The sequence below is a fragment of the Silurus aristotelis genome, assembly GCF_946808225.1.
Source record: "Silurus aristotelis genome assembly, chromosome: 19".
Classification (NCBI taxonomy): Eukaryota; Metazoa; Chordata; class Actinopteri; order Siluriformes; family Siluridae; genus Silurus; species Silurus aristotelis.
In genome coordinates, this window is record NC_139592.1 from 22,712,709 (window position 1) to 22,781,686 (window position 68,978).

Below are 68,978 nucleotides of genomic sequence, written 5' to 3' on the forward strand. Positions count from 1 at the left end.
AATCCTGTCCGCCCTTGGAGGCTCTACCCCTAATCAGTCACCCTTCTTAGGAGGCTACACCGTCCTGACGCCTCCCGGAGGAGAACTGCAGTCCGACATGTCCAATCTGACCGTGCTGAGCTCAGATGTAGCAGGAGGCTCCGCCATCGTTAAAGTGCTCAGTCCCTTTCAGCTGGTCACACTGCCCACTCTGCAGAACCTGGCAACACCAGCAGGGGGCAGCACCATCATGGCAGTGCCTGTGAGTAGCACCACAGTGGAGACACTTGGAGCTCAGGTGGAGGAGATCGCTCCGGGGAACGCTGAACAGCAAAGCAAAGACAATCAGTAACATCCACACGCAGGGAATTTTTTTATTTTTATTTTTTTTCTTCAAAGGAAATATGTTTGTTTGTTGGATCATTGAATTGTTTTTGTCACGTCTTTTCACACCGCTAGGCATAAAAAAAAAACCCTCTGGATGCCGGTGTTTCCCGGGTGCCCCTGCACGTACACTCTCAGGAGAACAATAACGGCGTAAAGCCACCGCGTAAAAGCACTGCGTTTATTTCCTTATTTTATCAAAGTTTTGTTTCATAGCCCTTTTCTCAAATCGGATATTTTTTGGTGTGTAATGTTGTAAATACGCTGCTGCAACGTTCCTCCGAATGCTTTCGTGTTACCGATCAGTGTTATTCCTTATCCCCCCCCCCTCCCCTGATAAAACGTTTCAGCGAAAGACTCCGCGTTTGTTTTCAGGGACGTGTTTTTGCTCTTTGTCTTTAGGCAAAAGTTTGTGGACCCCTGAGCAAAAGATATCTGATATTTGTGCTCCTTTTTTTTTTTTTTTGCGTCATTCACCGTTCTCAGGTGTTCCACTAGATTTTGAGGAGATTTGTTCTGGCCTGTCTTTCTGTAGTGTGCATTAATAATCCACATCTCAATGTTAGAGCTTTAGGAAGTGTGTGTGACGTGAGTTATAAACGTGTCATAAACACCAAAACACACACGTAATTCATAGAGTACACGTTTAGTGAGAGAAAATCTGTCAGTGTAATTTATGCGTGTCTATGCTTTTATCTCTGTGTGTGTGTGTGTGTGTGTGTGTGTGTGTGTGTGTGTGTGTGTGTAGTACTCTTCTTGATGTACACCCTTTTAAGCCTTATGCTCCGTTATCGATCATCTCCCACCTTTCTTCCTTTCAGCAGAGCTCCGAATCTCCATTTCTGCTCGGGGTTTTTTGTGCCTCAGTGTGAATACACGAATAGGAACGGAAGGTCGGCGCGCGGGTTGTTGAGATGAACAGCACACAAATCTGCGGCTATGCAAAACAGGAATTTGGTAGGAAACCTCATTAGCAAAGCTGATTCCGCTCCTGATTGCTAGTTTTACATTCAGGGCATTCAATCCATGCTGTCAGAAATGCTACCGCTAATGAAAGCACGCAGGCAAACGATGCGGGTGGGGTCTCCACTTGTTGAAAATAAAAGGTTAAAAACTCGTGAGGGGACTTCGGGTGTCTTTGTCTACGTCGAACCCTGTACCAAAATCATTTTCCTGTTATAATTCAGGAAGCCATCAAATTATTGAGTCATCAAATGACGACCGAGACAGAGGGCGTGCGTGTAATGTAGTCTGAGGTACCCCAGCAGCCATGTTTGAGTCGTTCTAGAAGGATAGAAGAAAAATGGATTTGATCTAACATGCTTTGACCTGCCACTCATCGTTCACCAACACCTTATTGCCAAAGTGTATGCAAAGTGTATGCTAATCATATGCTAATCCTCATAAATATTAGTGTGTAGGTATGTATATCTGTGCACATGGTGTCCTGTTCTGGATTGGGGTTCCACTTCATGCTCACTGTTCCCAGGAGGACCAGGATAAAACTCAATGAACCCTTAAAGGTTCTTTTGACATCTGGTCTGGAGAACTCTAAAATCCCAATTAATTTAAAACCGATAGCGAGTATACAATCTGAAGCCTTTCTGAAGAGCATTTTTATGTTCTGTATTTAACTTATTTTTTTTAGAACTATTAGCAGCACTGAATGGACAAACGTTTTGGACCGGACAATTTGAAGAACCCTCGAAGAACTCATCTGAGAGAAGACTGTGTTTATAATATACTTAAATTTTTTTATTTAAGGTTCAATGGCTGTCTTAAAGGAATAGATTTATTAAGAACCCTGCAATAAAACGTCTTCCTTTTACAAAACCTAGGAATTAAATAAACTTTTACTAATCCAAAAAGCGTTCATGTGAGAATTTGCTGACTGTAAAGGGTAGTTATTCTATTGTTGACCAGCAGGTGGTGCTACAAACTTCTGGTTTCTTTTGAGAAGACAAAAAAAAAAAAGTTTGTATTGAATAATTTATTCAACTTAAAATAATAAACTTTTGGTTAATATTCTCTTAAGTGAGACAAAAGTCCAGCAAATCAAGGTCTCGCCCTTTATTGTAATTTTAAAACAAGCATTAAAATACAGCACGCATCGTATTCGTTTACATCTAACAGCAAAAATGGCGGCGGCGTTTAAATACACGAATGCCATAAAGAGCGGGTCGTACATTGGATACAAGGTCCAAACGTTTAGCAGCATATTTTTTTTGGCTAGTACAATAAAAAGTCGTGAGACTTCATGAGCCTGTATAAGTTCAGCTACCTTTTTGTTTTTTTGTTTTTTTTACAAAACAACCTAAAGACCAAATTCGTTGTATGACGACGGCTCCTCGTCAGAACGCACCGAAATTTTAAAATGGCGGCGTAAAAAGCCACCATATCTCTTCTGGTTGTCCCAGTTTAATTTGGGACGGATTCTTCTCATAAAGCCCTGAAGATCTTACACAGCACTATTCAATGTTCTCCACGGATCGCTACACGCTTTCTGCCTTGATATACGCGAGTCCTGTTTCTCGTTTATACTGCAGACGCGGCTCTGCTCAACAATATCGTTCAGAACTTTGGGATGCTGGACCTGGTGAAGAAAGTGCTGACCAGCCACAAGAGCGAAATGGATCGTTGTCGGGAACAGTACACACAAAGCCTGGCAGGTGAGCGATTTCCGTAACTTCCATTTCAATGTCCTCCGAAAGCGCCGTCTTTTACGACTCCGATTTCATTTGTAGCTCTGGAGCGCCAGTGTGACGAACACCGCAAGTGCGCCAAGGAACTGAAGAGCAAATCGCAGCACCTCAATAACGTCCTCATGAACCTGACCCCCGTCGCCACGCCACCGCCGCCTCCCAAGCGCCCCCGGCTCACCCGTGCCGTCTCCGGTCCCGCCACGGTCATGGCTTCGCCTGCTCAGCCCACCCAGTTCACCCTGCCCATCACCCAGCTCACAGGCATCCCACTGGACAAAATCCTGTCCGCCCTTGGAGGCTCTACCCCTAATCAGTCACCCTTCTTAGGAGGCTACACCGTCCTGACGCCTCCCGGAGGAGAACTGCAGTCCGACATGTCCAATCTGACCGTGCTGAGCTCAGATGTAGCAGGAGGCTCCGCCATCGTTAAAGTGCTCAGTCCCTTTCAGCTGGTCACACTGCCCACTCTGCAGAACCTGGCAACACCAGCAGGGGGCAGCACCATCATGGCAGTGCCTGTGAGTAGCACCACAGTGGAGACACTTGGAGCTCAGGTGGAGGAGATCGCTCCGGGGAACGCTGAACAGCAAAGCAAAGACAATCAGTAACATCCACACGCAGGGAATTTTTTTATTTTTATTTTTTTTCTTCAAAGGAAATATGTTTGTTTGTTGGATCATTGAATTGTTTTTGTCACGTCTTTTCACACCGCTAGGCATAAAAAAAAAACCCTCTGGATGCCGGTGTTTCCCGGGTGCCCCTGCACGTACACTCTCAGGAGAACAATAACGGCGTAAAGCCACCGCGTAAAAGCACTGCGTTTATTTCCTTATTTTATCAAAGTTTTGTTTCATAGCCCTTTTCTCAAATCGGATATTTTTTGGTGTGTAATGTTGTAAATACGCTGCTGCAACGTTCCTCCGAATGCTTTCGTGTTACCGATCAGTGTTATTCCTTATCCCCCCCCCCTCCCCTGATAAAACGTTTCAGCGAAAGACTCCGCGTTTGTTTTCAGGGACGTGTTTTTGCTCTTTGTCTTTAGGCAAAAGTTTGTGGACCCCTGAGCAAAAGATATCTGATATTTGTGCTCCTTTTTTTTTTTTTTTGCGTCATTCACCGTTCTCAGGTGTTCCACTAGATTTTGAGGAGATTTGTTCTGGCCTGTCTTTCTGTAGTGTGCATTAATAATCCACATCTCAATGTTAGAGCTTTAGGAAGTGTGTGTGACGTGAGTTATAAACGTGTCATAAACACCAAAACACACACGTAATTCATAGAGTACACGTTTAGTGAGAGAAAATCTGTCAGTGTAATTTATGCGTGTCTATGCTTTTATCTCTGTGTGTGTGTGTGTGTGTGTGTGTGTGTGTGTGTGTGTGTGTGTGTGTGTGTGTGTGTAGTACTCTTCTTGATGTACACCCTTTTAAGCCTTATGCTCCGTTATCGATCATCTCCCACCTTTCTTCCTTTCAGCAGAGCTCCGAATCTCCATTTCTGCTCGGGGTTTTTTGTGCCTCAGTGTGAATACACGAATAGGAACGGAAGGTCGGCGCGCGGGTTGTTGAGATGAACAGCACACAAATCTGCGGCTATGCAAAACAGGAATTTGGTAGGAAACCTCATTAGCAAAGCTGATTCCGCTCCTGATTGCTAGTTTTACATTCAGGGCATTCAATCCATGCTGTCAGAAATGCTACCGCTAATGAAAGCACGCAGGCAAACGATGCGGGTGGGGTCTCCACTTGTTGAAAATAAAAGGTTAAAAACTCGTGAGGGGACTTCGGGTGTCTTTGTCTACGTCGAACCCTGTACCAAAATCATTTTCCTGTTATAATTCAGGAAGCCATCAAATTATTGAGTCATCAAATGACGACCGAGACAGAGGGCGTGCGTGTAATGTAGTCTGAGGTACCCCAGCAGCCATGTTTGAGTCGTTCTAGAAGGATAGAAGAAAAATGGATTTGATCTAACATGCTTTGACCTGCCACTCATCGTTCACCAACACCTTATTGCCAAAGTGTATGCAAAGTGTATGCTAATCATATGCTAATCCTCATAAATATTAGTGTGTAGGTATGTATATCTGTGCACATGGTGTCCTGTTCTGGATTGGGGTTCCACTTCATGCTCACTGTTCCCAGGAGGACCAGGATAAAACTCAATGAACCCTTAAAGGTTCTTTTGACATCTGGTCTGGAGAACTCTAAAATCCCAATTAATTTAAAACCGATAGCGAGTATACAATCTGAAGCCTTTCTGAAGAACATTTTTATGTTCTGTATTTAACTTATTTTTTTTAGAACTATTAGCAGCACTGAATGGACAAACGTTTTGGACCGGACAATTTGAAGAACCCTCGAAGAACTCATCTGAGAGAAGACTGTGTTTATAATATACTTAAATTTTTTTATTTAAGGTTCAATGGCTGTCTTAAAGGAATAGATTTATTAAGAACCCTGCAATAAAACGTCTTCCTTTTACAAAACCTAGGAATTAAATAAACTTTTACTAATCCAAAAAGCGTTCATGTGAGAATTTGCTGACTGTAAAGGGTAGTTATTCTATTGTTGACCAGCAGGTGGTGCTACAAACTTCTGGTTTCTTTTGAGAAGACAAAAAAAAAAAAGTTTGTATTGAATAATTTATTCAACTTAAAATAATAAACTTTTGGTTAATATTCTCTTAAGTGAGACAAAAGTCCAGCAAATCAAGGTCTCGCCCTTTATTGTAATTTTAAAACAAGCATTAAAATACAGCACGCATCGTATTCGTTTACATCTAACAGCAAAAATGGCGGCGGCGTTTAAATACACGAATGCCATAAAGAGCGGGTCGTACATTGGATACAAGGTCCAAACGTTTAGCAGCATATTTTTTTTGGCTAGTACAATAAAAAGTCGTGAGACTTCATGAGCCTGTATAAGTTCAGCTACCTTTTTGTTTTTTTGTTTTTTTTACAAAACAACCTAAAGACCAAATTCGTTGTATGACGACGGCTCCTCGTCAGAACGCACCGAAATTTTAAAATGGCGGCGTAAAAAGCCACCATATCTCTTCTGGTTGTCCCAGTTTAATTTGGGACGGATTCTTCTCATAAAGCCTCCGTATCTTTTCTGGAGCTCCTGCTGGTCGGGTTGTTCTTCAGACTCGCTTCTTTTGGGAACGAATTTCCGCCGGAATCCGCCGTAGCGCTTCACCTCGCTCCGAGGAAGCGAGTTGTCGTAAAGTCCCATTTCGTTCTCCGAGGTGACGTCTTCGCCTTCCATGTCCTCGGTCAGCTCGGGCGCGTTCCTCTGGATCACTTTCAGCACTGCGTCTCCGTATTTCTTCGCCAGTAAGCCTTTCTCGATAGCGTTCTCCCTCCAGGGCGAGGTCAGCAGGTTCTTTTTGTTTTTCTCGATCCTTTTTATGAATCCGCCATAGCGCTTCACTGGGTTCGACGCCGCCGGCTCCAGCAGCTCGTCCTCGGGTCGTTCCCATAAAATCTTCTCGCACCTCTCCAGCTCAGTGCTGGACGCAAGCGTTCCTTCACACTCTAAAGTGCACGTCTGATTGAGGAGAGGAAAAAAAGAAAAGTTGGAAAGGATAAGAAACAAAACAGGCTTTTTTAGTAGCGGTATGATGGGTATGATTTTTCAAGCGTTACTAAATGCCTTTTTATCCTTTTATAGTTACTTTTAACGAGATCCTGTTATTACTTATTACTACATCACAGCTATAAACATTGATCACACCACATAAAATCCATTTATTATTAGTCCTGGGTGATGTAGACCATCGTTCAGACAAATGTCGATGAGCTGTTGCTATAGAAACGATAAGTTGCTATAACCTCTGCTCAGAGATGCAGCAGCTTCCGACCAATTAGAATCGAGAACTCGATGGCGATACTGTACACTTAGAATGGAATATTTCTCCCACGTCGATGCAGCACAAATTCAGACAATATCAGTGCTTCGACTCTCAAACTTTAGCAAAAGAACCGCAACACAATCAGGAACATTCTCTCAATTTCACAGATGTGGTGTTTTCATGGCTTTTTCTCATGTATCTTCAGAAGTCTCCTTGAACAATAATGTCACAGGACATTATATATATATTTTATTTTATTTTTTTATTCACCTCACACACACTTCAGGAGGTTCGGAAGGTGCACTTTTGTGTTTTCGACCAGCAATCATATGGGTTTAGTAACATTTTGTTTCCTAAAAGGGTCAAGGGTTTTATTTATTCAATAAACGGGAAAAAGAGCAATAAAATCTTTCGGAAATACATCCTCCTTTACATTCTCAGAAAACAGGGGTACTAAGGATTTTTTTATTACCCTTAAAGATCCACTAGAGGTAATAATAGTCTATGGTTAGTTATATTACTGTAAAGCACAGGAACACTATGATCCCTAACAGATCAGGAGACCATTAAAGGTTAGTTTGGTACTAAAACTAGACAAAATAAAGAAGGATGAGAAACAGACTGGAGACTGGTTGTATTCCTAAATATGACCTTTCAGCTCTTATCTTCTGTTTTACTCTCATTTTATTAAAACAGAAAGATTCAGGGGAGAGAAGGAAAAAAAACCAAACACAAAAATGTCGGGAAGTTTTTTTGTTTGCTTTACAATCCTAATCGTCCTGCGTTTTTCTTCTATTTATTTCAAGCCTTTCTGCTCAGCTACAGGTGGTTTCTTTTATAAAGAAGATGAAGAAGAAGAAGAAGAAGAAGAAGAAGAAGAAGAAGAAGAAGAGACGATCTTACCAGCAGGTTGAGAGGTGAGTCGGAGATTTGCAGAGCGCATTTGAGACACTGTTCAGAGCAATCAGCCCAGGAGAGAGAAGGCAGGCTGAGCATCAACACCAACACGTACCACTCCATCTTATTTCTTCAGAAGATTCTGTACAGAAGAACAAGCAGATTTCGTGTGCAGTTTGTGTTAGTTAGTGTTCTCCTGCAGGCAGGAACCGACCTCTGATTCTGGTCTGATCTCAGCAGGAAATGCATTCTTTAAAAATTACAATGGCGACTTATTAGGAGACAGAGAGCTGATCTTTAAAAAGAAACCAGAGGGTTTATTTTTCAGGTGAACAAATAACCAAAAAAAAAAAAAACCTCCCAAAGCGTTTTAGAAACCGTGCGTAAAAATGCGAGAGGATTGAATTTACATTACGCACTCAAATAACTCAAACTGGTACTCAAACAGAAACGCTACTCAACTGTCCCTTGGTTTATCGCTTTCTATAATTAACATTTGCAGTGTATTTTGCATAAGGATATTTATTGCATCTTTAAAGCTTTGCATTTAAAACAAATAAACACCGTACATTATTGCACATCTGTATTTCCAGATGCGCCTTTTTGTTATAAAGGTTAGAAGATCCACATGCTGCATTTTAAAATCTTGAGAAGTACGACGGAGAACATAAAACAGTCCATTGTTCAGGAGTGGAAGTGTGAAGTTCAGGGGGAAAAGATGCAACCTGGTTTTTGTGCAATCTAAAATATTAATAAAGTCCAGGCGATAAATAAAATGCTGAATGTCCAACTACAATCTTCACCACAATGGACTTCATTCAGGACTGTTTAGGTTTTTATAGAAATAGTTGAAATAAGCATATATAGTATGAGTAATATTAGTGATAATATAATAATATGAATAATCAGCGTGAGACTAAGAACACAAATGAATGCGCATCTCTATATATTTGTGTATGAAAAGTTGCACAAAAAAAAAGTGTTACCTGGTTTGTACACTCCCTTGTTTTTCTCTTCAAGTGCAATAGTGCAAATCCGACAGAATGAAACAGTTGGTGAAGTGGTGCACCTTCTTCTGCAGCCTCCTGCCTCCTGAGCTCTGCTCTTTATTCCTCCGTGTGCCCGCTGCCCACCTTCTCTTCACCCACTGGCATCACAGTGCCCGCCTTCATCTGACCAATCGCGCAAGAATCCCAGCGCCCACCAACACACAAACACACACACACCCACCCACTGACCCACCCACAAACACACACACCGCACCGCACCGCACCACCGCTCTGTGCGCTTTTTACGCACCCTTCAATCCATCCATCTTTCCATCCACTTCTTTCATAACGAGGCACAAAGGAACCTTGAGGACGTCTTCTCCTCTTACCTCCCTGCTGGGTGTGTCTGAGTGTTTCTGAGAGTAATAACCTGAGAGGTCTGCGTTAATTAACAGCAGGGTTACACGTGAAAAGCGGCGCGTTTGGAGACACGGGTTATGACGCAAAGCGTTTTAATGAATAATAAGTGGAAATTACGCCACTGCTTGTGGTAGTGATGGAGCAGGAGCAATCCGAGATCTGACCAATTGCTATGAATCATTCACAAAGTAGGGATTTATTCAGGACGCTTGTTTCCAACGACTGACCAAAGTACATTATTGGTATATAAATAAATGGAATCAGACCTAAAAACAACCAGATACAAAATACTAATTCAATTTCAACATTGGACATTGTCCCAAAGCAGCACTAAAAGAAATAAATATATTCGACTCAAAAGGGAACCCATCTTCATCTCAGCAACACTGAAATCGAAAACTGCTTGTAGCCCCAAGACACTTTAGCAAACTGTATATATTAATTACAGTCCAAATCAATTCTCACGGTTCTTAAGTTTAACCCTTCAGAATAATCTCATTGATCTTCAGGCTGTTCATGAGAAACCATCTCCAGCTGCACCAGTCAAATAACCATAAACGTATACTTGGAATTTATGGTTCGTTCCTGCAGTTTTTCAAAAGAATCCATTGTTCTGTTTGTTGAGCAAAACCAGATTTGATTCATGTTCATCCAAACAACAAACAAATCACAACATTTTATGATTAAAAGTAGAAAATTGTATATTTGTGTACAGTGTGGTGTGTTGCGTCTCGATGCGAAGTAAATCAACCCTGAGGTTATTTACAATTTCTCTGTAAAAGCAACTGAAGTGTTTTATACCAAGGAGCTCCCCATCCAGAGGCATCTTGAGGTTGCTCCAGCTCCAGCTCCAGTCACGTCCCACCTCATGAAGATTGGTCCCACCTCATGAAGATGGACCTTTAAAGAAGCAGATGCTGCAAACATGCCGTACCATCCAAAGACGTACCAGCACCAATTGGATCCCACTTCATGTGAAGAGTTTTGACATTGGACCTCCTGGAGTGTTTAAAGGCTCTGGCATGGAGAAGCTGGTGTTGGATCTGTGATGAACACAAATGTGGATCTATTTTATGAGTTGCTTAGTAGCTCCTGGTTCCATAACATCAAATGACTGTAGAAGACTGTAGAAAGAACATTACTTATAATCACACACTCCAGTGCTCATGTTAGTTCTCACTCTCCAGTGTTCTGTAGTGTTTAAAGACTATAATCACACTCTTGATGTCACCCAAATGAGGATGGGTTCCCCTTTTGAGTCTGGTTCCTCTCAAGGTTTCTTCCTAATAACATCTAAGGGAGTTTTTCCTTGCCACAGTCACCATGGTGCTCATCAGGGATAAATACACACCGTTAACCTTAACTGTTGATTTGTGTAAAGCTGCTTTGAGACGATGTCTTTTGTGAAAAGCGCAATAGAAATAAACTTGACTTGACTTAAACTAATCATGTTCCTCCAGGAAAAACTCAGAGACTGACACTGAAAACTCCTTCTTTAAAGGTTAAATAAACACATTTCTCCTTAATAAAGGAAACTTTAGCTCAACAGTTACACACGTTTATTATCATTTAATCTGAACCTTTTGTATTTCTGATACGACCACCACCATGCTTCACCATGTATAGTGTGTGTTTGACAGTATTTCTTTTTTTGCTTTGCTTGTTATGCTGTTATTAGAAAATACCCAATAATACATTGGAAACTCTGAGTCCACGTCATCCCACCATGTCTCACCGTGGCTGATTAGTTTCATGCAACAGCACATCCTCAAGGGTCGTATTCTTTACATACAGTAGAAAGTGTTATTTACAGAAGTGATACCTACCTACGGGAGAACTCTTATTGAATTGTTCTTCTGGCACAGCATCCAAGGCTTCAATGTCCAAAAAGGAAAGCTGTAAAAAATAAAAGGGGGTTTGACTGAAAAGAGTTCGAATGTTTCTAGAGTACAGTGAGACATTTCTGAAACTTCGAAATGCTTCATACATCTGGTATTTGCGGAGCATCCACAAAGAAGAAACATGGCTGCCGTGAGCTACATTAGTTACAGTGAAAACATCACAATATATATCCAGAAGGTCTTTTCATTCCTTGAGGTCATTCTAAATAAAAGTCAAAGTTTAAGACCAGCAGTGATGTCAGCATATGTTGATTGCTTGAGCAACCATTTGTTTTGGTTTGCAGGACCTCCATAAGAATCATCCAGTTGAAATGGTGTCCCGCTGGTCTTCCACCTCGTTCGTGTTTCGCTCGGAGGAGTGCGAGACCAACAATTATTTCACAGCGTCATTGCACCGTATTTTGGTTATCGAAAATAATAAAGTGCGTGATTATTGCTCCATTCTCTCAATAATCCTCGAAGATTGATTCGATATGAATCTGTAACGAGTTTCTGGGAAACCTTTTACAAGGACGCCGTTGTTATTAGATCTCTTGCTGATCGGGAAACAAACAAACGCGTCTTCTTAGACAGGACCGAAAACCTTCATTGGTTTTGATGACGGACTTCCTGTGAAAGATCAGCGTTCCTCGGTCTCAGCGTTTCGATTTATTAATTTTTTTTAATAGTTAGTGTTAGTGTCCTGAAAGTTTTCTACTCGAAACCTTTTCTGATATAAAACACGACATTTTTGATCTTTCTTGATAAAAAAAAATAAATGTCACTGTGATGTGCATGCATTTCTGTATGTAATATATCTTTACTTTAATCCAGTTTTTTTTAACTCCTAAGCTTTAATCTTCATCTTTCAATAGTCACAAAATATCATGTACTTCGTAGGCACAACTTTTCACACTTGCACTTTGCCTTTGTTTGTGAACATTTTTCATTTTGATTTTTTTTTTGCTTCAAAGTACAGAAGAACATTGAAATAGATCCTATTCAGTATAGATACAGTAAATATCTCTCTCTCTCTCTCTCTCTCTCTCTCTCTCTCTCTCTCTCTCTCCACTTTCTTTCCTGCTCCCGGTCCCATTCTCTCTGTCTTTGTCTCATTCTCTCCTCTTTATTTCTAAGCGCATAGATTTTTGTTCTTTGCAAACCAAAAAGAAAAAAAAAAAACACCCCTCAATAATGTGCCTTTTTTTCTCACAATAATGAAACCCATCATATCGAACTGAAACATCTCTGTGACTCATATCATATTGAACCGTTGTCGACGTATCAAAGGCACACAATATAACTTTGGAATGAGAGAGAGAGAGAGAGAGAGAGAGAGAGAGAGAGAGAGAGAGAGAGAGAGAGAGAGAGAGAGAGAGACCACTAGTCACAGTACTCCATGACATTATGGTGAAACGTGAAGTGCAAAGAAAACACACTGACTCATGCAAACTCCTTCGTAATGAAAACTGTGACAGGTTTTATTTTGGGGCAATGAGACCGAGAGGATAACAATCACATATGTTCTTTTATATATATATATATGTATATGTATATGCATATTCACACATGCATACACTCTCATATATATATATATATATATATATATATATATATATATATATATATATATATATATATATATATATATATATATATATATATATATATATGTATATATATGTTGTTGTTGTTGTTGTCTTCTTAAAGTCATGTGAACGAACACATGCTGAATTACTTTACACGTTACACATCTTTCTAAAATAAAAAATGCAGTGGTAGAGGATGGCGTGATCAGTGGTAGAGGATGGAGAGATCAGTTGCGCAGTGATAGAGGATGGCGGGATCAGTGATGAATTACTAGAGAATGGAGGGATCAGTGGAGCAGAGATAGAAGATGGAGGGATGAGTGGAGCAGTGGTAGAGGGTGGAGGGATGAGTGGAGCAGTGGTAGAGGATGGAGGGATGAGTGGAGCAGTGGTCAAGGATGAAGGGATGAGTGGAGCAGTGGTAGAGGATGGAGAGATCAGTGGAGAGATCAGTGGTAGAGGATGGAGAGATCAGTGGTAGAGGATGGAGAGATCAGTGGAGAGATCAGTGGTAGAGGATGGAGGGATGAGTGGAGCAGTGGTAGAGGATGGAGAGATCAGTGGAGAGATCAGTGGTAGAGGATGGAGAGATCAGTGGAGAGATCAGTGGTAGAGGATGGAGAGATCAGTGGTAGAGGATGGAGAGATCAGTGGAGAGATCAGTGGTGGAGGATGGAGAGATCAGTGGTAGAGGATGGAGAGATCAGTGGTAGAGGATGGAGGGATGAGTGGAGCAGTGGTAGAGGATGGAGGGATGAGTGGAGCAGTGGTCGAGGATGAAGGGATAAGTGGAACAGTGGTAGAGGATGGAGAGATCAGTGGAGAGATCAGTGGTAGAGGATGGAGAGATCAGTGGAGAGATCAGTGGTAGAGGATGGAGGGATGAGTGAAGCAGTGGTAGAGGATGAAGAGATCAGTGGTAGAGGATGGAGGGATCGGTGAAGAGATCAGTGGTAGAGGATGAAGAGATCAGTGGTAAAGGATGGAGGGATGAGTGGAGCAGTGTTAGAGGATGGAGGGATCGGTGGAGAGATCAGTGGTAGAGAATGAAGAGATCAGTGGTAGAGGATGGAGGGATTGGTAGAGCAGTGGTAGAAGATTCACCTGAACTCTGTAGATGAAGGTTACACGTGTGATCTTTTCAGCTCCTTCCAGGATTCTTAATTACAATATATTTTATTTCAACCCACTCTGAATTTTCTTCTGTAAAATCGCACGTCATTTCCTGCTACAGAAATCTGCATCTGGAAGCTGTGTGTGTGTTTGGACTGTACCATGTAAAATAAATATTCCTGCTCGTACGTCGTAGAGTTTTTCAGCAGTGCTGCAATGTTGCCTTGTTATCAGCGCACTCTGGGACGGAGAGATCGCTGAATGGATGAGCGTGTGATGGAGGCTTAAAGCGTTACACGTGTTTCCTCATACTTGGAGTGAATGAGTGTTGTGCAGGAAGCCTTGAGTAACCTGGAACATAAAGCAGACACAGGAAGGAAGTGTATGTGTTTGTGTGTGAATGAAAAGAACAAGCAAGGAAACAGAAACATTCTCCCACGTGTTCAGGATGTGATGAGACTGGCGTGCAGCTCGGAGCCCTCCTCTCTGTTTGGGTCTGTATAAATCATTAATCCCTTGTTCAAACATAATCCCAATTATCGAGGTGGTCATTTCGGCGAAGGCAGAAGGTTTATGTGGTCTGCTGCACCAACGCTTGTGTTTGCAATCCTGCGTCTCTTAGCTACAAGGGCATCTCCAGCGTATGCACTGTCACAAGCGCCCCTCGTGCTGTGCTCGTACTTTTCAGCCTGCCTTCACGTATCAATACGCCCTCGATGAGAAGGATCACGATCGATCAGGATGAGAATCTGGTTCATAGTAGGCTCCGGTGACATTCCTGTAGAAGATCCGTGTATTGCTTGACCTAATTGACGACCCCCGGAATCAACATCTGTTTGATGTTCCAGAAATAGCGACCAATCACAAGCCAAGATCATTCGCAAACTCCTCCTCATTTTCCCCTCTTCCTCATTCTCAATGAAAGTCGATAGTTTTTCACCCATGTTGCCAGATCTGAGATTTTCCAGCAGATTTAGTATCATTGTGATTTTGCTCAGTGGGCCGCCGGTTAGATCGCGGGTTCCCCAAGCAGTCATGGAGAACCCACTGTATTGCACATTTGTATTATTCCTGCTCTACAGCACCCACTTCATCTCATGGAGGGCTGGTGATTAGGAAAGTACTTGATTGCTGAAGCAGGGAAAATACTTATGTACATAAATACACTCCTTGAAAACCCCATTCCAGATTTCGTCCCTTTTTTGATTGTTAAAATAAACTCCTCTTTAGACTTTCCATTAGATTCAACTACAAGATCATTGGTAAGGTCAGACACTGACGTTGGGAGGTCGAGAACGTTTATCCCAGTGATGATCAGGGTGTAGGGTTGAGGACTCTGTGAACGAGTCAAGGACAATCTCCCTGAGATGATATGAGGAAGTAACCTTGAGATGAACCAGACTCAATAGGGAACCTCATCTTTATCTGGATGACACTGAATGTCCAATCATTATAGCTCCATCATTGTTGAGGTTATTAACTATTCACTGATGGACACTTGAGTGCAGAATTGTTTATACCAATTGCAGCAGAAGATACTGTAGCAAAACTGTCCATCTTCCCAGTTCTTGGAAACATCCAAGATGATCATATATAATTAGGCTGTTTATGTGAAGTCATCCTTCACAGCTGTGAGTGATTTTCAAGAGGTTTCCAATTTATAAGAACTCCATCCAGAAGAAAGGCATCAGGCATCATGACGAAGGGTTCACTTTTCTGTTCTAAGTAGTCGTGATCTTCACCTAACTGTCATACACTGACTTGTTTTTTTTTTCCATGAGAGCAGATTTTTCTTCCGTTCTGACCTTGACTGCAGGGCACAGTTATTTAGTCATGTTCAGATACTTGACTCATGCCTTCTTTGGCACTAAAATCTTTATCTTCATGCTTGTTGAAACTCCTACATATCCACCAGACCCTACTGAGAAAATATACAGAATGCATAACCTCCCTGTAGCCACATGAGAGTCACTTCTTCTCAGGAAGTGCTGTTTTCTTCTATTGAACTCATCACTACATATTTGTCCTGAAACGGTTTTAACTTCCGTTCTCGATCCTGCATTTGACGGCAGCGTGATCTTTTTATCCTGCAAATAATCCAGTCTGGATTTCAGGTGAAACAAAAAGACCTCACAACGAAACGGTGACCTGCACATTTTCTTTTTAAGGAACTGGAATTCACTTGTTACATGGTTTTTCTCTTTTTAAATAAATAGAGAGTTAAATCTTTTTCCCACAATTTATTTATAATAACCTCCATTCTTTTGGGAAGATGTTCCACTAGATTTGTGGAGATTTGTGTCATCCATTCATAGGGGTGTTAGTAAAGTCAGGTAGTGATGTAGGTGAGAAGGTGAGGAGGTTCCTGAGGTGCAGTCAGAGTTCATGTGGATCTCCTAGTTCAAGGAAATTTCCTTCTACTGCTTACGTCTGATACAATTGTGTGCCTTCAAATTTGTGGTAACAGTTTGTGGAAGAAGTGCATATGGCTGGAAACGTCAGGTGTCCCAATACTTTTGGTCATATAGTATAGCATGAAGGGAAATATCTTCTATCTATCTATCTATCTATCTATCTATCTATCTATCTATCTATCTATCTATCTATCTATCTATCTATCTATCTATCTATCTATCTCTCTCTGTCTGTCTATCTATCTATCTATCTATCTATCTATCTATCTATCTATCTATCTATCTATCTATCTATCTATCTATCTATCTATCTATCTATCTATCTATCTATCTATCTATCTATCTATCTATCTATCTCTGTCTGTCTGTCTGTCTGTCTGTCTATCTATCTATCTATCTATCTATCTATCTATCTATCTATCTATCTATCTATCTATCTATCTATCTATCTATCTATCTCTCTCTGTCTGTCTGTCTGTCTGTCTGTCTGTCTGTCTGTCTATCTGTCTATCTATCTATCTATCTATCTATCTATCTATCTATCTATCTATCTATCTATCTATCTATCTATCTATCTCTATCTATCTATCTATCTATCTCTCTCTCTCTCTGTCTATCTATCTATCTATCTATCTATCTATCTATCTATCTATCTATCTATCTATCTATCTATCTATCTATCTATCTATCTATCTATCTATCTATCTATCTCTGTCTGTCTGTCTGTCTGTCTGTCTGTCTATCTATCTATCTATCTATCTATCTATCTATCTATCTATCTATCTATCTATCTATCTATCTATCTATCTATCTATCTATCTCTGTCTGTCTATCTATCTATCTATCTATCTATCTATCTATCTATCTATCTATCTATCTATCTATCTATCTATCTATCTATCTATCTATCTATCTATCTATCTCTCTCTCTCTCTCTCTCTCTCTCTCTCTCTCTCTCTCTCTATCTATCTATCTATCTATCTATCTATCTATCTATCTATCTATCTCTGTCTGTCTGTCTATCTATCTATCTATCTATCTATCTATCTATCTATCTATCTATCTATCTATCTATCTATCTATCTATCTATCTCTCTCTCTCTCTCTGTCTGTCTGTCTGTCTGTCTGTCTGTCTGTCTATCTATCTATCTATCTATCTATCTATCTATCTATCTATCTATCTATCTATCTATCTATCTCTCTCTCTCTCTCTCTCTCTATCTATCTATCTATCTATCTATCTATCTATCTATCTATCTATCTATCTATCTATCTATCTATCTATCTATCTCTGTCTGTCTATCTATCTATCTATCTATCTATCTATCTATCTATCTCTCTCTCTCTCTCTCTCTCTCTCTCTCTCTCTCTCTCTCTCTCTCTCTCTCTATCTATCTATCTATCTATCTATCTATCTATCTATCTATCTATCTATCTTTCTCTGTCTGTCTGTCTGTCTGTCTGTCTGTCTGTCTGTCTGTCTGTCTGTCTGTCTGTCTGTCTGTCTGTCTGTCTGTCTATCTATCTATCTATCTATCTATCTATCTATCTATCTATCTATCTATCTATCTATCTATCTTTCTCTGTCTGTCTGTCTGTCTGTCTGTCTGTCTGTCTGTCTGTCTGTCTGTCTGTCTGTCTATCTATCTATCTATCTATCTATCTATCTATCTATCTATCTATATAAATATATATGATATATAAAACACACCGTGACTTCTGTCAGCGTCAGTTGTTTATGTTTGGATGTTTTTATACGATCAGTGACTCTATGACGTCGACTCAGAGATACATTTAGCCTTAGAGCCGAGCACCTGAAGACTCTTGTGTACGTGGTGCGAAGGTAACCATAGCAGCCAAGGAGATTCTGTTGTTGCCATAAATAATTACGGGGTGGGTGTTGCAACTTTTACTTTCTCATAGTTTCTTACTTCTTGTCCTTAGTGTTAAGTCACTGCAGATCATTGACACTTTTTAGCCCGTTTGCAGGAACGGTACATGACGTACACACAACACGGCTGCTGTTTCTTTCTTCCTTCAGATCTATTCTGAGTCTTGCCTAATGGCCATTAAGCTATTATATTAAGCTCTGATATTTCTCAAGCCTTTAGATAAAATGTACAGGTTTGTTTATTGCTTGTGCGGCCTGTTTTACGTGAATCATCTGGTTAGGTGCTGGAGGAGAGGGGCCTTTTCATTGTGCTGACATCTGAAGTGTGAGGAAAACATAATGACTCATGCGATTTCAGCTGCCAGCACTTTTATTTCAGAAAGGAGATTGTGTGAGACGCGGATAAGCAAAAACTTTGAAGAATGCTGCACAGATCCTGCCATAGAAATGCAATCGTTCTCCGGCTCTCATTCATCGCATTGGATTTGGTGAGATGTTGAGGAGCCTCGGTTATTGAGAGATGCCACATTTCTTTTCCTTTTGTATGTGTGCAGAGCGAGGTCGTTTTTTCTTCTGCGAATACAACAAAAAGCTGCTGTTTTAACTCCTCCTTTTCTGGTCCTGCTCACGCTGCTGCTGTCGTTCAGGCGTCTGAGTTGTTTTATGGATTTGGATTGGCAGCGTGAAGGTAGAAGGTGTACAGTGACAATGTACAGTGTGCTGGTATCTTTATCCTCTGAGCCCATATGGAATTCAGAACATTAAAAGCAATCATTTACATTTTGATGATTTCATACTTGATACTGTAAAAAGTGATTTGCTTTTTGGAAAACATTTTTTTTTTTTTTTTTTTTTTGTCAAACCGGATTGAGACAAACATGTACAGAGGACATCATTAGGACAGACAGGTAAATAGGCCACGCCTCCTTCACAAGATCTCACAAGATTGACTGGCAGAGGCCACGCCTTCATCCCTGAGACTGAGAGGCACTATTATGTAGTTTAAAAAATAATACAATTAAGCCACGCCCCCCCACAGACAGACAGACAGACAGACAGACAGACAGACAGACAGACAGACAGACAGACAGATAGATAGATAGATAGATAGATAGATAGATAGATAGATAGATAGATAGATAGATAGATAGAACAATGAGAAAAGAAAGAAAGAAAGAAAGAAAGAAAGAAAGAAAGAAAGAAAGAAAGAAAGAAAGAAAGAAAGAAAGAAAGAAAGAAAGAAAGAAAGACACACCTCTTGATAGATAGCTAGATAGATAGATAGATAGATAGATAGATAGATAGATAGATAGATAGATAGATAGATAGATAGATAGATAGATAGATAGATAGATAGAACAATGAGAAAAGAAAGAAAGAAAGAAAGAAAGAAAGAAAGAAAGAAAGAAAGAAAGAAAGAAAGAAAGAAAGAAAGAAAGAAAGACACACCTCTTGATAGATAGATAGATAGATAGATAGATAGATAGATAGATAGATAGATAGATAGATAGATAGATAGATAGATAGATAGATAGATAGATAGATAGATAGATAGATAGATGAGAAAAGAAAGAAAGAAAGAAAGAAAGAAAGAAAGAAAGAAAGAAAGAAAGAAAGAAAGAAAGAAAGAAAGAAAGAAAGAAAGACTCACCTCTTAGATAGATAGATAGATAGATAGATAGATAGATAGATAGATAGATAGATAGATAGATAGATAGATAGATAGATAGATAGATAGATAGATAGATAGATAGATAGATAGATAGATAGATTTGGCACTCGTATTTTCTTGGTTTTTCTAGTTATTTACTTGTTATAAGCAGTAGGGGGCAGCACTCATCCCTTCTCTTGTTTTTAGTGTGATTTAAGAGAGCATGTCCTCTTACCTGTCCTACTTACTACACGTTTTATTACGCATTACAGCTGAAATCTGGATGCCAGTAGTGATCACGTGTGCAACAAAAAGGTGAAATCTCAGGAGAGCCACAGAGCACGTAGACCAGCGGGTCTGCTCGAGCTACTCCTTATACATTTTATTATTAGATACTGCTTTAGGGATACAGGAGACACCTGACTGGAGACACATGCGGCTTTCTATTAAAACCATCCTTCAGCCTGACACACAAAAAATACAATAGAAAAACCAGAAGATGTGGATGTGAATAAGGGATTTACAGTTACGACTGTAAACCTTAAGATGAAATATTTTAAGCTTTTGTTTCTGTGTGAAACAAAAATAAAAAAATGTTGCATTTGTATGACTATGAACAGGTTCTAAGCAGTTGTCCAATGCGCTGTTTGTTACCACTGATGTCATTAATGTTGTCATTCTGAGGTAATTTCTTTCCATATTTTAACTATTTTTTTCCCTTCATACGGAACTATATGGGCAAAAGTATTGGGACACCTCACTTTTCCACCCACATGTGATTCTTTTACCAACTGTTTCCTCAGAGGCACACAGCTGTATCAGATGGATGCTGTAGCATGAAATTTTCTCTTCACTTGTACTAGAAGACCCAGACATGTTCCATCATGTTCCAATGCCCCTTCACACGAAGCCAACTCCATGAAGATCTGTTTTTATGGGTTGGAGTGGAAGATGTCCTGCTATAGAGATCTACTGAACATTTTTGGGATGAATGTGAGCACCGACTGGACCCCAGGCCTCCTCACTTCCTCACCTACATCAGTACCTGACTTTACTAACACACTTGTGGTGTCCACAACTTTTTGTCCATATAGAAATTGAAACAAAACCATATAATATTTAAGGGTCAAACATTTTTACAGATTGGAGTTAAATTAGTCCAAACACTCGTCTTAATCATTTGAGTTGTTAGTACCGAGTCGTCTTATGCACAAACGCATGCATTGGGGTTTTAATCCCTTTTTTTTCCTACGCATGCTTGGATTTCCTACCGAGCAAATATTTGCCTTTTCATCTGCATCTACATTTCTGAAAATTGAAAACTGACTCCTGCGTGCCGGAAAATGACGCGAGTCCTCGGTATTATTTCATTAGTCCTACTCACGGTTTAAAAAAAAAAAAACTGTATCCTGACTGTATCTGCTCTGGAGAGCTTCAGGACATAAAGGCACAAACATTGCTATTATGAATCTAAACAACGTGAATGTGGTGTCCTTCAGGTTACCGTGGTGACGGAAACTACATTCAAAGAGAGGCAGAAGAGAAAGAAGGTAGGCATGGGGAGGAACAGGGGACGAGAGAGAAGGAAAAAGAGGGAAAACAAAACAGTGTTTAAGAGCTTGTTGCGCTGTGGCCCTGAAACTTAAAATATTCTGCCTGAATAGAGAGAGAGAGAGAGAGAGAGAGAGAGAGAGAGAGAGAGAGAGAGAGAGAGAGAGAGAGAGAGAGAAATGTAATTATAAGGGAAATGTCCTTGTAGACTGATGAGAAAAACACCAAATTGAAGCTAAAAAAAAAAAAACCCATCATTTCGTGTTCCCGAAGGCGTCTCATAATATCCATGAGTCTAAAGATGCTGATGCTTCAAGGTGTTGAATCTGTAAAAAAAAAAGGAATGCTTTCATTAAAGAACATTTAATTATTCACAGTTTATTAGTATGTAACTGTAGGTAATAACAGGAGACATGAGGTTATCTAATATATACAAAGACTATTGGACAGTTTAAACATTATAATGTTCTTATAGAGTATTTCAGCAAGACACAAATTCAGCAAATTCAAATATATACATATATACATTGATATACATATACATATACATATTAATATACATGTTCATATACATGTTCATATCCATATTCATATACATATTCAAATACATATATATATATATATAATATTCATAACATATATATATATATATATATATAATATTCATATTGGTAACAAAGTAACAAAATGTAACAAGTAACAAAATGAAAAATAGATGAACAGAAGAAAAATCCAAATCAGTAACTGGTAGGTTGTTCAAAACTACGCTGAAGATAGTTCTTAATAATATTGGCTGTATGTTTGGGGTCTTTGAGCTGCTGCAGAATATATTTGGGGCCAATCAGATGCCTCCCTGATGGTGTTTCATGATGGAGAAATATCTGCCTGCATTTCTCAGAATTGAGGACACCATTAATCCTGACCAAATCTCCAATTCTATATGCAGAAATGCAGCTCTAAATGTGCAGGAAACCTTCACCCTACTTCACTCTTGCCTGCAGAAACTCATTATTGTACTTATTATTGAAACTCATTACTCCTGCTCCTGCTACAGACAAATATTTCATATTTTAACTTATTACTCCAGAGCACCTGCTGCCCTTTTTCTGTACCTCCAATTCCTTTATTTTCTTGCATAGTTGATTCACTTTGCTTTGTTTCCATGTCGGATTTCGGGCTTTTTGGCCGTAATTCTTTCATTAAGACCAGACTTCTCCAGATATTAAATGTATGTACCCGGGTCCCTCTGGTTTCCACCAGTTCTTTGCTGATGGCACTGCTGGACATCTTCCACTGTTAAAGGAATGTAAGTATGATGTGTCTTTCATCTGCTACATTAAGTTTCTTGGGCTGACCGCTGTGTCTACAGTCTTTAACACTGCCTGTTTCTTTGTGCTTTTTCAAAATAGCTTGAAGAGCACATATTGAAACCCCAGTCTGCTTTGAGATCGTTGTCTGGGAGAGACCTTAAAGATACAGTAGAACTACCTTGTGTCTTGCTGCCGTACTCTTGCCATTGTGTATGACCTTTGACATGAAAACTGTGATCCATTAAACACAACTGTGATGTATTAAATGGTTGATTACAATGTATTTTCTCAAATTTGTATAAAATACATATGGGTTTAACATTTTCAACTTTACAGACTGAGTGTTATGTGCAATGTATGTGTAATTTCCATAAACAAGAATTTCAGCAGGTTTATGGCTTGTAAATGAGTTTATATAAAAAAGAATTGTGTTATTATAACAATAATAGTGTCAATTAGCACTAACCAAAGTATAAAACACGATCTATATGCTGTTATATAAAAAATAATCAGTGGTGCGGTGCGGCGAACTTCATTTTATCGGTTGGATGGTTAAGGGGTTGAAGATACAAGTTAGTTCTATCTCCAAATGTGACATTTTTGTCTCTAACAGAGGAAATTATGTACGATGAAGAGCAGGAGAGAAGATGTGATCAGACAGCGTCAACCACACAGTTAAACCTGGAGGCGGCAGCTTAATGGTTTGGGGTTGTTTTGGAGCAGGGATGGTTGGAGACCAACATGGCTACCATTCCATACTTCAACATCATGCGACTTCACCGTACAACAAGACGATGAGCCAAAGCGTACGTCCGAGCTCTGTACGCGTTCTTTACAGAGTGGTCTGAAGTGTTATCTATAATAGAACGACCTGCCCAGTCACTGCACCTAAATGGTGTTGAACTGCTCTGAGATGAACTGGATCACAAGAAAAATCTCCAACACGTGAAGGACACATTTGGCAAGGACACGTTTGGTGTCTATACATTTATATATTTGTTTGGTCAGAGTCAAAGTTCTAGGTGTTTCACTGTATATGTCTATATTATGGGTTTATTTTATAGTGATGTCGATGTAAGAAATATTATTATTCAGTCCTACACAATTTCCTCCTGAATATGAAGCCGGAACAGGATGAAGGAAAATGGGAAGCTTTTCTTGAATTGTTTAATTGATTATCACCAGAAGGATCATGACATGCACATGTATGACTATGAAATAGTGCATGTTTTACATTGACATTTTTTTAAATACACATCTAATAATCTTGAGTTAGAAACTTTTTTTGCACGATCAGCTTTTATTTTTTCCAATAAGTATTCTGTAACAGCTTTATCACACACACACACACACACACACACACACACACACACACACACACACACACACACACACACACACACGCTACAAGCGGGTCTTCTATAAAATTCGCTTTGAAATAAATAACCCCCCCCCCCCCCCGTTCCTAAAGTGAAACCGGACGGTTTAGACTATTTTATAGGTATATAATGTTTTTTTCCCATACAACGCTACAGGTTATTAAAATAGTTATTACGCATATTTAGTGTGTGTATGTATTTGATTTGTGGTTCATTTGCGTTTTTGTTTGATCGTTTCGGTTGTTTGAAATCGGATTTGTCGTCGTGCCCCCCCTCCTGTTTCGGTGAAATGGTAGGTCTTAGTGGTAAGCCACGCCCACTCGTGGCGGGTGATGCTGTGCTTGAGAATGGACGCGTTATTGTGGAGGTGTGCGCGTGGGGCAGAGGCGTAATGGCGAGGAAACGAAGCAGAAATAACACAAGATATAAGACTAATAACCGGTCGATAAAGTGATGAGAACGTATTTGAAGGTCTATTTTCGGAGACTCATGGAGTTACGCAACGCGACGCGGAGGCAGTCGGTGTTGAGGAGCGGGAGGCGAGGCTGCAGGAGATCCGCCAGCGCGACGGAGCAGGATGCGGGGAAAGTGCTGAGGTCGCTGCTGCTGCACGGGAACGAGCCCGGTGACGCGACCGCTGAAGAGGCCTGCTTCGGCCTGGCCGCGTCCATGCGGACGGGCCTCAACCGTGCCGGCGTGGTCATAGCACCTCGTTACAGCCTGCTCCGCGAGGTCGGCCGGGGAAGCTACGGCGTCGTCTACGAGGCCGTGGCGCGGAGATCCGGCGCCCGCGTGGCCGTCAAGAAGCTCCGTTGCGACGCGCCGGAGAAGGTCGAGCTGGCCCTGGCCGAGTTCTGGGCCCTGGCTTGCTTGGAGAAGAAGCACGAGAACGTCATCCAGCTGGAGGAGTGCGTCCTGGAGAGGAACGGCATGGCGCAGAAGATGAGCCACGGAAACAAGAGATCCAAGCAGTATTTACGACTCGTGGAAACTTCATTGAAAGGTGAGCTTCATGCACGTCCAATGTTACGCAACAAGCAAACACACACACACACACACTGTACCTACAATAATGCATCATCTCCAACATGCATGCAGTGGAAACTCCATCAGAAGGTGAGCTTCATGCACGTCCAATGTTATACAACCAGCTGGTAGACTGTAGCTAAACTCCTTACACACACACACACCCACACACTCCTCACTCACTCCTGGTGAACCTACATGGTCATCACAGTGGTGCATCATGTCCATCATTGCATGCGCATAAAACTCAAACTTTTCTACGTTTCATATGTTTACAGAGCACTTCCTGTGCTTTCACTTCCTTCACTTCATGAAGTAACGCACTCCAACATAACCTCAGTCATGTTCCTCTGTCTGAACCTCATGCACCAGGTGGTAAACGTGGGATATATATATAATCGAATACGATTTCGTCCATGTTTGTCTATTAGAAGTGTTGTTTTCCAGTGTAACGTTGTGCTCTGGTGTTGTGTAACGGCCTAAACTGGAGTCTACAACCTGTAAAGGAACACAGTGTTCCAGCATTCTCACATTAACCCTTTCCTAACCAGATCACACCCAGTAAACCTGCCCATGCCCTTCCTCGTGCCCTGTTTTCATGGTTCTTTACACTTTATTGGAAAAACGACAACATATTCAGATTCACGAGATTATGAAATTGCTCTAGGAAGCTTTCTGTGTCTTTCTGTGACCATTTCTTCTTTCCTCGATCTGTCTCTCTTTCTCTTGTTTTTGTTATCAAAGCTGTTGAGTTGTGTGTTAAAGTGAGGCCCTGGTTAAAAATTGTCCCCGTAAAGAAACAACCGGAAACATACCACAAACAGGAGTCATTTATACTTGTTTGGATATTTCTACTGGATGTTTGTGTTGATCAGCCGGAAGGGTGTTGTGAAAGGCAGGTAGTGGTATAGGTAAGGAGACCTGGGGTGCAGTCAGCGTTCACATTCATCCCAAAAGTGTTCAGTATGGATGAGATCAGAGCTGTATAGCAGGAACCTCAAGATCTTCCTCTCCAAAGCATGTTAACCAGATTTTCATGGAGCTCACATTGTGCACGGGGGCATCGCCATGCTGGAGCAGGTTTTGTTTTTCCAAGTTCAAGTGAATGCAAAATATTATAGCGCCATCTAAAGACGCCCTGTACAGTTGTGTTCCTCCAGCTTTGTGGTAACAGTTTGGAGAAGAACCAAATATGGCAGGAGAGGTCAGGTGTCCCAATACTTTTTTCCATATAGTGTAACTAATCCATGAGCTTGACAACCCGAAACATATCTACTTGCCCGTGTTTTATTCGCTGATTCCCTTTCTAATGATACAACCAGAGTCTAAACGGTATTTCCTGAAATAAGTCCAAACACAAATTCCAGTTTGCATCTAGTAAGCATTATTCATGTTTTGTGAGATCAACACTGTAGTAATGACGTGACGTTAAAAGACGGATGTGAATAAACAAGCAGCTGCATGCTAAAGAAAGACTACAGCCACCCCAAAGCAGTCAAACTGGACTAGCTTTCTATTTCAAGCAGCACAAAGCACTCCAAAGCACACTCCTGTGTTATATCAGTGCTGAAACATTCATAAAAGATGAGTGTCCTGTCAGATATGTGATGATGTTTAAAAACAGGCTTAGCAGGAGAACTCCAGAGTGTTATTCAGACAATGTTTTTTTTCTTTATGCGAAAGATAAAGGCTCATCAGTTTGACACCAGTTCAGAAGCTCAGAAGAATTGCCCAAGGCTTTTTTTCCCTGACACTGAACAACACCGCTCAGCAGCGTAGGCAAACACGCAGCCGAGCCAAATACAAACAATTAAATTGTTTACCGAACTTGTTACTTCAGTCCAAAGCGTTCCTCCGCCCTTTCAGATGTTGCCTTACCACTTCCCCGAGGGAGAATCTCTACCAGCACGTTAGAGATTCCTTTCAGTTCCTAAGCTGGAAAAGTAAATTCGAAATGGAGATCCAATGCAAAAGCCAGGTCCGATACTGAAACTAGATCAGATCCACAAGTAAGGTCCGATGCAGAAGGCAGATCCGATTAAAATCTCCTGTTCAAAACCACAAAATATTATCTCTAAATGAGATAAATCCAACCAACTAATATTGATTCTAAATTTCCAATTATTTTCGAGGTTCCAAATATTCCCATCTGAGAAATTTTGATACACACCTTTAAGTCAGCAGTACCACAAAGCAAGAACGTATTCTGTCTATTTTTAATCGGTGTCTAAAAGGTTCTGTTATTTATCTACTTGTGCCACTCGCAGGCGAGCGTATCCCCGGTTATCCCGAGGAACCGTGCTACCTCTGGTTCGTAATGGAGTTCTGCGAAGGTGGCGATCTTAACCAGTACATCCTGTCACGACGGCCCAACCCGCAAACCAACAGGAGCTTCATGAAGCAGCTGACCAGCGCCGTGGCCTTCCTGCACAAGAACAACATCGTCCACCGCGACCTCAAACCCGACAACATCCTGATCTCGCATAAGTACGGCTCGCCCGTCATCAAGGTGGCCGACTTCGGTCTGAGTAAGGTGTGCGCGGGCCTCGGGTGCGTGGAGCGCGGGTCCGAGGGACACGTCGAAAAAAACGTCAACGTCAACAAGTTCTGGCTGTCGTCGGCATGCGGGTCGGACTTCTACATGGCGCCCGAGGTATGGGAGGGCCACTACACGGCCAAGGCAGACATATTCGCACTCGGCATTATCATTTGGGCTATGCTCGAGCGGATCACGTTTATCGATGGCGAGTCGAAGCGTGAGCTCTTGGGCACGTACATCCGTCAAGGCACCGAGATCATGCCAGTGGGCGAGGCCCTGCTTGAGAACCCCAGGATGGTCCTGCATATCCCACAGAAGCCACGTAGCTCGATGTCCAACGCCATCCAAAGGCTCCTGTATGACATGTTGGCTGTTAACCCGGAGGACCGACCAGACGCTTTCCAGCTCGAGCACAGGGCGGAACAAGTCACATGTGCCACATGAACCAGACCAGTCGAATTCCAAGCTGAATTTCAGGTGGGTGTGACATGTGATTATGGGGTACTGAATAGAATAGACATGTATTGGAGGTCCTTGTTGGTGAGACACTCCTTAAATTGGGAAGTGGGTGTTGAGTGGTTAAGGCCCTGGGTTACTCATCGGAAGGTCAGGGGTTCAAGCCCCAGCATCGCCAAGCTGCCACACTTGGGGCCCTTGAGCAAGGCTCCTAACCCACTTTGCTCAAAGTCGCAATGTATCATGGCTGACCCCGTGCTCTGACGTGTTACAAAACAAGTCTCGAAACGTTTTGATACCAACTCGTTTGTCACGATTTGTCTGTCGGATATTGAAAAACAAAGCACTGAACTGTATTGTGCTGAGAATTTCTGCATGGCTTTTAGTCTTGTACACACTTTAGTGATACTTGACCAATTTTAAAAAAGGTGTGCTACACCACACCGCTAAATGCTAACCCTAACCCTAGAGTTCCTGTAAGGTTAGCCATCCTGCACCGGCCGAGGGCATGACTGGGACTTGAGTCAGATTTTTACAGACCAGCGTTAATCTTTGCTAGACTGCACACGTCTGCCCGAGATTTTTCCACCTGACATCCTTTTGACATGTGCGTCTTTTATGCTTTCGACTATTCCGGAATTTCTGGCGCCGCCCTCCTTTGTGTATCGTCTTAATTAATTTCAGAATGCTGATGGCTGCAGGGGTAGAGTGTTTTTGCCAGGATTCGCCCAGCTCCATTGAACGTTGTTGACATTTTTCACGTGTGATCAGATAAACTCGACCTGACACCTTTTGTAGAGAAGAACAGACTCCCACATGATTTTTCACTTTACATCCCTGAGATCTAGATTAGCATTACTAGCCTGCATGAGACACGGCGGGGGAAAAAAATAGATGGTGTGAGGTTATTACCCAAGCATGCAGGACAGACAGACTTATACCCTTCACACAGTGACTGTCAGCACACAGTGCTCCTTTATCACAAGGATAAAGTCACAATATCTCGAGTATCAAGAAAAACCTGCGGAAAAATACGAGGTCCTGGGGGACTCATTGATTCAGCAAACATGCTGCTATTTACTAGTTAGCTTCAAAATGTATGTTTCTTGAAGTTTGTGAATGCTTGCTAGCCAAAAAGTTGCACGTTTGTCATCAGTAGCATGCTGATGAAAATAGTTCGCTGGACAGTGTGTTTGCGCAGCTACGTTCACTCGCACCCTGCTATATAGGGCATTTATATATTTGCCCTACTCCCCTGTCTTCATGCCCCTCAGTACTAAGATAAATTCGAACATCAGCCAAAACAAAGCTGTCTGTTCACACAGGGAGGGGTCCCGAGACAGGGGATTTGAAGTCTTCCCACCCTCAGAAAATATGACAGGGTTGTGGGTAATTGCCCCGCCCCATTTTCTCAAACCCGCTCCCGCTTCTTCACCACTGTGGGAAGCCACTGAGCGCTTGCGCCTGGAACATTCTGTCCTCACGCAGTCGGATTCGTTGTGTATAGGACACGCCACTGGCCCAAACCCCAGGCTTTATCTGGGGCTTATTGAGGGATCTACAGTGACATACTCGATGCAGAAAACAGATCCATGGCCTGTGGGAGGGGTGCACTTTTATAACAGCTTTTCTTTTAGACTTTCGTCTTCGTTGCCAAGAATCACAGGTTGCATGTACAAGGAATTTGTTATTGTGCTGGTGCTATAAAAAAATTAAAATTAGGAAAATAAATAATAGAGAAAGTTTGTGCAGGGTATGTAAAGTGAGGCAAGAGATCGGTTTAGCAGTTTATCATATTATTGATCATAGAGATTTAGTTATTTCATTTAAACTTGGAGAAAGAGGGTTGGGATATAAAAATTCATTCGAAATTGGTTTCATTTGTAAATTTCATTCATGATGAATATGATCCATCTATTAATCAGGAAATTTGTAGCAAGAAAAGAATCGGTTAGCCTTGATTTTTAGAATCTCGCCCAATAGAATGTAGTCGTCGGATTAACGAGACTTCATCAATTATACGAATGATGATCATGTTCAGTAACAGTTGTAATAATAAAGTTGAATATCATAAAGCATTTCGCTGTTATACTCTGTATGAATATGTATGTGACAAATAAAATTAGAATTTCAATATAAAAAATTATGCGCATACTGATCAGGCAGGACAATTTTCTTTATCCCTACTATTATTATTATTATTATTATTATTATTATTAATTTGAGTAAATAGTCAAATTAAAAAGATATAAAATGGAGAAATATAAGTTGTGCTGAAATTGTATCTAACATCTCTGGTTCCTGAGAAAAATCCCTCTTGTTTTGACTTCAGTACTAAATTAGGATTCTTTTGATCAGATCTCATGATCATGGTTGGTTTCGTGTCTCTCCAGGTTCGAGAGCAGCGCGAGCTTCCGGTCGCTCGGCAGGATGGAGAACAGGAACTACGGATCTCAGAACTCTGAAGCATGAGTCAGTGCAAGGACAGGAAATTAAACTTCCCAGGATGTGATTGAGATCAGCCGGTTTGCGGCAAATCTCATAAGCGGTGTTGCCTGGCGTTTCTGCGTATCTTCTGTTGTTTTTTTTTTTTGTTTTTTTTCCCCCCAACGCTCTTCTTTTATGTCTTATGTCAGAACACCTCATGGGTTTTGTGCATTTTCTTTTCTTTCTCTCGTCGTATCGATCGTTCCGCTGTCCGGTATCACAGACAGGAGAGAAGACGACGTGTTGCACTTTGTCCTGGTCACCTCTTCACTTCTCATGACCTTAAACAGTGTCTGATGACATCCTTCTGGGTTCTGGAACGATCTGTGGGATGTTGAGAAATGTTCCAGAGTCAGCATGAGAGAAACAATAGACAGTGAAAGACTGTAAACTGTGAACAAAGCAATGTGAACACTCAATTGTGTGTGTGTGTGTGTGTGTGTGTGTGTGTGTGTGTGTGTGTGTGTGTGTGTGTGTGTGTGTGTGTGTGTGTGTGTGTGTGTGTGTGTGTGTGTGTGTGTGTGTGTGTGTGTGTGTGTGTGGCTGAGAAACACTCTTCACGGTTCTGGTTCATAGACTCCCTCCTGTGCCTTATTTAATGTTTTTTAGATAAATGGCAGAAAAAAAAGGGACCAAGATCGAATACTTGAGGACATTTCATTTTTGATATGTGGATTTTCTTTTTTCCTGCATGTGTACAAATTTGCATATTGTAAAATATGCATGCATTCATTGTATTCCTTGTTTATTGTTGCGGAAGATTTCGGGTTAAAACGTATGAGTTGGTCAGAAACATAAAACATCACGAGCAGTGTGGCAATATAAATATGTGCATTATTTAGCCAAAAGTATTGGCGCACCTCCTGATTTTTCCTGTCAGATGTGATTCTTCTCCAAACTGTTGAAGGCACACTATTGTATAAGACGTCTTTGGATATGGGAGCGTTGAATTTTCTCTTCGCTTGAGCTCGAAGACCCGAACCTGCTCCAGCCTGACGTTCCTTGTGCACAAATCTGGCTTCATGAAGATCTGCTTTACAGGGGTAGAAAGTGTGTGTGGAAGATCTTCTGCTATAGAGCGCCATCCCTATTGAACACCTTTTGGGATGAATGTGAACGCTGATTGCACCCCAGGAACCTCCTCAAATCTCCACAAGCACTCTTGAAAATCTAGTGGAACATCTTCCCAGGAGAGTGGAGGATATTATAAAAGGAACTAAATGTGGAATGTGAAAACTTCACAGACTTCACGTGGGGGTTTGTGACGTCGGCAGAATGCGACTCTATTTCCAAAAGTTTGCGGACACCTGGTCATAGACAGTATGTGCTTTTTGAAGATCGCATTCTACATTTAGTCTTAATTTGCTCTTCTAATTCCCTCCACTCTTCTGGGAAGATGTTCCACTAGAACATTTGGAGTGTGCTTGTGGAAATCCGTGTTCATCATTTACACAGGTGTTTGTAAAGTCAGGTGCTGATGTAGGTGTCGGTGAGGAGGCCTGGGGTGCAGTCAGTGTTCAAGTATTTGATAGTGGCTCTGTGGTGAAGGTTGAGAACGTTTGTAGTGGAAGTCGTCCTGCACAAAGCCCTGACCTCCTACTCTTCCTCCTCCTCAACCTCACTTAATACCTTTTGAATTGAACTCGACCTGGAACTTTCTTCACGTGAATGAACACTAATTGCCCCAGCAACGCCACAAACCCTGGTGGAAAGACGTGGAGCTTCTGATTAATACCCGTTCATGGTGTGTATCATTCCTGAGGCTGTGTAGATCACGGGTCTCATTCCTAAATGAAACGATTCACAATCTTTCCCAAACATTTGATTTAATGATCGTGATTATTTTCCTGGGTCACGTCAACGGTTTAATGGTTCTACCTCATTTCCCCCCCAACACACACACACACACACACACTTTGTTTTCCTCACACACACACACACACACACACACACACTTTGTTTTCTTCACATTTTATTTTTACTACACGTCACGCCGTCTTTTGTCCCTTAAAGATTGTTAAAGAATTTCTTTTTGTAAATCTGTGTATCTCAATGTGATTCGAATGAAATTTAAATGCTATTTTTTGACAATAAAGATCTGAGGAACGATATTGAGTGCCTGTGTTTAAGAACCATGTCGTAGTTTCTGCAGTTTTCCCAGATTCCTGCTCATTCGGAGTTAGCGCTACATCAACCTGATGATCTGAATAATGTGAAGGAATGACGAACGTTTCAGCAGGTCGGCCCCTTAATAGGCAGCTGTATTCGCTCGATAAACACTTTCAATCGTGCAGAAAGTCATCTAGGATTTGGGCAAACATGGGATATGAAGGTATAACTCAGGAACGTGTGATATCAGGAACATGATCAACATCAGGATGGCGGATTTAAGCTGTATTACTTTCTAGCTGCAGTGTCCACTAGCTAAATGAACCAACAAAAATAAATGACCACATGATCTGTTTGATCAGCAGCTGTGAAAAACGTGTTTTTAGAAAGTGTTTTTATTTCTTTGTTTATTTATGACTTCTGAAGAAAAGACGTGTTCGCTGAACGACACGCTTACCGGGACGTCCTTCGATGTTTGCCTTTATTTATTTATTTATTTATTTATTAAACCGCTTCAGGATTAGGAAAAACTCATAATATTGCTTTTTAAACTGCTTTTTCTACATTGCCAGGATGAAAAAACCCTTTTGGTAAAATGTTTGCTAGCTGGCAAAGCCGCAGATTAGAAACCAAAAAGATTTCGTGCCGCGAACGTTGCATTTCACGCCTACAGATTTTACTGTGACTTCCTTTAACCCTTAAACTACTTTCTGCACTTCATCCAGAGTCAGTAGATGTTGGTTTAGTAGTAACACCATCAAACACAGGAAGGATTTTGTCAAACTTTCGAACTCGCTTTTCTTGTGCTAACTTCCATGTTACAATTTCAGCAATTTATAAAGAATTATTTAGCAATTTAGACTATTTTCCCTTCGCAGTTCCTTTTATTTAATGTAAGATAAATTGAATTATTGTCAATTTATTTATCCTAATATATATATATATATATATATATGTTTCTTCCTTTCGCTCTGGACTGTACATGCACCAGTTTAGATGTTGATAGGTTTAATTTAATAATTAACTGGCAAATAAATAAATGATGGACTTGATACTAATAATTAAAAGCAAGCCTACAACAAAATTTTTTTATGTATATAATAATAATACAGTATCTACACCAACATTCTCCTGCCATATGTGGTTCTTTCCCCAAACTTCTACTGCAAAGTTGTAGGCAATCCATTGTAAACGAAATCTTTGGTTGCGGTAACATGACATTTTTCCTTAAACGAGGAGACCCAAACCTGTCTCAGCCTGACCGTGTGCACAAAGCCTGCTCCATAAACATCTACTTTCCATCTCTTGCTGTTGAGCTCTGACCACAACCCTACTGAACGCTGACTGCACCCCAGGTCTCCTCACCACACCTACACCAGTACCTGATTTGACGAACACCCTTGTGGCTGAACGGAGCACAAATTTCTTCACTTAATTTTTTTTTTTACATTATTAATATTATTATTCTTTTCATGTATTACATTAAGTCTCTAAGCTCCACCCACACCTTCGCCCAATTAATCATTTGCGTTCTTCTTTTTATTTGTCAGTGACCCGTTGCCATGGCGACACTTCCCGGTTGCGCCTTTTTATTCTCCGAAGCTCAGTTTTGTTTCGCACTTGATCGCTGAGGCAGCATCGTCTAAATCAGCATGACCTTCATGTTCAGAGGGTCAACAACCCTGTAAACACCAGAGGGAAGGGAATCGGCGAGGTCGTGACACGTCAGGATCGTAACGAGACGATCCGTCCTTGGACAGAGGAGTAGCACTGAACTTCGTTATAATGAGTACTTGTTACCACCAGGCGTTTAATACGGCGCTCTGAAGGGCTTTAAATAACAACAGAAACGATTAATGTTCCAAGAAATATATATATATATAAATTGGACAGACATAAATATTCAAATAAATCGCTTTGAAAAAAGAATAGAAGGTGAAGGGAAACAGGATATGAAAAGTTTAAATTCTCTTATAGCAAAAAACGAAACAAAACGTAAAGCATTCATCAAGGCAGCAGTAATCAGGGGTCTGAGCACTCGCTTGTAAGTGTTTTCGATCTCAGAAGCGCTAGATATTACCACAGAAAAACAGAGTTCGAACAGAACTCACTGCTGGAGTCAAACCACAGTTTTTAACACTAGTAAAAACCAATTGAGCCACCGGATCCAACAGCTACTGCATCTCCTTTATGAGGGGGTTTATCTTTTATTATATATCAATAGCACTACAAATTATTGACAGACAGACACTTCAGCTGAACCAGGACTCAAACCCATTTGGGGATTGTCTCTTTCTTAGCGCTCAAGGCTGTGGGGCGTCGCTTTAGCACTATTCCTGAATTCCATTACAGTTTCTATAGACACACAAAGCCACCACCAATTAAGTTCCTACCCAAGACAGTTCTAGACATCCAACCCACTGAGCCATCAGAGCTGACAGCTTGGACTCCTATTTAAAGTGGGTTATCTTAAACCTCAACCTGCTGCTGGATTTAACACGAGTGTCCACAGACTATTTTCTTAAACAATTACAGAAAAGCCGAAGCAAAGGAATTCAGCAATACTGACATCATTAATGATGCACAGATTTCAGCCTAAGTTCTCTTCCTACAGATCGAACAAATGGCCACCAAAATATTAAAGTGATATGAACCAATGCTGATGAAGATTTGACTGTTTTTGGAGAAGTAGTAATGGACCATGAGTTGTTAACCAGTAGGTGGCGCTGGCAGGAAACGTGTTGCACAGGGGGAAACTACAGAACATTAGGCAAGTGGTTTCAATGTAAAGGCTGATCGGAGTCTAGAAGATTCGTCAGGTGAGTTGTTGAATGCTGAATGAGGATATTTTATGTGTGTGTCTGTAAAACAGGGAGAGTCTAAGCTCGTCGTAAGTCTCGGTCTTCTCAAACTCAAGTTCTTCAAGTGACATCAATCCAACATGGCCGCTCACGGCATCAGTTAAACAGTCAAACACATTTGGGATTTGATCTCATGACCTTCTGATCACATGGCCAACATTTTTACCACTAAGACCTACTTAAAATGTTGAATTTGCAGGAATGTTTAATATTTGATATAAAAAAAAAAAAAGAAATAATTCTATTACTGGAAAGATCTTCATCTAAAGCGACTTTTTTGATGTTCATGTAGTAGCTCATGCTCATCTGAGCTCCCTAACTGATCTCAGTTCCTGCACTTGTATTGACTCTTTTTATTCTTTCAAAACCTTGACTTATTTCAAATCTGCATTTGGATCCCATTTCGCCTCATTTCTGGATAAAAGGCTTCTGCCGGGGCGAAGACGCAGGAAATGGAAGTGCTCACAATTGTATCGGTAATGGATTTGGTTTACGAAGTCGCTGTCACCGCGACTCCATCATATCCACCTTGTCTTACCTAACCATGCTATCAATTAGGGCAAGACGAAAATATATTTTTTTCAATTTGCATCCTCTGGAACAAAAAACAAAACAAAAATGAGTGAATAAGGACCCGGTTACATACATCCTTCAGGACATTGTGTCCTTAATGGATATATTTTTCATGTCAAGTCAAAAAAGAAAAAAAGTGAGCTCTTGCTAGTTGTGAAAAGAAGAAAAGGTGTGAAAGGTGTAGCTCAGACTCTCTCTCTCTCTCTCTCTCTCTCTCTCTCTCTCTTTCTCTCTTTCTCTCTGATTAATCCATTAAATACAACCTGTGTATCAGATTAAATCTTATCAAAGTCAGAGTGAATGACGGAAAAAAGAGAGCGATGCTTTCTGAAAAGGCTGAAAAGACGCAAAACCTAATGGAACACGTGTATTATCCGAAGCCGTCGTGTTCTCAATCCCACGCCATGGATACAAACGAGACGAGGGGAAAGAAGAGACCAAATACTAAAACACACGGAGGTTAAAACAGCCATGTGTTTGGTTTTCTCTTTGGATCCTGACAATCTGAAAGCACATAATGAGTCATATTTGAAAGCAAAGCCCCTGTGACACACTCGGGGGGGGGGGTGCAGGAAACTAATCAACGCCACTGTGGTGCGAAACGATCAGAAGAAGGAGATGTTTAAAGATGGGAATGGAAATGATCTCAGTGTCACAGTGATTTTAGATTCTGGATTCTGATTGGTCAGAGGGCGTTGGTTGTTTTTTTTTTAACAAGCCGCAGGTTTGTGTTAAACCGCTCGTTAATGCCGTGAACGTTTCCATGGAAACAGTTTGTTCACCAAACCCTTATTATAACCTAACGCCAATTTTTTTTTCATCAATATGTATATGTATCAGTATTATTAATATATATATCAATCTTAATATTGTTACTTTTCCAGCAGTATTGTGTTTTTGTGCTTGTGCTTTCTCAGGTTTGATGTTGGATGTTGGATGTAGGGGGCTGATGATGGTCACTGCACCGTGTTGTTGAACCCTTGAGCACTTTCACACTTGTAGGAGGCTTCGTGCCCCACCCCCCTCCCCTACAACCCCCTCCACTCCCCTCCCCCCAGTTACACATCTGCCCCATGGCTCAATCTTTCCCATTTGTATCACCTTTACCACCCGCCTCTCTTCTTTTCTCCTTTCTTCTCCTCTCCTCTTATCCCTCCCGAAAACAGACCTGGGGCATCTCTTCATCTCTCCATCTCTTCATCACTCCATCTCTCTAATCCATGACTCTGACTTGGCTTAAAGGAACTCCAGCTTGTGGGAGGATTAGATGCTGATTTCAAGGTGACGCTGTTGTTGTGCACAAAAACAACCCCGAACCGGTTCTCCAAGCAAAGAAAGTCGTGATGTCTTGACTGGTTTGACTGAATTTAACTCACATGAGTATCTGAGGACCCGATTCATTGCTGAGAAATAGAAGCAAGGACCAGTGCAACAGCGCCCCCTAGATGCTTCTATGTAGCAGTTACACATAATGGTTGTGTTGATTTATATATATATATATATATATATATATATATATATATATATATATATACTGTAAACCTCTTTCTCTACTATCTATCTCTTTTTATCCCCTTTGAGGCTCATGTATCTACACAAGTGTGCATCTAGGTTTTCTCCAGGTTCGCCGGTTTCCTCCCACCTCCAAAAAATCATGATGGAATTCTATTCTATTCTATTCTATTCTATTCTATTCTATTCTATTCTATTCTATTCCAGCTGTGTAAGTGTGTGATGTCCATCTCATCCTGGATGAACTGTGCACTTGTAGTGCTTTTTCAGCATGTTTCTGAGATTCATCTCGACCCTGACTGGGATAAAACAGAGAGAGAGAGAGAGAGAGAGAGAGAGAGAGAGAGAGATTGGTTTTCTTTGCAGTTTGTTGCTTTTCGGAGATGGCGGTGATGAGGCTCACAGGTCCATCACTGGTGTTTGAATTTCACCAATATTAATGGTGAGCAGAAGGTTGTGAGATCAGAGCTCACTGTCTGTGCTGTGTAAAGTCAGCCTGGCTCTAATCAAATCCTCACACCATCTCCCAAACCATGAGGTTTATTTCATGGAGATGAATAAAAATCTTGAATTTCAGATTCTCTTACCGAACCACACCGTCAGCACCGTTTCATCAACACGTCCCGTGTTTTTTTTTTTTCTTCCTCTGTCCATCAGGATCGATCAAACCACAGCATCACCCACAGCCGAATTACCTCTGTGGCATGTTTATGACGTCGGATTAGCATATTTCTCCGTGTGGAAATGCAATGCAGTCATTTTTACGACTAAATAAATAAGTTTTATCTGTTCATACTGCAGTCTGATCCGTTCTGTGTGCTGCGTTTACACCGAGGTGCTGTTTCTCCTGAATATATCTGCTGCTCGACTGAACGTGTGTGTGTGTGTGTGTGTGTGTGTGTGTGTGTGTGTGTGTGTGTGTGTGTGTGTGGTGTTGGGGGTGTTTATTTTCCTTTGGCCTACAGCTCAGGAGGATTCGTCATCTTCGAAGAGATTTTTATTTTATGGAGCAAAATTATTTATCTTTATACATATTTATATGCCGTTAGGTTTTACTGCCTTCTGGTATAGTGAGGATTTGGTTTTAAATATGTTATTGGCTTTAAAAGGTAAAATGAATTTAATAAAAAATGATAAATAGCAACAAAGCAGTATACACAGTAAAACATAATATATTTATATATACAGAATTTAATATCTTTTTAATATATTGCAATATACATTTTGCTGTGTTTAAAGGTGTTTAAAGAAATAAAACTTAATATAATATAATATAATATAATATAATATAATATAATATAATATAAGAAGGGCTTTTAATCGATTCAAATATTTAATTGCGATTAATCGCACGATCGTCATGAGTTCACTCGTGATTAATCGCAATGTAATTAATTTGATCTGTTTTAAATGTAACTTAAACTCAATTCTTTAATCCACATGTACACAGACAAATATTGATGCTTTATGCAAATGTATGTTTATTATTAGTGAAACCAGACTCAACACAGAACGCAGACAAAATATTTTTGAAAATGTTTTGAAGTAATTATGGTAAATGACGTAAATCATCTGGACACCAAACAGAACTTTTGCTGTTTCCACACGGACAGTTTTAGTTGGCGGATGTGTGCGTCATGGCGGATGTTGGTGCTGATTTGAGAATTGACATCAGTAATAAACAAATGCTTAGTGATCTTACGTGACTTACGTTTGACAAATGGCTGCAACATACATACTACAATACTTCGAATAGTTTATTTGTTTGTTTTTTTTCAATCTTCACTCTGCTCCTCTTCTTCTTCACCACCAAATCCATCCTACAGACCACCATCCAATGCTGTCTAGCTACACTGTTCCCTGCCAACACCTTACAGTCTCCAATCTCCTTCAGGTTGCATCTCCTATATAGAACATAGTTCACCTGTGTGCACCTTCCTCCACTCTTATACGTCACCACTTCATCTTACTCACTTCAGAATCTCCTCCATCTCACAGAGCAGTGCATAAGTGAAGATGACATTTATTATCACCCCTCTGACCTTCAGTTTTACGTTCATCACCCTATCAGAAACTCTCTTAACCTCCACTACACTCTTACTGTACTCTTCCTTCAGAATCCCCCCTACACCATTTCTCTTTCCATCCACACCATGATAAAAACAGTTTAAACCCACCTCCAATGTTGCTGCCTTACTCTCTTTCCACTTGGTCTCCTGAACACACAACATATCTACCTTTCTCCTCTCCATCATATCAGCTCCCTCTCTCCCTTTACCAGTCATAGTACCAACATTTAAAGTACCAACCCGAACCTCCACTCTCCTACACTGCTCCTTTCCCTGCTCTCTCTGTAGATGTCTTCCTCCTCTCCTTCTCCTCCTTCTGCCAACAGTAGCAGAACAAAAACATAAGGTCAAAGGAACTCTCAGAGACAGGACTGCGGTGGAGGGCTCCACTGCAGCCCTCCACCGATCCGAGCTTTATGGATCTTCCCGAGATGATATGAGGAAGAAACCTTTAGAGGAACCAAACTCCATCATCAGGGCGAATGGAGGAAACTCATCCATCATCAGGGTGACACTGAATATTCATTCATTACAGTTCAATCCTATGAGTTTATACTGTTTATATTGATTATAGTCAGATTGATCTTCATGGTTCTTGAGTTCAACTTTCCACAGTTTCCACATGGATCTTTAGGCTGTTCATGTGGAACCATCCTCAACTGTACCTAATGATCTCCAATCGAAGAGAACACCAGCCAGAAGTGTGAATCCGGCAGGTCCGCAAAGACGAATGGGACAGGATTAGTGTTTTGTACTAATAATAATAAATAATAAATAAAAAAATAAATAATTGCAGTAGTTTGAGAAGTCAATATGCTGTTATTGGAAAATAATTCACTTCACTCTCATATTCATGACACCAGACATCATTTATTATTTTCCTCCAACTGCATGTGACAAAATGATGTAACACAATTATTTTACATTTTTATTTAATTGAAAATTGATGTTTTTTTTCCCAAGTCTTTTATTTCCTACTTAAACTTTCTGACCCCAATAAAAAATGTTTTTTAGCTTCATCAGATATACAAGTATTTAATTTTGACTCATTGCTTCTTTTTCCACCAGAAACAGAAAATTGCAATACAGGAAATGTGTATTATTACTGAAATTTGGGAGTCATATCGGTTCTAACGTAAGTGTATAACATCTTTAACATGCTGTTGCCGAAATCGACATCACATCCGCAGCATAAAACCTTAGGACGAATCTATGAGGGGAGTTCTGGCTCTGTAAGATCGTCTCGGTTCTTGGCTGCTCTCCGAACGCCAGAACATCAGTCGTGTGTGTATCGCGAGACAGCAGCACGCCCACGCGCAGCAACACAACAACCCTGAGGTGTCGAAACACTCAGCGCTTTTATAAAACATAGAAGAGTAACGATGGAGAGTTCGGTGAAGCTTAGGAAGCGCATCCAGCAACCACAAGCTCGGGGTTTAAAACAGAAGCTGCACGGTAAAGTGGACTTAAAGGAACAGTTTGGACCAAACAGTACGGACGGAATTAAATCAGCACCACAAATGTTATCAATCTGCCATGGCATGTCTGTTCTCCAAATACTTTACTAAGTTGTGTAGAAAAGAGCTGAGGTCCCCAACCACTGGGTCACGGCCCACCACCATGCTGTGGAAGAGTCTCCACAGGGTCACAAGAAGGTTCTACTATTCAAATCCAGTCTGACTTTATCTCAACAAGGTGAGAGGTTGGAGGCTCCTGGTTTAAAGGTTTACTTACAGCTCACTTTAAAAGTACAATAGATCTTATTTTTTTTCTTTCTAGTACAAATAACCTACAAAATATAAACAGCCTGATAAAAAAGTTGTGTTGCTGCCCTTTAGCAAGTCTATTACTGTATTCTGATCCAAATTCCCATTGAACAGACTCCTTCCACTCCAGCCACATCTCCAACTTCACGATCTGAATGTCACGATTTCTTGCAGAGTGCCTAAAAGGGCTGTCAGGATTTTCTGTGGTAATGCTAAGTCATGTTAGCACAAAGACTCTAGTGGAATGTCTGGAGTCGTTGATGTGTTTATAAACAGGAATAACGAGGGCGAGTTGAAGGGTTTTACAATAAAAAATGTAATAACCAACCCAGATGTTTAGTGAAGTTTTGCAAAGCATCGTTTACAGCTAGTGACATTACAGAACCCTTTGTTTGTCTTCACGCTTGTCTGGTATTGACTTCTGCCTAGCGTAGCCTTTTTAAGTGTTGATTTCAGTTTGCCCTTTTGGATTTTGTTTGCTTCGCTCAATAAAACCCCACATCTGCATTCCTTCCCCGTCCCTGACTGACATCTGGGAGTTTAATACTTTCTTTAGTTGCTTTCCTGTTGTTTGTGTCATCGTCTTCTTCTCATTGAAAATAACACAACATCTAAAGTTCAACTGAGGTGAGTAATGCAGCTGATGTGACCCATATTCTCACTGGTCTGCTTGAAAAGTAAGGCTCTGGAGAATAGCGCAGGAAACAGAAACAGTGACATTTCCACCAGGCTAAATGTTAATTAGCCTTGTAGGATCTGCACTTGAGGACCATAATATGACACCTAATATGCTCTCGGTTCATGGCTCGAGTATTTATCTTCTTTATTTCTCTAATTTTGATTTGGGTTTTATTGGCTTCAGATCAGCTAAAAGGGACTTTTTATTAAAAATGGTGTCTAAATATAAAAGCTTTGGAGATCCGTATACTAAATCAGTACATGAAAAACATACACATACACTACAGGGACCAAAATATGTAAACATCTCTGTAGTAAAGGCAGGTAGTGATGTAGGTGAGGTGAGGAGGCCTTTTCACATCAGTTTAAAAATGTGTTCAGTGGGGTTGGAGCTCTATAAATGGAGATCGTCCACTCCAATCCATGTAAAGCATATCTCCATGGAGCTGGATTTTTGTGCACAGGTTTGGATCTCCGAGTTGAACAAAGAGAAAATTTCCTTCTCCCACACCCGAAGACGTTCTATACAATTGTGTGCCTTCAAGTTTGTGCTCAGAGTTTTGGGCTCACGTCAGGTCTTCCAAAACATCTGTCCAAGTTTGCGTATATACTGGATCTATAAATAAAATACTGAAATCCCACAAAAATGAGGTAAACCGGTGTTTAGATTGAATCCCCTACAAGTGCTTGCGGACGTTTTAGAGACTAATTCGCTTTGGCATCTCAGAAGGATGAATTTTTATGTAATTTGACGCGTCCACTTTCGTGACTAAGACTCACTCAAACGAGTTGCTCTGTCGCAGTGTGTATTTTAAACTTCCAGTTTTTTAAAATACCACGTGTCCTCGAACGCAACGAAGATCCTCGTCTTTTTTTTCCATCAGGAACGTCTCCATTTTCTCACTCACAAGGCGTAGTAGGCGTCGGCCGTTGGGTTACGATGACAACATCAGCCCAGTCCTAAGCACAGCAACTACACAAGAATTAGCTTTAATTGTATTTGGACGCAACCTCGAAGGAGGAAGCGAAGCCTAAATTTGATTAATGAAAGGAAATTGTGATGGATGGACACTCGGGGTATGCGAGGTTAACGACGTTAATAAACAGATAATAAACAGATAATAAACAGATCATAGATCAAGTCATGGAGAACTACGAACACGAAAATGTTGAGCAGAAACAAAGATGGGTTTGATAGTGAAATGCTTGTGAACGCTAAATGTAAAAAAAAAACCCAGATTTATTTATTGCTATGGTTTAAATGTTCTCTTTATCACGACTTCATCTTCTTGTGATCTAGAGGCAGCATCATGGATAAAAACATAACTATTAGTTTTAAAAGTCGTGATAACGAGAAATGAATTAAGAATTAAATTGAGACAAAACATGAATTACTCGTAGCTTTATTATAGTAGATGAGATAAAAAAAGACAAAAACATCACAACGTGTATACAATCCTCTATATAATGCGATTTCCAGTGTAGACTTGAGGTAACATTTGTGTGCATTCATTTCATATTTAATAATAATAATAACAGGACAAACGAATCTGAGCTAACGATCTTTAGCGAAACATCCTGAAAGAAATTTTGGGTCATTTACTATATGTGATTTTTAGTGACTTATTTTAGTCAGAGTTCATTTGAACCTCGTTCACGTGTCCTGAAAAGACATGAGTTAGCGTTTATGTCAAACAATTAATGCTGAGACTGGATTCTCACATATTTTTTGTTTGTGGGCGTGTACATTGAGAGATCTTCAGGTTACAGAAGAACCATATGAGAAATCACAATTCCTTCAAACTTCACCTGAAGAACACGTTATGTGTAAATTGTCCAGATTTACAGTATACGAGCAATTATTAAGGTTGTGTCTCTCCCTGCTGGATACAATATCAACTACACCTTGAGTTTCAATTGTAGGAATCAAAATGAAAAGAAAATCTTTTATTTATTTCTCTATGAAGCATTTTATTACAGTTTAGTACAGAAAACTTAATTGTTTGATAATATGCCTGAAGTATGAAATTTGGAGAAAAGAAGGGATTTCATAATTAAACGGTTTAGTAGTTTGAAGGCAAAATGAAATAAAATTAAATACAACACAAGCAGTCTTAGAAGTCTACAGTCATTTTTAATAAAGTATGTGCTGGTGCCTAATAACACACTTCCAGTTATTTCCCTCACTTCCAGTTTTGGTTTGTTTTCTCAGTATATGCAGGACCTTATTTCTTGTGTGTGGTTTATCACAAATCAGTGCATTACAGTAAAACAACACTACGGTGCAAAACTGTATATCAAATACAATCTTATCATTTGGATTAATACAAGTGACACAAAGACATTACAAATGTGTAACAGTCAAATGAATGAAATATTCAAAATGTACGAGGTTTGACATCATTACCAGAGGCCGGAGCTGAAAAATGACGGAACGGAATTACAAGCTGACTTTTAGTAACGTGGTTAAAACGTCAATCAATACATGACAATACATGACATATGTATGATTATTGTATAAATAGTAATAAGTCTAAATGGTAAAGATTAAGTGATCTGGCATTAGCCGACTAGGTTGCTACGAGGGTGTGTGCATGCATTGCTAGTCTGAAAGATGATGTGCACCTCAGAAGACGAGACAGAGTACACGGCACAGCCAGATGGCAAATTACGATCGTATATATGTCTGAAAAACTACTTTTTTGTAGAGGATATATTATTGCGAGCTTTCAGTGGGACTTTTTAATGTGGCCTTGAGGAACCGAGCTAAATGTATATCTTAGTAAATAAAATCATGGAGAAATCTTGTGGAGAAGTCTCGTTGTAAATTCTCATGGAGAACTCTTGTGGGGAACTCTCGTTGAGGATTCTCATGGAGAACTCTCGTGGAGAACTCTCGTGGGGAACTCTCGTTGAGGATTCTCATGGAGAACTCTCGTGGAGAACTCTCATGGAGAGAACTCTCTGGGTTGTGAAGGTCTAGTACCCATGATTCAAGAAGGCAGGAGGAACTTGTCCGAGAAAAGTCATCCAAGATTCATGGATATTTAGAATAGAAATGACAGAATCAGAGCCGCGAGCAGCAGTGAACTCCCAGCGAGATCGCTATATCCCGATGACAGCACGATTGTTGCATCCGATGTCAATGTGTCTTTTGTCCATGTGTCTGTCGTCCATGTGTCTGTCGTCCAGGTGTCCGTCGTCCATCCGGTTAAGGGTTCCTCCGTTGTACTTGTTATTTCAGCTGTAGGAAACACAAAAATGCTTTTGACGCTCTACTGCACAGAAAAGCAATACTTTAATATATTAAACTAAATATAATATATATAATATATAATTATAAATATAATATAATGAAAGCTAACATTAATATATTAGCATGACATGCTAACCTGATAATGACTAAGCACAACATTTATTCCACTCACATTAATATATTAGCATGACATGCTAACCTGATAATGACTAAGCACAACATTTATTCCACTCACATTAAGAGGTTCTGAGGCGGAGAAGGTTCTCTTCTGGATTTGTGTTCATACAATTTGTGCTAATTGTTTTGAATAGTGCCAAAATACTTTTCTAGTTGTGAAATAGTTCTTTATTATACACATATTGTTTGTGTAATTCATTTGTCTATATATTATACCTGAGAAGAGGGGAATTAGTGACACCTATAGGTGATGCGAGAAAAGAACAAAGCGTAAGTTGCATTAGCTATTCTCGCGTCAGTTTCAGCTGAACTGCTGAGGTGATCGGTAGGTAAATAAAGTCCTCTCCGGTAATATTTATGCACATACTGTTAATAAACATTTTCTATATTTTACAAGACAATATATAACTTTAGTGAAGTGTTAGTAGAGTAAAGTAAAGAACTAGCGAAGTACTGTTTTTAGTGCTAGCTATACGACTTAATGATCATGCAGAATTATTGAACTGTTAGCTGGAATTTTGGGTTCAATAATAGCTGAAGTAATTCGTCGCCGCTATAAAACAAAATAGAAACTCAGGAAACCTTTCAGCAACTGGAGATCGTAATAGCAACATAATAAAGGAGTTCCGTAAAAGGAGAAAAAGTTCATCACGATTATTAACAAAAAATGCAAATAATGACAAAGTTCCTGCTTTCAGTGTTCTGTTTTAGCTGGAATTGTTTTTACCTTTGAATAATAAACGCATGTTCAAATTTCAATAATTCTTTTATCAGAGAACAACGTAATTTATATAAAATTTTATCTGAATCTTTTTATATACATACATTTTATTTATTTATTTATTTTTATCAAATGTATCATGCTAAAAACGATGCGTTTCCACAGAGATTTGAGTTACTGAAATAGAACTGACTTTTGTCGGGAATTTAGTATCTTGTGAATCTATTAAAAAATAAATGTAAAAATTTTTAAAATTTTAAAAATACAATCCAGCTAGTTATAGGATGCTAATGCTATTTACTCTTAAAAATGGAAAACCATTTCCACATGCTGTTATTTTATTATGTGGATTTTTAGCTAGATTTTTTTACACAGCCGCCCAGTCATATTACACTACAGAACGTTCCATATGGTACGACTATACAGTGATGGACTGTAAGGAAGCAAATATAATTCGTTACTGTACTTTACTGAAGTGTTTCCATTTGGGGAGACTTTTACTTTAAACTTCACTACATTTAAAAGTCAAATATTTTACCTTTTACTCAACTACATGTTGTGAAATCAGTCGTTCCTTTTTATTTACGAGGAAAAAAAACGTAACTGCTGAAACACGCAGCGAGTCACCAATCAGGTTCGAGCCCACACTCTGTTTTACACGTGTTCTGATTGGCGCTCAGTGTATCTACTGATCACCAACATACAGTTCAGCATCAGTTCAACATTTTAACATTTAGAGAGGAATAAATGAAAAACTCCAGACTCGAACTCGACACAACACACGTGGTTTTATTTGCGTGTTTTTTTAAGTAATTAAAAAGAAGGTTTTGGGTTCATGATGATTGTAATAGAAATCAATCAGTGTTTGAGTTATTAATATCATTCTATTAATAGATCAGTGTGCTGAGAGTCACATTCGAGTCTTTTCACATAAACTGAGGTGATTAAGTAAAGAATCTTGTGATAAAAATGATAGCATGAACATTAGAGTTATAATAAATCACAGCACTTTGGATACTTAAGTACATTTGAAGGTAAAAAACATTTGTACTTTTACTCAAGTGAACGTTTAAAAGGACACTTTTACTTTTAGTGGAATGAAAATTCTCTCTTCTTTAACTCAACTACATGATTCGTGTACTTCATCCACCGCTGCGAACATACACATGTGGATAACTTTTTGACCTTCAGGAGTATCACACTAGCCTGTTGTTTGTTTCAGCTCCAGTGCTGGAGTGGAATGTTGGGCACGAGGAATATCAGGATTTTACTCCCATGACAGAATGACAGTGTTGGGAAAGTGCTGTGTGTTGAAAAGTTATATGTATTGACATTGTTTGACTACAAGAAATTGAAATATTCTTTTTATATTTATTATCATTAAAAAAGGTTTTTACGCATTTGTTATAAGAATAGCCGGTAAGTTCCTCTCAGCTGGAGGCTCTGAGATCTAACCCAGTGTTCGCCCTTTTCTCCAAACATAATTAAGCTGTGGTCACACTACACTTTTCATTCCACTGAATTCCTTTCAATGCTGGAGATAAAAAACACAAGACCAGTGCAAGAATTTTTCGCAATTCGAGAGGCCTCAAGTTTGGTGAACTCTGACCGACAAATTTTGCATCATGGGCAAGACCGATAGAAGCCTGGTACGTAATGCTGTGACCTTTTCAAAATCAACAAATTTGAGATTTAAACATGATCATATACAATATGGTTGCTGTGAAATCTAGGGTTTTAAGGTGACAGCAGCTCTCAGGGTACAAGGAAGACATGCTTCCAGACCGTTCACTGTTCTGGCTTCGAGGTAGTGGACGAGGTAGTGCCAACAGAGTTTTAGGCTGATGGTATTTTCAGTCTGTGTTCTAATGAACCACCATTAAGATGGATCTATTGATGAAGATTTGTCTTTCTGAATAAAGGTGTTGGCTACATGCCATAAATGTAACACACCCACATATTTGCATTGGAGCAGAGATAATGTAGCTGCCCAAACCAAGAATCTGATTAGAAAAATTTCTTGCAACACTTTAGCGTTTTCGTCTTTCCGGATCTCACCACAGGCATTTTTAATACAATCGTCCATCCCCGTTGGACATTTGGAGCAAGGAGATCCTTTTTCATACGGCGATTCTTCCTTTACATTCCCTCTGGAATTGAGACAAGAGATTAATGTTAGCTTTGAAATCATACTGACTTTGTAGCTGAGATGAAAAGTGGACTGGAAAACAGCACAGGATTCATATATGAAATACTCCAGCGTATACCTGAGGTAACGTTTACATTTATAAATAATTTAACAACATTTAACAATTCATCCTGCTAAAAACTTCTCAAACGTCTGCAGACACTCGGGACAAGAGATTACTAGCTAATGTAAGATATAGTGTAGTAAGAGTAATAAAACATGTGACCTACGCTGGTTCATAGTTGCAGACCAGAATTGTTGCGTTGCTATAGGGTATTTTCTGAACCGTATCGCAGAAGTGTGATGCACAGCCGACAATTCTGCTGCCCGCCCACACCAACTGGAACAAGCCACAGAACACAACGCACAACACACCGGCAGTCAGTTTACATCATCACACAGCAAGCTACATGTTGCCTTCATCTGCATTGCTAGTATACCGTACATACACTGTGGGAAAACAGAGGGACGTGTCATCATATGGGCAACGAGCCTCAGTTATCACCCGCTTACAGTTTTTTCTCTGTTGCTTTGGTGTGTTTCTCAAATCATTCTCTATATTTGTGAACCGGTCAGTGCAATTTCAAAACTATTTGCAAAAGCTGCACAATAAATCGCATTTCCTGCACTTTTTTTCAAATTTCTTATGGTATCTATGAATTTCAGCAGTTTAAGTTTACTGTACTCTAATAATTTTCGTTTGTTAATTGGCTGTTTATCCATATTCAGGAATTGTAATCCTGTTTTGCTGTCGAAATGAAGATTCACAAGGTTTAACCTTTGACCTGATTTAGAGAACGAGTTGATCTTCGATTGATCTGATGCCGTTTACTCCCTCAATTAGTGACATTGAAGATTCATCTGCACAATTCATTAATGCAAGACACAAAAAAAAAAAAAAAAGGTTTCATAAAAATGTATGCTTGACAGATGATGACAACTGGTTCAACCATTTTGCATCTAATGACTTAATGAACTCATGAACTGGTGCCCAGATGTTTTAGGAGTTAAAACTATTCAGGGGAAACCAGTATAATATATTTTGATCAGCATGAAATAAACAACTGTTAATGTGGGAAACTGCAGAAACTTGTACACAATCAATTATATAAAAGTATTAAGCATTCGCAATTCGATCAAAGCAAGGAACAATGTTTTTCGATGTGCACTACGTGACGTGGAGGTTGAACGAGTAGTTTTGAAAATGTTATTTCTGATTTGAGAAACACTTTGAAGCAACTGCGAAAAAAATGTAATAAACTGTAATGTTGCTGTAAGTGAAAATGTGTATATGAGTGAGTTTGGGACAGACGGACAGACAGACAGACAGACAGACAGACAGACAGACAGACAGACAGACAGACGGACAGACAGACGGACAGTCAGACAGAGAGATGGACGGACAGATAGTCAGACAGACAGACAGACGGACGGACGGACGGACGGACGGACAGACAGACAGATAGATACTCACCTGTGTGTAATGTCCACACATACCTGACCTGCATGTGTTGGTATCATAGTCATAATCTTTGTGTTCATTAAACCTGCCAATACAAAACATGCATCTAAGAACCAGATTTTGCAAATCACTGTATCTTCTGAGCCCATAAGCAGGAGAGACACAGTGAAATCGGAACAAAATGATCAGTTACCAGCTGGCAATGGATTTGCTGACGTTCAGCTCGATGGTGGTGAGGAACAGGTTTTCTCCAAAATCGTTGATCACTTCTGGATTGTGATCCCAAATGCATTTAGCAGCATAATCTTCAGCCACCAAACTGAGCGCATCATCCCACGTCTGCACAGCAACAAACACAGGATTTGAACGTCAGACGTTATCTTAACTACTGTTTAATTCTCAAAGCTGAGCAGAAAGTGTTAGTTTATTTCCTACAACGATCTCGGAATAAACACTACACTACTCATCTGAGCAACTTTATATTACTTGAATAGAGTCAAATGTAGTTAGTAACGCATTAAAGCCAAAATATAAAATTATTAATATTATATAATAGGTTTTAAACCTGAAATGGCATGTTTTAAGCATTCATTTATAGAAAGAAGCTAAATGATCAGCTCCCACAATAAGAAACAAGGTTATAATGTCCAGAAATAAAACTACAAAGAAAGAAAGTTTTAATTAATAAAGATATTTTTTTTTACATTTTCTTTAATATCTTCATGTGATTTTTTGTACTTTGTGGCTTGAAAAATATTTCCTTTCACACAGTCGGGGACACGACAACAAATTAGTGACTGTTGCAAAGCGTTGAGACTGGAGACTCCTTTCATGGATGTAAAGTAAACACCTTTTTACAGACATTTTCATTATTTTGGTTACTATATGTCCTATAATACATATTAAAACCTAATCAACACCTTCTGACCAATCAGAGTGCTGCGATATAATGTGAAGAAAGACGGTCAAAGATCGTACTCTTGCACTGCTCAAGTCATTTACTGAGTTTCAGTTATGCTTTAGATACAGGGGGACCACATAGTGTTTTTTAAACACATCCACCCACACACACACACACACACACACACACACACACACACACGCACACACACACACACACACACACACACACACACACATTGCATTAAACACATTACTCACTGTACTTTTTTACAGGAATGCCCCCCCCACACACACATAAACATTCATTTATCTACTCGGAATCAGTCCAGGCCTGTTAGAACAGCTACATCTTGGGGAAAAAAATACAATCCTCCAAACATTATGTAGTGAAACCCATCTAAAAGGACTTCTTAAGCTCAAACAGATGTACACACAATCTTATCTGTGTCCTGAGAATGAAATAGTTTGTGGGTTCTTCTATCCAAGGATTAATAGAAAGCTTTTAAAATTGTACCTGATGCATTTAAAACCAAGTCCAAGCAAAATCCAGATGTTTGTGTTAAAATTAAATAAATTAGGAGTGAAATTTCACCACCTAAATCATAGCGATACAAACATACAGTCATGACGTGAAACCTGGACACGGTTCTGTACTTGTTCTGTACCTGCTCAAAACCCAGGACCACGCCTTAACCCTGAACTTCCCAATGCTGTGGTGGATCTGGAGTTTATCCCCGGAACAACTGGGCAGTTTTACTCTTTGGAGGAAAAGAGATCACCCGATTCAAAAAAAGGTTCCGATTTCCCTTTCAGTCTTCAGTCACTTCCTGTTAGATGGTCCTTGCCCATGTTCCTGACAATGGTCATTAAACTAACTATATGGTTCCATGTATCATTAAGGGTTCCTACTTGGAACAATTTACATCGAAATGCGTTTTAAGAGTTTTCCAAGAGGGACATCTGAAGAACTTACAGAGGAAGAACTTTAAATATCAATGAGGTTTATATTAAAGATATAATCTTTATGTTGATTCTTCTAGAACTTCAGATGCTGACTTTTCATAAAATGAATTAATTTTTTTAAATGATTATTTTATGACCAGAGATTCTCCTGTCCCATTCGCTGACATTTTATTCATGTGAAGATAACCTTACCAATACAATTCTAGAATAAATAATCAAGGATGTATATTTTTTTAAATCCCAACATTTTACTTAGATGTTCACTATCATACACTGGAAATGTTGGACAAGGAACTCTCAGTGCTCACCAAGCGTTGCATATCAGCAGCTTCAGGAATGACCATGAAGCGGTACTGGTTATGCAAATCCAAGATCTGCTCCTTCTGTTCTTCAGTGAGCTGGCCGGACACTAAAGCCAGGAAGAGCCAGAACCGAGCATAGTGCAAAGCTGTTTTCCAAATCATCTCACCAAGCAAGTGTAATCCTTCTGAGGGAGGCTCTTGAGTCCTCTAACTTCAGTCCAGATGTGAGCATCAAAACCCGGTTGAGCGAGCATATATGGTACTACAAGAGTGTGTAACAGAGAGAGAGAAAGATAGAAAAAGAGAGAGAGAGAGAGCGAGAGAGAGTGAGAGAGAGAGTGAGGAGGTTCTCAAAGCCTTTGCCTGGAACTCCCACCCATGTTAATCTTGCCCAATCCCTGCGAGATCAAGTTACATATTTTCTTCACCACTCACACATGAACACTTGTCTCCTGTTTGGTCACTGACATCTGCTCCATAAATCTTCTTCTGAATCGGAAATATCAGACCATACAAAAACTTATATTTGAAGCATCAGTGCTGCTTTATTTCATCAATGTGTGTCTTAACATCCTGGTCCTGTTTCCTTCCATCTGTCTGTTTCATAAGAAAAGGAATGCAAAACAAAACATAAGATAGACAGACCCGATCCACTCGTCTTTCCTCAAGTATTTGCTTTCACTAAGGCTACATTCATAATTTCCTCAGGATTTGAGGAATCAGAAAACAGAGCGGGACTCGTCCTGGTTGAACTTTTTGTTACATACGAACACAATGGAATAGTGCAATCACAGTGTTGAGTTTTACATCACTGATTCCAAAAGTTGAAAAAAGACACTGCGTAAAATGTTAATAAAAACTACATCTCATAAATTCATATTCTATTCACAATAAAACAACAAACATATCTAATGTTTAATCTGAGAATAAATATCATTTTAGGAAAAAAAATTTTTTTTTAATTTGATGGCTGCAACAGGGCTCGAAAGACGTTGGGACAGGTCCATGTGTCGCATCACGTCTTTTGTTCGTATACGTGTGGGAGCTGAGGAGACCAGTTGCTGAAGTTTTGAGGGAGGAATGTTGTCCCATACGTGTCTGACACACAATTCTAGCTGTTTAACAGTTCTGGGTTTCCTTTGTTGTGTTTTTCATTTCATGATGCTTTTTCAAGTTTTCAAATGGTAAAAGGTCCAGATTTTAAAATATAAAAATTCCAAATTATAGAAATCATACAAAGCCACATTCACAAATCTTGCTTCTGCTAGAGCATACACATGCTAGCACAGGAAGGAGTTGTGAGCTGGCACTGAAGTTGGGACATGCCTATGTTTGGATTGGCTGGAGTTTGGTGATTTACATTATTTGTTTTTATCCTGCAGATTTTAGGGTTTTCTTCTTTTCCAAGTAATGTTTCTTGAAATTTCTAGTATGTGATTTTTTTTATATATAAATATAAAAACGTGCACCAACTGGAAAAAATCTGTGATTTGGCAAAACAAAAACGAATTCAATTCAGTGTGTAAAGTGTTTTATAAAAACCACCATCATCGCAAAACAGTCCAAAAATCTGGATGTAGATTTAGTAAGTGGTAAGTGATAACTCTCATGTACTCTGGCACTGTTGTTAAAGTTATTATAATATACGAAAATTTGCTTAAGCTTTAGAATGGAAAAGGCTACAGAGTCATAACAAATTCATCGCTGTCTATAAATCTGGTTCACTAATATGCAGGCGGAAAGTACATGGAACAACTAATCATCCCTGGACTGATCCACTGCACAAGATTTAAAGGTGAAGAAGGAAGAAAGAAGTCGACAAACTTGTAAAAAGAGTTACAGGATAACCTTGTGATCACCTTGTAAAGTGCTTACAGTGAAGTACAGTGGTGGCATCATGACACAGGGCTGCAAGCGGTCCTGAAGCATTATGCGGATTGTGTGGAGCGATGTGGATTGGAGAGTAACGGGTCAAAGAAGAACATTGCTGGCGCCTCCCTGGATGTTTATTCTTTTTTAATTTATCAAACCATGAGTTTGTCTTGACCTTCAACGCAATCCACAATGCCACCTGATAATAATCATGAAGGACAGTCTATATGATTACAGTGGCAGCATTTGGCTACAAATCAACACAATCCTGCTGTGCAAACATCTGCAATATTGAAATAATACAAAATATACTTGGCTGTACTTGGCAACACACACAACAATAATGGAGCATCATAACAAAGGAGTGCAGATGGTACTGGAGAATTACAGAAACCATGACTGGAGTGATTTGAGCCAAAGTGGATGCTGGATGTTTTATTCTGGATGTTGCTTAAATCAAAACATGAGCCAACTGCTGTTCATCATGAAGGACAGTCGTTATGATTACAGCAGCAGCACATGAGAACAAAATTCTGCTTTGGGAACATCAGATCTATAGAAATCAGACAAAATATACTTTGCCGTATATAGTTTTATAAATATACTAAAAATTCAGTTACCTTAAAGTACTAAAGAGGATCAACTTCTCATGATTCCTACTTTCAATGTTTTTGTCATAATGTTTTTGTCCTTGTTCTTGTTTTTGATTCTTTTCTCGTATCTTCACCTTGAGAACTATTGACATGGTCTCGAGTATCTTCTGCACACGCACATCGGTATAAAAACTGACTGATAAACGGTGTCTTTGAACCTGGCTGGTTCTTTATTTATTGAACTTGTGGTGGAACGTGTCCATGTTGAATCCAGTATAATACATAATATACAGTGTCGTCTCAATACATTCAGCTTTTATTTCATTAAATAAATAAAAAACTAAATGACAGAAGTTGGGGGTGGGGGGTGGTGTTGCAAGGTAAAAATCGTAATCACAAATTATAAAGCAGTAGAATAACTTAGTAAACATAATTATCTTTCTTAATAACTTAATACACATAATAAACGTTCTTAATAACTTATAAGAACGTTCTTAAATAAATTGAACAGTAATGTTTTAAATGAAATACCCATTTGTTACCATATGATGTTTTAGTATTTAAATACATTTCTAAACATATTTCGGACATCAGTATTTTACATTCAGTATTGTTGGTGAGAGTGTTTCAATAATCCACATCACTGACTGGAACAAATTCACATTTCTGACATTACATCATGACATATACGTATAAAGTATATTTCTATCGTTAAATAAATTATACATTACTAACTACACACTTGAGTTAAGAACTTATTACTTGTGGACAAAAGTCAGCATGTCATTCATGTCGTTCGGATGTACAGAGACGTCAGACCGGCGAGCAGAAGCGTAGCAGCTGAGGGCTTTAAATATCCAGAAGAACTTCCTGCGTGTGGGTAAATTAAACTCGCTGTAACGTTAGCTGGAAGTCCCAAGGTTAAGTTGGTACCCCGATCTGTAGGAAATACACAACAGTGTTTAGGATTTTGCTGAGTATATAAAGCATGTAGCTGACTCTGCAAAAACCAACATACATAGAAAATACAGTACAGTACCGTATACATAAAATAGCAATTTTGGGGTGATTCAATCTAAGTGAATGAAGCATTCATAAATCATTTCCTTACCGCAGGCATTGTTCAAACATCCTATTGTCCCGGGTGAACACGAGGAGCATGAAGATCCTGCCGTATATGGAGACTGTCCCATTATATTACCTCTGTAAAGTGTAGCACATTGAGTTTTGAGTTTTGGGATCTGATTGGAAATATTGTGCTGATACATTCTGATACAATATCTGACTAAATAATAATAGTCTTTTTTAATATAAAACTTAATTATAAAACATTTTGAATATAGAGAATGGTGACAAATTAAAGCTATTTCTATCAGCTTTGCAGAGGGGGGGCATTTATTTTTGCTCTACTTCTCTTGTCCTCTTAGAGAGAAGCACTATTACAAATACACATCCTTCTTATGAATGATCATAAGAACCTTGTCCTAGCATGAAACGTTTTTTTTGACAGATGGGCGTGGTCTCGCAGGACAACTCCGCCCCCTATATTCCCAGCGCTCTGTGTCTGATAGAGTTGTTACCAGGATGTTCTGAAAGCTTGTGAACACTTTGAAGGTTCAGTTTCTCCCCTTTAATGTGTCACCATTCTGACAGTACAATCAATTACGACAGTTCAACTGTGCAGATTAACATGGTGTAATGAAAAACAGACTTACGGAGGGTGATAGTTGCAGACCAAAATGGTGGCATTTTGAGCATTAAAGTTTGAAACATCTGGACAGAATTGTGCCGCACACCCAACGAAGTACGTGTCCGCCCATACCATCTGAAAGAAAAGTCTGGGTGAATTCTTTGGAAAATTACAAAAACAAATTCTGAAAAAAATTAGATTTCTTATTTAATATGCTATAAACACTGCCATGTGAAAGTACATGAGTGAGGATGGTGTGATCTGCTTTCTCTCTCTCTCACCTGTGTGTAGTGTCCACAATCATTCCCTTCACAGGTGTTGCTGGTAAAGCTGTAACTACTGTTTTCTGCAAACCTGGAGAAGGAGAAACACAGACGGTCATGGACGATCCACATTGCCCTGGAGCTACGAGTCGTGATAAACGCTTCGTACGTACCATAAACCGAGTGGCTGGTCGACTACAAAGGGTCCGAGCGTCATGAAGAGGTTTTCCCCCACCACACCGAAGACTTTTGGGTTGTGCCCCCAAGTGCACTGAGAGGCGTATGACGCCGCCACCTGACTCAACTGTTTATTCCAAAGCTGCACAAACACAACACAAGATTCAAGCATTAACACCACTACAGTTACGACACTTTTCCACTTAACAGTCGATAACCTCAAAAATGATGGAACTATAATAAATTAATATCTGGTGTTGAGGAGGAGGATGGGTTCCTCTTAAGGTTCCTCAGCTAAGGTTTCCTGCTAATGAAGACTCAGAGAGTTTTTCCCTCACCACTGATGATTGCTGGGAAAAGTCCTCCATCCTGAAGCCCACTTTTTTTCTCTCTCTTTTTTGAAGAACACATTTATATAATATACATTTTATTTTATGTTTATGTTGTTTATGTTTGAATGAATGAATGAATGAATGATTGAATGAATTTAATAATTTATTAATTTATTTGTATTTATTTAGCTTGTTTGATTTTGATCTATTATTTTTATTTATTTATTTATTCTTGTTTATGCTGGTTTTTGATTGATTTATACATTTATTTATATGCTCTTTTTTATATAGTTTTTTTATGTAGTTGTAGTAAATATGAAATATTCCTGTACTGTTTATGTATAAACTCATTTCGTATTTTAGAAGCACGAGAGGTTTGCCGGGTTTCGGGCTCTAAAGCATGGATTTCACACGTCCTTCACGTATCTGACATTTCTGCATGAAACATCGCTGACTAAGCAGAACTGAGGCTTTCCGCTTAAACTTCTGCACTGAATCTTATCCCAAAAAAACAAACCAGACAGGAAGACCACATGGAGTTTACACACACACACACACACACACACACACACACACACACACACACACACACACACACACACACACACACACACAGGGTGGAAGTTTACGATACAGATGTTAGCCTGAAGTATTTGTGTATTTCTGAAGTAAATAGGAGTTGTATATGCTGCAGTTGTGTAGTATTTACTGACGTTGTGTACGATGCTCTTCAGACGTTTTATATATATAATTTTTTTTATAGCTTTTCTCTCAGTATGGATGTTATTTTGCTGCATGGTAACGTGATCAGATGGGGATTTCTGAAGATACGGATTAGAGGCTAAAGAACAAAATGACTAGGACTTAGGATACATATATTAGTGCCAATAAGAAAATGATTGACAGGTGTGTGACACGCCTCCTTGTCCTGATTGGGTTCTCGGTGGTCCACACCAACAAAAACAACACAAAACATGATCAAAAAATATCTGCCAGACATGTGGGTGTATGTTGGGGCCTCACCATGCGTTGCATGTTAGCAGCTGGAGGAGTGATTGAGGAGCGGTACTGGTTGTGCAAATCCACAATCTGTGATATGTCATTATCAGTGAGCTGCCCAGACGCTAAAGCCAGGACCAGCCAGAATCGGACGTGCAGGAAAGTTCTCCAAATCATTCTCCAACCAGAGGGAAGCTGCGAGAAAAACCAGCATCGAGTCAGTGTGAAAGCTGTCTCTATACACAAGGTTGATTAGGAACAGAAATGAAAGACACTCTAAAGGTCATTAACGTCACTTGAAAGACGTTACTCCGTGGCCACACCTGCAGTAATTACAGAATGCGCACCACTGCTTTTGTTTCAACCATTTAGTTACGTTTATCTACACCTGCATAAACCAGTTGAGAAAAAAAAAAAAAAAAAAAGAGAAAACACCCAGAGATAACAATGTTGCTATCCAGAACAAGGAATTCGAGTCGTGGAAGGACCTGCGAGGCATGTGAGGCACGCGTGTCCTCGCCCATGGAAACGTGTGATAACGTGGCACAAACATTGCAATAGAAAACAGCATCCATTAAATAGTGAAAGACGTCTGTCAGTGTGCTCGTGTGTGAGAACTGGTTTGACCCGAATACTTAATATTAGAGATTATAATATATATATAGATTATAATATACCTGGGAGCAGTCATAGGAAACACGTCAAACCCCAAAGAGAAAGAGTAAAGAATAACATGAATATATGAATAAAGAATATATTAATATTCACTAATATAAATATATGATACTGCACTCGTCTTATAGACAACGGAAAAATTACAGATTTGTGTAGAAGTTAATTGAAAAACAACAAATATTGACCTTAAAAGGAAAGTGAAAGGTTTGGAATGTTCCAATTTATTTAAAGATCATTAAAGTCCTGGAATTCTTTAAGCGGGTAAAAGAGAAATACCTTGTAGAATATAGAATATAGAAATAAAGTTGAGATCCAATGAAGAAATTTGTTTACGTTAGTTTATTTATTTTGGGAAATCTAAATGACAAGCTATCTCACAACAACTTTTATTCAAAATAGCTAAAAATATTTATATTTATATATAAGCTGCACAAATTAGAAGAATTTATGAATTAAATAATAATTAATTAATAAAATTCCAAAAGATTGTTAAAAATGTAATTTAATTAAAAATTGAATTAATTAAAAAATATATTAAATTTGATCAAATGTTCGGTAAATGTAAAAAGAAAATTATATATATTATAAAAAATAAATGATTGCTGTAAAGTATTATCTTAAACAATCACAAAAACAACAGCAAAAAAAAATCTAAAAAATTATGAATAAAAAATAAATAAATAAATAAATAAATAAATAAATAAATAAATAAATAAATAAATAAATAAATAGGGAAAGATATGCGTCAAAGAAGAGAAAAAAGATCTGCCCTTCTTATATAACAATGTTATATATATAAAGTTATATAACACACTAATACCCTTCACATGCTTTTCCATCCCACTGCTATGTCTCATCTGAATGCATGTTTTTTTTAAATTTCCTTTTTATTTCATTTGTTTCACAAATGTCTAAAAAATTGCTTTCGGAGGGAAAGTGGGAGTTTTGAAATTAAGATGCTGAACTGATCAGAAGCTCGTGAGTTCAAATCCCACCACTATTAATCTGCCACCGTGGGACCCTTGACCAAGGCCCCTAACATTTAACTATTCAGTGTTATGTATGAGATAATTGCAAATAACTCTTGTGTAAATGAAAGCTGGTGGCTAAAAACGTGAGCGTGATAATGTCACGTTTTTTGGTATGATTTTTGGATCTGTGCCACAAGGAAGCGGATATTGGCATAATTTATAGAAAATTTATTTACATTTCAGCTGTCAAAAGCTGCAGATGTGCACATGCCACATGTCATGTTTGAATAGTAATCAAAATAAAGCAGAAACTCTTTTTTCTGCAGGAGATTTGTGTGGTTACTTATTTTATGTCATGCAAAATTGCATTTATTCACACACACACACACACACACACACACACACACACACACACACACACACACACACACACACACACATATATATATATATATATATATATCACATGCAAAATCAATTGTAGTAGATAAAATGAAGAAGTTCTGGAAAACGTATGGTTATCAGAGTTTCGTGTCCTCTGATAAATCATTCTCGTTCAATAAAACAAGAAGCATCTGTTCTTCAATTTAATCTACTTCTATAAACATCTTAAATTTAATATATTACACAAATCAATCCCAACTGACCTGATACAAGGTTTTGATTCCAAGCCCAGAGCAGACCAGTCGAGTGTCAAGACGTTGTGTGATCTCCCAGAACTGCTTCTTTCTCCGTGTTCAGGTTCAAACGCAATGCCTTCCTAACGTTAGCGTGAAACCTTTGCAACTGATTTGGAGCTGCTTTGTTCTCTATAAATTGATATTTGAAAAGAATGAGGCTGGTCTGGTTTGTTGGGTGTGATCTAACTCCGAACGCAAATTACCACCGCCATGATCATCATCATCACCATCATTATGATCCAGAGAGAGAGGGTTGGGTGCGAGTAGACTCGCAGGTGGGGCGACAAAGTTGGATGAAGTGACTTCAATGCGGTGGAAAAAGTGTCTTTGGTATGCATAACTATCCATAATGTGGCTTGTGTTATCTGTGTGCGCTGTTTGAGTCAGATCAGACATCAGAGGCACACACCTGTTTTATTCACGAGCACAAACCTACAGCAGAAGGTACAAGTTCCAACAGAATAGGAAGCTACGCAATATAAAGTTCTAGTTTCATTGAGCCTGTAGACTCAAATACCTGACCTCCTGATGATATGAACATCTTCTGCAGAGCTAACCCAATCTTCCTAAGGTTTGTCTGGTTGTGCAGTTGGAGATGCTTTTCTGCTCACCATGACTGAAAAGTGTGGTAACTTGAGTCACAGTAGCCTTTTCTGACACCTGAGTGGTCATTCGCCTTTTTTGTGGGGGATCTGCACATCATTCTCTAGACAATTACATCTTACATCTAAGAAACATTACAAAAACAACAACAACGATGCCACATTCAGAGTCACTGAACTACTACATTTATGGAATTTTCCAGATGCCTTTATCTAGAGTGACTCCAGAGAGACTCCAGAGAGACTCTAGAGAGGGCCCAACAGCAGCAGCTTGGTGGTACTGAGATTGTACTCCTGAACGTCCGATCCAGAGTCCAATGTTTTAAATCATGACCTCTCTGATCAGAAGCTACCAGATACTGACCTTGGTGAGGCATTTTCTGTATTATGGGATGGAGGTTAATTCAATGGTTAAGATTTTGGACTTTTGATCAAAAGGTCATGAATTCAAATTCCCTTGCCACTGCTGGGCCCTTGTGCAAGGCCCTCAATCTTTAACTGCTCAGTTGTATAATTGAGATCATTGTAAGTCACTCTGGATAAGTTCGCATTGAGTGGAAGGTGAGACGTGACATCATATATTTATAAATACCGTAAAGATTTTTTTGCGGATTTGGTGATTAAATCTATTCCATGAAAAGACATACAGCGAATAAACAGTTCATTACTGGGTTTTTTAAATGCTGCCATTTATTTATTAATTTTTTTTTTTTCAGGATTAGCTAGCGCTGAGATACAGGTAGGCCTGCAGAGAAAAAAACAAAACCAGTCTCACCACCTTGTAATTATCAACTCTGTGATCTTCTCTTAATTTGTGCTTAACAGCAACAACATGGGTGGAGATGCGATTGTTTGGATACAATGATGTCTGTCCACAACCGTTGTAGCTCTGCCATAGCAAGAAATCACACCACTTTTGGCTTATAATGACCGTTTTCAATGGTGACTGAAGACTGCTAATCATGGTGACTCAATGGTGGTCAAATTTCCTCAAACATCGTGAATATGGTGAAAAGCAGCAGAAGTTAGTGAATGAATTGGGTTGTTTTGGACTACCAAAGACGTGCAGAGCAAAATCCTCTGTGAAGTCATTTAGATAATTAGGAAATTAGGGTAAATGGTTTTGCTGACAGATTTGATGTTGTTTTGTGTGCAAGTCTGAGCACAAGCTTCAGATGATCAGCAGAAAACTGTAATTTTGCAATGGTGATCTTCTAGATTTGCATTGTTTCCCAAAAGAATTTGGCGTAAAATTGTTGCATGAACTTTCAATAAATAAAACGAGCCTTCATGCATTATTTGGACATTATATATGGACTATATGGAAGACGGTATGTGATTTCTGAACATGTAAATCACATACTGATGAAGATGAGAAGGTGAGGAGGCCTGGGGTGCATTCAGTTTCCAAATTCAACCCAAAAGTGTTCAGATGGGTTGAGGTCTATAGCGGGAGATCTTCCACTCCAAACCATGGATGTATCTTCATGGATTCATTGTCATGCTGGAACAGGTTTAGTTCAGGTTAAGGGGACATTTTAATGCTACCACATCTGAATTCATCCCACACAATTGTGTGGTTGTGTTTTTTTTTTTTAAACCAAAATCCAGAAAAAGTGGGTTTGAGACTTCCTGTATTTGGAAATATTTGGAATGAGCTCACTTTAGGAATGATCAGTAGCTTCAAGCATGCCTTGAAGGCTTCATTCTGGAGCTAATATCATCAGTGAGCAAAGTGCAAAACACTTCCAACACATCAACATCTCCAGAAATGTTACCAAGCAGTCCCTCACTTTACCTCCACCTTCACACCTACACTACTGGCTTTAGATGTACATGCTGAAGTTCATCACTACTGTATTACAAGGTCTGAGGACCAGGTTTGGGGCCATGTTTTCACCCTGTCTACTCTGGAGTTCATGATTGAAAAGTTAAGCACCTGGAGGATGCTGGTTCAGCCTATGCATGGGTTTGTGGACGTTGTGAGGTTCTGCAGGAGCATTACAGGCTTGCTCTCCAGATCAAGACTTTACTGGTGAAATTAATCCAAAAAGTGATTATTTTTTTATTCATCTGGATTTGATTCATTTAATGACTGAGAAAGCACTTCCCTATGAAACCACAACTAAAGTTTATAATGCATAGAAATGAAACGTGTGACTTCACTCAGACTCATAAATAAAAAATAAAGTTTCTGTACTGCTGCTCTGTCGCACTGTTTTATGTCAATGTCTAGTCATTTGTTCTGCAATTACAGCTGCCCAACCTTAGCTTTCTCCACCCAAACTGCTGCACTGACACACACGTACATCTGGAACTCATTATGGAATTAAATGTCATGTGAACACAAGTACAAACATGACAAAAATTTCGAAACGTGTCTTACATAACAAAAAACTATAGTAATAATAAAAACGTGGCAATACATTTTATATAAAAAAAACTGTGGGAAAAATAATGTATATCTTCTTCTTCTTTCGGCTGCTCCCATTAGGGGTCGCCACAGCGGATCATCTGTCTCCATCCCCCCCTGTCCTCTACATCTGCCTCTTTCACTCCCACTACCTGCATGTCTTTCCTTTACCACATCCATAAACCTCCTCCTTGGTCTTCCTCTTTTCCTCCTTCCTGGTGTCTCCATCCTCAGCATTTTTCTACTGATATACCCCATGTCCCTCCTCTGCACATGTCTAAACCATCTCAATCTCACCTCCCTCCCTTGTCTCCAAAACGTCCTACATGCGCTTTCCCCTCTAATAAACTCATTTCTAATCCTGTCCATCGTCGTCACTCCCAACAAACATCTCAACATCTTCAGCTCTGCTACCTCCAGCTCCACCTCCTGTCTTTTACTCAATACCACTGTCTCTAATCCATACAACCTCTCAGGTCTCACCACAGTCCTATAAACTTTCCCTTTCACTCTCACAGATACTCTTCTATCACAAATCACTCCTGCTATCACTCTTCTCCACCCACTCCACCCTGCCTGCACTCTTTTCTTCACTTCTCTAACACACACTCCATTACTTTGCACTGTTGACCCCAGGTACCTGAACTCCTCCAACTTCTCCACCTCTTCTCCCTGCAACCGCACCCCTCCACTGCCCTCCCTCTCATTCACACACATGAGGGAAAATAATGTATATCATCTTAAATCTAAAAAATCTTCAAATACGGAAAGAAAGAAATAATGTGTGGAAAAAAAGAAGAGAAAATATTATGCAGAAATTTGTAAATGAATTGTGCGAAAGTAAACGCATGATGTGAAATGGGTGCGAAAGTAAACGCATGATGTGAAACGGTTGCGAAAGTAAACGCATGATGTGAAACGGGTGCGAAAGTAAACGCATGATGTGAAACGGGTGCGAAAGTAAACGCATGATGTGAAACGGGTGCGAAAGTAAACGCATGATGTGAAACGGGTGCGAAAGTAAACGCATGATGTCAAACGGGTGCGAAAGTAAACGCATGATGTGAAACAGGTGCGAAAGTAAACGCATGATGTGAAACAGGTGCGAAAGTAAATGCATGATGCTAAAATTATTTCTCTAAAAGAGATGCACTGTGAATAAATCCCAGTATATTAAAAACACGTGCTTTGTTTGTAATGGCGTCTGTTCTTCTGCAGATTTCTGTTCTGAAGTTGCAGCTGAAACAGTCTAAACTGGAATGAAGGTTTGCTAAAGTGCACCAGTATGTGCTCGACAACTGGAAGAGCAACCTTGCAGATGAACACATAAAGTATTGGAATATTAATGGAATGTGTGTGTGCGAGTACACAACAGAGAATCATGCAGAAAGTCATGCTGTAGATTCTGATCAACTGGTGTAGGTGAGAAGGTGAGGAGGCCTGGAGTGCACTCAGTGTTCACATTCATCCCAAAGGTGTTCAATAAGGTTAAGATCAGAGTTCTATAGCAGGTTTGGGTCTCCTACGTCAGGTAAAGGGAAAATGTAAAGCTAGTGCATCCAATTGTGTGCCTCCAAGAAGTGTGTGTGTGTGTGTGTGTGTGTGTGTGTGTGTGTGTGTGTGTGTGTGTGTGTGTGTGTGTGTGTGTGTGTGTGTGTTTTATGAAAGAAAAGTTCCCACCCAAGCTAGGAGCTCATCCAGGGGAATCCAGAGGCCCACTCATAAATGATGTCATGATGGTCTAGGCCCAACCCTCAGCTGTATTGATGCTTAAGTTTTGATCCCAAGGCAACAAAGCAGCTCAGATCCAGTGTCAGTTGAAAATATTCCTTTTTTTCCTCTATGGCTGGATCTTATAAAACAATATTTGCACAGTTCCACAGTACAGGACCTTCAGATGCACAGAGATAGCAGAGCCGATGGAAAACAACATGTTTTGTCCCAGATAGATTTCATGTCTCCATCCTGCAGCTGCAGACATAATAAACTGCTGTGTGGTGAAGAGGTGTAACACACTGACCTTCATCTATATCTGTTTAACACTTAATATTCTGATCTGTATCCGGATTTAACCTTGAATTAGGCACAGCATAAACCCCTGCACTATGCTTCTGGAAACACCAGAAAACACTTATCCTTCTATCCCTCCATCATTATCAGGCTACTTGTTCCATCCATTCTCTGGTTTGTTCTCCTCCACAGCCACTTGTTCTCCCATCCTCACTATCCAGCTATCCTGGTTCAGATTCTCCTTTGCTTATTATCTCTCCATTTTTTTTTCCACTTTTGCCTTCTATCCATCTCTCCATTTTTTATCTATCCTTCCATCCACCCATCCATCCATCCATCCATCCATCCATCCATCCATCCATCCATCCATCCATCCATCCATCCATCCATCCATCCATTCATTTCTATCCATGTATTTCCTTATCCATTCTTCTCTTACCAGCCCTGCCTCACTGTCTATTTTCCTTCATTTGCTTATAATTCTCCCATCCAACCACATCTACCTTTCCTGTATCTCATTATCCATACTCTTATCCATCCATCCATCCATCCATCCATCCATCCATCCATCCATTTATTTATCTTTGTTATTTGTTCTTTATTTCTTTATCCATCTTTTTTTTATTAGCCTGTCCCCCTTTAACCCTCTACCATCCATCCATCCATCCATCCATCCATCCATCCATCCATCCATCCATTTATCCATCCATCTATCTCTACCCACCTTCTCTTTATTCATTCTTCATTTATCAGCCCTGCTTCACAGTCTATTTTCCTCTTCATCCATTTTCCTTTATCTGATTATAATTCCCCCATACTATTCAATCCATCCATCCATCCATCCATCCATCTATTGATCCATCCATCCATCCATCCATCCATCCATCCATCCATCCATCCATCCATCCATCCATCCATCCATCCATCCACCACTACCTTTCTGCTCTTCACATTCTTCACTGCACTTTCACTGCACTTTCACTGCATTTCCTCTAGAGGACTCCGAAGGCCACAAAACAAGATGATCTTCTACGGCTTGTGGGAAAAAGTGTTTTTCTAACCCGCCCTTCGTCAACAAATAACCTAATAAATCATTTCTGTACTGAGAGCAGGGTGTGAGGCGCTTATCATTAACAGGTGTGTATATAAAACCCTAAGGATGGAAAGCTGATACACTGACGCAGAACCTCACCTGCTCAATATCACAGGCTGGAAACACAGAAACAGATCACTGTTGGTGTTTACATTCATTTACTACCAGAGTTGGTATAGATTTAATTTCATTTCATTTGCAATTATTTTAATTATTGAAACTTAGTCTTTATTTTTGTTTAAAGTTTTGGCTCCATGGAGACTTCAGGGGCATGGAGTTACTCCCACAACTTCTACTACTACGACTAATATTAATATTTCCACATATAACATATAAAGAAAAATATAAATAAATACTGTTGCTGGTGAACAGTCACTCTGTAAAAACACTTAAAAATAATCCTAAAATTCAAGCACAATCTATATACAGTATATATAAAGCTTAAATACCACTGACTGACTCACTCACTCATCACGAAATCTCAAAAACCACTGAACGGATTGCAATGAAATTTGGAACATACCTTCCTCTTGGGTCTTAGGTGCTCACTAAGAAAGGGTTTTGAAAAATTCGCCCTGGATCGCGGCTAACTCGCGAAAAACGCGATTTCCCACGCATTGTATAACTCTTCGAAATAACATTACGGATCCTCATGAAACTTACTACATTGTTTCTTATTAGATGTTAGATGCACGATAAAAATTATTTTCAAAGTAGTTTGCCCTGTATCGCTACTACAAAGGGGGAGTACTTTATTTGTTGACGTTACGTTCTGATCTCTGATCATCCAGTCCTGCTCAGTGCTTACTGCTTATTGCCATATTGCTTAGCATTCTGCCTTCCGTAGCGAAGCACGGGTACTTTCCGCTAGTATACATATATATTGTCTCTTTATTATGGCCACAAAAGAATAGAATGTTTCAGGAGTATTAATAAAATTGATTTTAGTATTTGGAGTATAATGGATTTTCTTTAATAATAGGTAAATCTCGTAAATGTCGTAAAACATTTATTATAATTGTTATAATGATTATCTTTGTATTGGTTGACTAAAATGTGCATTATTTATTCGGAGTAAGAGGCATTGCTGCCCGGCTGGTTGGCGACTGTTGAAGCTTGGCAGATTCATCAGCTAATGAAAACTCATGCTGCTGTAATAACATCCATTTAAAGCGTGTTTTGCTTGTGGCTCAGATCTCCTCCTGAGCAGATTAAGTGGAAGTTATTTAGGCTTCACTCTTATAATAACACAGGGGACGTATTGCTGAGGGCCATCAGGGGCCGGTTTGACTGGTCCCTTCTCTGACAGCGGAACATAAACACACGGAGGACACCTACAGCATCTGATGTAATACTGCAAGCAAAAGGAGCATTGCAAATACACTATGTTTTCCAGCCATGTGTAGATCTTCCACAAACTTATTAGCACGAAGTTGAAGGCACACAATTGTATAGGACGTATCTTCCATAAAGATATGCTTTCCACAGCTTGGAATGGAAGATCTCCTGCTTTAGAGCTCAACACCTTTAAACACCTTTGGGATGAATGTGAATGAGGACTCTACCCCAGGCCTCCTTACCTCACCTACATCAGTGTACACTCTTATGGCTGAATGAATCTCCACAAAAACAATCTAGTGGAACATCTCACCAGAAAAGTGGAGGTTTTGATAGCAGCAAATTAAAATCAAATGTCGAATAAAATGCTCAAAATGAAGCACATATCCATCTTATGCTCAGGTGTCCACAAACTTTTGTTTATATTTTGCATTATCGGTAGGAGAATGCTGAGGATGGAGACACCAGGAAGGAGGAAAAGAGGAAGGCCAAAGAGTAGGTTTATGGATGTGGTGAGAGAAGACATGCAGGTAGTTGAGGTGAAAGAGGCGGATGTAGAGGACAGAGGGGAATGGAGACGGATGATCTGCTGTGGCGCCACCTAATGGGAGAAGCCGAAAGAAGAAGAAGAAGAAGAAGAAGATGAGGCTTAACATTACAGGCCTACAGCTTGTTACATTTCTCTGTATGAATCAGGAAGCCAGATACAGCGATACAGTGTGTAAATACAAAAGAGGAAGTAGAGAGTTAAAGAATAACTTGGTAAAATGTCAACATTGACATGTGTGTTTGAGCTGTAAACACTTGAGCCTTACTATTATTAGTGACCTGGATTCGGCTTTGTTAGCTTTCAAGACGTGAAAGCAGCACATCGAAGAATGATCTGATGGATCTTCTTTTTAGCTTCTTCTCACTGTTACATTGATCCGAAGCCACCATTTTGTACTAAATCCCTCTAATATAAAGCTCATACTGGAATTGCTAATCGAAGGGTAATGAACGATTTGGTCAACTGTATACACAAACAAACAAACAAAGACAAACAAATAAAGATAAACAAATGCAACATTGTACATTATTAATCGTCTTCTAACAAAGCATACGTAAAAAAAAACGTATGTTTTTTTCCAACCAACGAACAAATAATTATTGCTAATAAATATTTCCACCAGGTAGAAAGATAAAAAAAATTCAGATTACAAAAATACATCATTTGTATAG

At 39.6% G+C, this 68,978-nt stretch overlaps 6 protein-coding genes and 1 long non-coding RNA gene across 9 annotated transcripts in view; 3 read left to right on the forward strand and 4 right to left on the reverse strand.

The window, feature by feature from the left end:
* The window catches only part of gmeb2 (glucocorticoid modulatory element binding protein 2), a 7,907-nt gene extending 5,711 nt beyond the window's left edge, over positions 1-2,196 (forward strand). The window contains exon 10 of the mRNA XM_083569481.1: positions 1-2,196. This exon is cut by the window's left edge and continues 235 nt beyond it. Within this exon, the coding sequence (XP_083425607.1) occupies positions 1-331 (331 nt within the window). The 3' untranslated portion in view covers positions 332-2,196.
* On the reverse strand, positions 616-2,813 carry LOC310741562. Its single transcript, XR_014537982.1, has 2 exons — positions 859-2,813; positions 616-813 (listed from the first exon to the last, which is right to left on the reverse strand). It is a non-coding gene; the product is annotated as an uncharacterized lncRNA (long non-coding RNA).
* A 23-nt stretch (positions 2,814-2,836) lies between these two features.
* LOC310741561 (glucocorticoid modulatory element-binding protein 2-like) lies at positions 2,837-4,833 on the forward strand. 3 transcript variants are annotated; one of them, XR_014537980.1, is made up of 3 exons: positions 2,837-3,032; positions 3,108-4,435; positions 4,466-4,833. XR_014537980.1 is itself a non-coding variant. In XM_083569483.1 (2 exons), the coding sequence occupies exons 1-2, from the start codon at positions 2,948-2,950 to the stop codon at positions 3,671-3,673; spliced, it is 651 nt and encodes a 216-aa protein (XP_083425609.1). In that variant the 5' UTR covers positions 2,837-2,947; the 3' UTR covers positions 3,674-4,833. The 3 variants fall into 3 exon arrangements, 1 of the variants encoding a protein (XP_083425609.1); XR_014537981.1 differs by having other exon boundaries at positions 3,108-4,431; XM_083569483.1 differs by having other exon boundaries at positions 3,108-4,833.
* A 939-nt stretch (positions 4,834-5,772) lies between these two features.
* Positions 5,773-9,050, reverse strand: pdyn (prodynorphin). The gene is made up of 3 exons (XM_083569482.1): positions 8,801-9,050; positions 7,821-7,956; positions 5,773-6,613 (listed from the first exon to the last, which is right to left on the reverse strand). Exons 2-3 carry the CDS (start codon positions 7,935-7,937, stop codon positions 6,032-6,034), a joined length of 699 nt encoding a protein of 232 aa, XP_083425608.1. The 5' UTR covers positions 7,938-7,956; positions 8,801-9,050; the 3' UTR covers positions 5,773-6,031.
* Positions 9,051-24,098: 15,048 nt separating this feature from the next.
* On the forward strand, positions 24,099-32,620 carry stk35 (serine/threonine kinase 35). Its single transcript, XM_083521410.1, has 3 exons — positions 24,099-25,004; positions 27,295-28,043; positions 30,416-32,620. The coding sequence occupies exons 1-2, from the start codon at positions 24,455-24,457 to the stop codon at positions 28,008-28,010; spliced, it is 1,266 nt and encodes a 421-aa protein (XP_083377536.1). The 5' UTR covers positions 24,099-24,454; the 3' UTR covers positions 28,011-28,043; positions 30,416-32,620.
* Positions 32,621-44,009: 11,389 nt separating this feature from the next.
* On the reverse strand, positions 44,010-52,593 carry LOC310715155 (peptidase inhibitor 16-like). The gene is made up of 6 exons (XM_083521423.1): positions 52,056-52,593; positions 50,075-50,220; positions 49,894-49,966; positions 48,650-48,759; positions 48,290-48,381; positions 44,010-45,321 (listed from the first exon to the last, which is right to left on the reverse strand). The coding sequence occupies exons 1-6, from the start codon at positions 52,209-52,211 to the stop codon at positions 45,125-45,127; spliced, it is 774 nt and encodes a 257-aa protein (XP_083377549.1). The 5' UTR covers positions 52,212-52,593; the 3' UTR covers positions 44,010-45,124.
* A 2,127-nt stretch (positions 52,594-54,720) lies between these two features.
* On the reverse strand, positions 54,721-60,622 carry LOC310715156 (peptidase inhibitor 16-like). The gene is made up of 7 exons (XM_083521424.1): positions 60,269-60,622; positions 58,000-58,170; positions 56,641-56,786; positions 56,486-56,558; positions 56,230-56,339; positions 55,626-55,717; positions 54,721-55,453 (listed from the first exon to the last, which is right to left on the reverse strand). The coding sequence occupies exons 2-7, from the start codon at positions 58,150-58,152 to the stop codon at positions 55,302-55,304; spliced, it is 726 nt and encodes a 241-aa protein (XP_083377550.1). The 5' UTR covers positions 58,153-58,170; positions 60,269-60,622; the 3' UTR covers positions 54,721-55,301.
* Positions 60,623-68,978: the final 8,356 nt, after the last annotated feature.

What these genes read in the sequence shown, in the direction of transcription:
- LOC310741561 (XM_083569483.1), top strand. Translation starts at nt 2,948, where the DNA reads ATGCTGGACCTGGTGAAGAAAGTGCTGACCAGCCACAAGAGCGAAATG. An exon ending in GTACACACAAAGCCTGGCAG is followed by an intron (nt 3,033 to 3,107) that starts GTGAGCGATTTC and finishes TTTCATTTGTAG; the next exon opens with CTCTGGAGCGCCAGTGTGAC.
- pdyn (XM_083569482.1), bottom strand. Translation starts at nt 7,937, where the DNA reads ATGGAGTGGTACGTGTTGGTGTTGATGCTCAGCCTGCCTTCTCTCTCC. An exon ending in ACTCACCTCTCAACCTGCTG is followed by an intron (nt 6,614 to 7,820) that starts GTAAGATCGTCT and finishes CTCCTCAATCAG; the next exon opens with ACGTGCACTTTAGAGTGTGA.
- stk35 (XM_083521410.1), top strand. Translation starts at nt 24,455, where the DNA reads ATGAGAACGTATTTGAAGGTCTATTTTCGGAGACTCATGGAGTTACGC. An exon ending in CGTGGAAACTTCATTGAAAG is followed by an intron (nt 25,005 to 27,294) that starts GTGAGCTTCATG and finishes TGCCACTCGCAG; the next exon opens with GCGAGCGTATCCCCGGTTAT.
- LOC310715155 (XM_083521423.1), bottom strand. Translation starts at nt 52,211, where the DNA reads ATGATTTGGAAAACAGCTTTGCACTATGCTCGGTTCTGGCTCTTCCTG. An exon ending in AGCAAATCCATTGCCAGCTG is followed by an intron (nt 49,967 to 50,074) that starts GTAACTGATCAT and finishes TTGTATTGGCAG; the next exon opens with GTTTAATGAACACAAAGATT. An exon ending in TTGTATTAAAAATGCCTGTG is followed by an intron (nt 45,322 to 48,289) that starts GTGAGATCCGGA and finishes TGTTTCCTACAG; the next exon opens with CTGAAATAACAAGTACAACG.
- LOC310715156 (XM_083521424.1), bottom strand. Translation starts at nt 58,152, where the DNA reads ATGATTTGGAGAACTTTCCTGCACGTCCGATTCTGGCTGGTCCTGGCT. An exon ending in GACCAGCCACTCGGTTTATG is followed by an intron (nt 56,559 to 56,640) that starts GTACGTACGAAG and finishes CTCCTTCTCCAG; the next exon opens with GTTTGCAGAAAACAGTAGTT. An exon ending in ATGTTTGAACAATGCCTGCG is followed by an intron (nt 55,454 to 55,625) that starts GTAAGGAAATGA and finishes TATTTCCTACAG; the next exon opens with ATCGGGGTACCAACTTAACC.